Below are 72089 nucleotides of genomic sequence, written 5' to 3'. Positions count from 1 at the left end.
GACTTAGGAAAAATCTGTTTGGGGATTCATCACGTACGCCTATATGTAAGTAAAATATGAATAGAACCTATGCTCGGAAATCCAAAATGGCGACCGGAAGTGGGGTTATCTTGGAAACGGTAAGACTTAGGAAAAATCTGTTTGCGAATTCAGCACGTACGCCTATATGTGAGTAAAATGTAAATAGAACCTATGCTCGGAAATCCAAAATGGCGACCGGAAGTGGGGTTATCTTGGAAACGGTAAGACTTAGGAAAAATCTGTTTGCGAATTCAGCACGTACGCCTATATGTGAGTAAAACGTAAATAGAACATATGCTCGGAAATCCAAAATGGCGACCGGAAGTGGGGTTATCTTGGAAACGGTAAGGCTTGGGAAAAATTTGTTTGGTGATTCATCATGTACACCTATATGTGAGAAAAAGTATGAATAGAACCTATGCTCGGAAATCGAAAATGCCGACCGGAAGTGGGGTTATCTTGGAAACGGTAAGACTCTGTTTGGGGGTCACCGAGCTATATTTCGGGCAATAAAGTACAACAACTCACCCTAAGACAAGTGCCTAAAACAACAGCATAGCCTTTCACAAGAGAAGAGGGGAAGAGAACATTACAACAACTCACTCCTAAGGCAAGTGCCTAAAACAAGAGCGTAGCTTTTTACGATGTATATTTTTGAGGGGAAATCTGTTCGAACGATCGCACCAACATCAAGGTCGTCTGCGAGTTCCACGACGCGCTGCCCGAGGATACCGTGTGCAGCGTCATCCTGATAGCAGAGAAGTCCTTCGCGTACGACGTGAAGAACGAGAGGGTGACGGAACAGTTTTAAAATATTCGTGAAAAAAATTGCCACATACTAAAAAAAAAAAAATCAACATCCAACACATTTTAGGTTATATAAAATTTGTGAAAACCTTAAAATACTGAAATATTAAAACAAACAGAGTCCCTTGTAGGTTAGTTCGGTGCGTCAATAAAAAAAAATGATAGGTTAAGTTATATCACTTAGGATCGTAAAAAAATTAAAAAATCGTAAGAAAAACAGATAGGTTAAGTTATATCACGTAAGATCGTTATATACCTACCAAGTACGAGTGGGAAAAAAAGTGGTGCAGTGAAAATTTGTACTAAAACATCGCTGAACGCTAAAACATCGACAAAAAATTGTCAAAATATGTCAAAAACTGATATTCAATTGATAAAAAAAAGAGATACCTACAAAGTACTACTTAGAAACGATCCAATTGCACTACTAATACTTTTCGTAACATTTTCTTGCTCGTTTCGCTCGCAATTCCTGCTTTTCTTAGTCTTATCAAATTCAAAACAGTAGCTAGGGGGCGGCTGGATTCGGCCCTGGGCGCCGAACGATCTAAATGATTATAAGTTGTAAGATTGAACGTCCATTAAGAAGGAAGTCCAGATCCAGAACGTACATTAAGAAGGAAGTCCAGATCCAGAACATCCATTAAGAAGGAAGTCCAGATCCAGAACATCCATTAAGAAGGAAGGCCAGATCCAGAACGTCCATTAAGAAGGAAGTCCAGATCCAGAACATCCATTAAGAAGGAAGGCCAGATCCACAACGTCCATTAAGAAGGAAATCCAGATCCAGAACATCCATTAAGAAGGAAGGCCAGATCCAGAACATCCATTAAGAAGGAAGTCCAGATCCAGAACGTCCATTAAGAAGGAAGTCCAGATCCAGAACGTCCATTAAGAAGGAAGTCCAGATCCAGAACTTCCATTAAGGAGGAAGTCCAGATCCAGAACATCCATTAAGAAGGAAGTCCAGATCCAGAACATCCATTAAGAAGGAAGGCCAGATCCAGAACGTCCATTAAGAAGGAAGTCCAGATCCAGAACATCCATTAAGAAGGAAGGCCAGATCCAGAACGTCAATTAAGAAGGAAATCCAGATCCAGAACATCCATTAAGAAGGAAGGCCAGATCCAGAACGTCCATTAAGAAGGAAGTCCAGATCCAGAACGTCCATTAAGAAGGAAGTCCAGATCCAGAACGTCCATTAAGAAGGAAGTCCAGATCCAGAACATCCATTAAGAAGGAAGTCCAGATCCAGAACATCCATTAATAGAAGAATATACAAATTGAAGAAAATAAATAATAAAAAACATATTGAGATGAAAATTACCTGTAAATAAGAATTATAGAAGAACGTAGCTTATCATGCAAATATTCTATTTCCATGTATCCTTGTTTCTATAATATATTCGTTTAAACGTCTCCATTGGAAGGCATCCTGTCTGGTTTTGTTGTCTACAAAGAACCCTACCCTGTAGATATTCTATCTGAGGTTTAAGATTAAGATTTACGTACCTTTGCACCAAATGGAGGAAGCACGCTACAACATCAGGGAGGTACAAAAGTTGTAAAAGAGAGAATGTATTGGCGTCCCGTGAAATTATTTGCGTCCTATTAAATCAATATTGAGCCTGCAAAAAAATTGGGATTCAAATATTTTCTTGCTCGCTTCGCTCGCTATCTCTCATTGTTCTCTGTAATACATTGTAAATTTCCAGACAGAGAAATAAGACTTGTCTTAATTGATTTTGTTTTAAATGCATGAGCAATTGTTTTGAGGAAAGGGAACGTGCACATTTCAGAGACAATTTATGTAATTTTTGCTGTTGGTTTATTGTGAGATGGGTGAATTGGATGTGTAATGCATTTAAATAATATATGTTGTATATAATATGTATTAAAAAAACTTTGAATACGTACACAATTTAATATCCACGTCTCTCCATGTTGCATATATGTGAAACATATATCGTGCATGAAAGTAATAGAAAAATAATTATCAAGCATTTTCTGTCTTTCAAAAATAGTTTGTGTGCTTGTTTTCCATTATTAATTGGAAATTCAATGTGTTGAAAAAAATAATTCAAATCATTTGTTCGAACACAAATGCTTTAGCACTAACATCTACACCCTTTCTGCATAATTTACGAGGGTAATAACGTCCTTGTTACTCCTCCTACTACTACTACTAATAATAATGTAATAATGTTGGTCCTAGGTTCAAATTCTGGCTTGGGCATGGATGTTTGTGAGTGTCCATTCATCAATTTCATCATATCATCACTCATCCCCATCTTCGCAAATTAGCCAAAAGTGGCACAAGAAGCGAAGTAAAATAAAGCAAATCAATAATAATAATGCTAATAATAATAATGCTATAATAATAACATTATTATTATTATTAGCATTATGATTATTATTGGTATGTATATCCTGATATTTGCCCCCCAGACAAAAATTCGTGGTTGCGCCCCTAGTGTGGAAAGAGTTCTGAAGTGTCGTCCATTTTTAATAAATAAATGTATATTTTTTATGATAATTTTTACATATTAATCAATTAACTTGGATCTGGCCAAAATAACCATACTAACACCTATGCCGTTAATATAGAATATACAGTATATGCACATAATAGTTTCAGACACAAATTCCAGATTTGGGCCCCCCAAACTGAATACTCTAGCTACGTCGCTGCTGATATAGAAGAAAAGTAACAAATGAATTAGTTCATATATAGTTAACAATATTTATATTTTTAAACATTTAGTAATTTACTTGTATCAATTTGTGTACCCTTGGGAGAGAGACGAAGTTGGTCAAATGCAGTCACGTAGAATAACGGTAAGGGTAAGTGTTACTTTCTTTTTGCAACTTACCCTATTCCGGTTCGCGGTCATTTCGTGCATTTTTTAGGTGAACACCTGCTTCCCTTCAACAACCAAGTTCATTTCTGTGTCGTCGCAGAAGTCCTCTGCTTCGTTTCTATTTCCGAAAGATGACATCAGGTCAGGCAGGTTTAATTAAGTGGAGCCGAGAGCGGTAAATACTCCTGGCGACAAGTTGGTTTCTTATCCCAGCGATCCTGCAACGCGGTGGCCTGTTTCGCATCAATCTGTTGCATGCTATGACACCGCAGTGTTGCCACGTGTATGATGATGTTAACAATCTCAAGACCTAATGTCTACCATTTTGGAGCCTTCTGGAGTTGTGTTAGTTACTGGAAAAGTATGAAACAATCCAGTTTTGAATTTGTCAAGGTAACGCAAAGTAACGGTATATTTACTCGTGTAAATGTTGATAATATACATGTATGTTAACGCGTAACGTAAGTTTCCAACTCCGGAGTTTTCTGAGATAATTACATGAAACCGCCTTAAATTCTCACTTAACCAAGGGCGCCCACAGGATTTTTTATCAAGGGGGGCAGAGTCACATAAACCTTTTCTATTATTATTATTATTATTAGAGGAAAGGAGGTGGTTATGGAATACCATTTTGTACATGGTAATAATTTCATGAGTATTTATGCAAAAGACATAATTCTTATATGACAACACAGGTAATATAATGCTGTTTATTATATAGTATCAAGAAGTTCTAATTACGCATACAAAAAATGTAATCACAAAAAAACGAATAATGAAAAAAGCCGGGGGTTATGGAATAGGAGGGGTATATGGAATACTATTTACTGCAATTGTCATTATAGGCTCATTTGCAGAAATCGCAAATGTAAAGGTCTGTTTCACAGCCTGAACAAACTTCATGAGCCCACATGTGGCACATAACATATTTTACCCAAGTTTCCCCTCTAACGTCCTCGGAAAATTTGTGGTCGCAGAAGATACATGTTGCGTCCTCATTGCCAGGTTGGAGGTGCACAGGAACGGCTTATGGAATATCTGTTAATTTAATTATTCCATAACCCCCTCCCACGGTTATTTTGAATCTTTAGCGTCTACCACGAAATGACTTGATACAACAGCGAAAATTACTTTTATTCTCTAAATTTAACATTCCATATTTCATAATATCCAATTAGAAAAACATATCTGTAAAACTTCCTCGAACATGTAAAACACATTTCGATCCAGTACAGCAACACACAAACAATTATCAGCACAACGCCATACACTGACGTCATAAGCCTTCTTCAAAGATGTAGTATAGACGGCCAGCACAAGAGTGCAGCACACAGCAGAACAGTTATAGGGGTATTCCATATACCCCTACCTATTCCATAACCTCCTCCTTTCCTCTATTAATAATATTATTGTTGCTATTACTACTGCTATTATTGTTTTTATTTTTGTTATTATTATTACATTACTATTACTACCACTACTACTACTTATGTTTTTTTTAATTACATACATTTGTTATTTCCATATTCTGTATATCTATATACAATTTGCATGACTCTATTCTTAACATTAATTCATGTAAGTCATAAAGCTGGTTTTTATAGTTAGATAATCAGTGTAAAATAGAATGTAAGCTTAACATTCCATATTTCATACTACTTCAAATAATAAAAGTAATAACAATAGTTGCTGTAACTTACGGCCTGCGTAAATCACAGAAAATAATACTTTTTGTTAAGAAATATCTCTACAATTTCACCATTCGAATTACATTAACGCATTCCAGAAATCTCAGGGGGGGTAAGTACCTCCTGCGGGTGCCCATCCACTTGGCCCTTAACCCAATACATAAAACTCTCTTGTTCATGCGCAGTTTTATTTGGCATGCGTTTCTCTTACTACGATATAAAAATAAACATTACGTTGTGAAAATCAGGTAAAAAAAAAAAGTAAAGTATTCCCCTGTGCATAGCACCACGCCATGAAGGCGTATAGGGGGTGTGGGGGTAACGCCCCACACTTTCTTGATCCGGTCGTGAATGGGGGTGATGTGATCAGCATCACGCCCCTGACCGCCTTTACCCCCCAGGGTTTCCCCCAGGTACCCATGTTATTCGACGCTGGGTAGGCGCCGGGGCCGCTTCCACCGTTAGAAAAGTTCCCGGATTTGAACCGGCCGGGGATCGAACCCGGGACCTTGAGCATGGTAGTCAGACGCGTTACCGACTGAGCCACCGCGGCCACTTGTGAAAATCAGGACATTTCTTTTTACATAATTTTCAATTTCTTGTTCATGCCTACTCCCATTTTGATGCGTTTTCTATTGCTGCATCTAGTGGGACTCTTCCCCCTTTGGATCAAGAGCAGACGAAATCTTTTCACATGGGCTCTACTTTGCTGAGCAGCCACCGGCAATATGAAAGGGACACCTACCATGAAATACTGGCTTCGCTGCAATGTGTTGTGCGTGCAGGCGCGAATCAACGGGGAGGGCGAAAGTGCGATCGCCCCTCCCACCTACCAAGTTTTGGATATACAGTAAAACCTCGTTAATGTACTAATGGGGGGGATAAGTTGACCGGTTTAACGAAAGTCCGGATTAACTGCAATAACCTAAAGGAACAGTAGAAAGTGCATTAAAACTCCGTTTATAGCAACAAAACATGTTTATTATGGTGTATTTAAAGAGCATAGGCCTAAATACACTATACAGTACAGTACAAAGTCTGCGGGAAACAGAATTTCATCAGTGGTTGACTGCCTTTTGTTTGGGAAGTTCTCTTGTCGACTTCTAGCCACATTTAAAACCTTGCACTCTGCTTTCTTTTTTTCCTTTTGGCTGTCCGGATTAAGCGAAGTCCGGCTTATCGGGGTCCAGATTGACGAGGTTTTACTGTATTATTATGCCTAATAAATATCCAAATCTCATTCGTTCTGCACTTTTATCACCACGTTTAACAGGCTCGGGAAGTCAACTTTATGCTCATGCTAATCGGAACTGGACCTACAGTTTAAATTTGGATCAGAACGAGCCTACAAGATGCGTTAAAAACGAATCGGACCTGAGACCACTGCAGAGAACGCGTTTTTATTTCTTTGCTTATTCTATTTTCTCCTCCTTATCTGACCTTCAGTTTACTGTGACAATGGGAGGAATTATGATAAGAACAGGGGTGTAGCAAAGGGTGGGCGAAGGGGCCTTGCGTCCCATGAGCTAATTATTTTTTTAAAAAATGTAATAATTAGAGGAGAGAAAAATGGTTGGAAAGGGATTTTTGTGGGCGATAAAACAACAACATTACGTTTTTAATCGGTTATAAATTCTAGTGAAACGTTATAATTTGAATGAATACCTCAACTATTTAGTAATTATTTTAAATAAACCAGGTGGTAGCCGTCTGATTGTAGAATATTCAGGAAGCCAAACAACAACAATGAAACGTTCTCTTACAAAGGTTGATATAAGCACAATTTTTGACTTCTGATAACTTAGCGATTCGAGAACATCGAGAAACATTATACACAGCAGAAGCGACAGAAAATTAAGGAAACTTCACAGATTTGGTGAAATTTCTTTCAAAATATGGCACACAAGAACATTTCAGACGTACACAATAAAATGAGATTCACAATAATTATCCACGTTCTGAAATTCAAAATGAACTGATACAGGTAAAGAGCAACGATGCCAAAATGGCTAAAAAAAAATTTAAAAAATAATAAAAAAATTGCCAAGCCCAGAGATTTACTATCTTCACGTTGTTTCAATATTTACTTTCTTTAAGTTCGAAACCTCTTCTTTTACATTCTAAATTATATTTTGTAATTGAACGTGGACTAACAAAACACAGCACAACAATGTTTAACATGCAACAGTTATTGATCATTGTTGAAGCTCGTTACGGTAGCTATGAAACTACATCCATAAACTGACGACCAGACACGCATAAGAATTATATTGTACCAAAGCTTCAACAACGGAATTCCATTCAAAAGTGGAGAGATGATGTCAGTTGCAGGATTGTACGTAAGTTTCTTAATTTTATTATTTTCAGTCGCTTTTCTGTAATTTCTGGCTAATAGCGATGATGCGAATTTAGTGATGATGTGACACTTCCAAGGTCACCCATGCCCAGATCGAGATTAGAACACGAACTCCTGTGGCAAGAACGAAAGTCGACCACTTACCACACTCGGTCACCGAACCGAAGTATTTATGTTATTAATGCTACATTGATTTGGCTTATTTTATTTCGTTTTTCTGCCACTTTTGGCTACTCGCGAAGATGAAGATGATGGAACAGTCACAAAGAACACCCATTCCCAGGCCGGCATTCGAACCAGGGACCCTTATTAATGCTATACTATATATGTTCAAAGGTGTTTGTCTGTAAAATAGATAAACCCTGTGGCCAACAGGTTTGAGTGTCAAAGCCAGCCAAACAGATTTCAATTAAATGGCGCCTAGTGAACTCATAGAGTCCCATCACCGCTGCTGTATACAGCTTGAGAGATTAGACTGCAGAATGAATACTAGTTATTCTCTTTATCTGCTATTTTATCTACTAGTAATATCCTGTGTGTTATATTATGTGTTAACAAAATATAACACACAGGATTTTCCTGAAGTAACTTGGGTTCTTTCTGTGACACGATTATGCCTTGTTTCCATATTAAACACACAATAGTTGCTAACCAAGGAAGTTTTTTTTTTAAAAAAAATAATAAAAGCACTTTACACGTTACGTTTCTACCATGTATCTCATGGATTCTTGTTATTCGGATGGCAAGAAAAACTGTAGGACCTCTCCCGATAAGGTTTTTCCCTACCGTTTGGTAGGAGACCTCGTGGAAGTTCCACCTAGGACAATGGGCCTGCCTCTGCGTTGGTGGCCCTATACTATGGTGTGATAGTACATGAGGTTTTCCGAGCTAGTGCGAGTTCGTCTGCTCTGGAATATTGCTGGGTCGGGAAGGTCCTACGTTTGCTCAGCATCTACTGTTGTTATGCTGGGGTGAACTTGGCCAGCTTGCCACAGTACAATTACAGTAATATCGATAATCCATGAGATTTTCCCATGTCACTTCAGGAAATGTAGATTTGTAATGAAGTACGAGGGTGGTTTGAAAAGTTCTCGGAATCACCACCAGATGTCAGCGCTAGGACAACGAGGTTCCCGCATAGTAATAGGCCATCCTTTATTAATAAACACGTGGCGCGTCAGTGTTCTGGGTAGAGATCTGTGGTGCGAACGTCACTTTGTAGTTGTTCCCGTGCAGTGCTTTGTGAAGATGGAAAAAAATCGAGATTCGAGCGGTGATTAAGTACTTCGTATAGAAAGGTATGAAAGCAAAGGAAATTCATGCCGATTTTCTGAACACACTGGGGGACTCTGCTCCTTCATATTCAACTGTCACAAAGTGGACAAACGAGTTTAAATTTGGTCGGGACAGCTTAGAAGATGATCCACGTAGTGGTCGCCCAAAATGTGCTACTACCCCAGAAATTATTAAAAAAGTGCATAAATTGGTCATGGAGGATCGCCGACTGAAAGTGCGTGAAATTGCTGAAGCTATAGGAATGTCATCATAACGGGCGTATCACATTTTAACAGTTGAATTGGATATGAGAAAATTATCTGCAAGATGGGTGCCGCGACTTTTAACACAGGACCATAAACGCATCAGAGTGGACATTTCCGAACAATGTTTGACTCGTTTTAAGAGAAACCAAACAGATTATTTGCGCCGGTTTGTGACGACAGATGAAACGTGGGTCCACTACTATACCCCAGAGACAAAACAACTGTCAAAGCAGTGGAAACATGTTGATTCACCACCACCAAAGAAAGCAAAGGCAATACGGTCGGCCGGAAAGGTAATGGCGTCAGTGTTTTGGGATGCGAAAGGGATTCTGTTGATCGATTATCTTCCCACTGGTCAAACAATTACGGGACAATACTACGCTAATCTCCTCGACCAACTAAAGCATAAGATACGGGAAAAGAGGCCAGGTTTGGCAAGAAAGAAAATCATCTTGCATCAGGACAGTGCGCGCCCTCACACAAGTGTCGTTGCCATGGCAAAAATTCATGAACTTGGTTACGAATTGTTGCCACATCCACCTTATTCGCCTGATTTGGCTCCCTCAGACTTCCATCTTTTGCCCAAACTCAAAAGTTCCCTCGGTGGACGGAGATTCTCTTCAAAGGAAGAACTAATAGCCGAAGTTGACACGTATTTCACAGGCCTGGAGGAATCTAATTTTCGAGATAGGATCAAGGCATTGGAACATCGCTGGACCAAGTGCATTAGTGTACAGGGAGACTACATTGAAAAATAAAAAAAAATCACTGTTGTAAGTCGTTTCTTTCTATTCCATTCAGAGAACTTTTCAAACCACCCTCGTAAGTCTTGGTAGTCAGTGTGTATTCTTAGGTGTGCATATAGTAGGTATGTAATGTAAGACCTCTAACGCTTCTTCCTTTTGGGTCTACGAAGTAATTTCTTAAGCTTGTAGGTTAGGTTGAGTGATAGGTTTCAAGTGTTTTGTGCAATTTTTATTACCTTAGATTTAAACATGTCAGTATTTGCAAATTCAAAAGGAAGAATGGTGTATTATAAGAGATCGCTGTGGACATGAAAGCGAGATCTTGTTATACACAGATGGAATCGACATTTATATCGAGTGTTATTTGCAATCAATATATCAAGTCGATTGCAGTTGGTTCTCCGGCGCAAGGCTGTAAGGTACAAATGACCTTGCGTCCCTCTTCCAACTGAAAAAAAGAGGCCCTCACAGATGGTAGAGACTTTGACGCAGTTGTGAGGCTTTGAACTGACATCTACCTGTACCGACGCTAGTTGGTCCCATCTTTTCAGTATCTTGAGAGACATAGATTGCCCACGAACCATATCAGATGGAAAGCACATCAGATGTCTAACTTCACAGCCTCAAAATCAACAACGCAAGGATCCATTCTAGGTCCGGAATTGTGGAACATAAACTTGAAGCCATCTCTCAAAAAATAAGGAAATATTTCGGAGATCATAAGCACAATAGACTTTGCAGATCGCGTAATAATTGTTATGGAAGGTTATTCAAGAAAAGAGTCGGAATATTGCGATAAACTCTGTCGAGGACTTGGGTGATACGGCGAAATTGACGATTGCCATCCAGAAGACCCACTTTATAATCCTACAGCGTAAGCTGAATGCTAATAAACACCCACAGATGAAACTCAGAGAAAAATCTTAGAAGAGTAAAGGAAGCTAAATATCTAGGTGTGAAATTACGAGAAATGCAACGATGACATGGATTACGTAACCTCTTTCAAAATGGCAACGGGGGTATTTTAAGGAGGCTTTTCATTTGCCACTCTGGTTTTTCCCCGAGTACTTCACTGCTTTTATTTAAAAATGTTGATTTTCTCAAAATTTCGGAGGGGGCTGTAGCCCCTTCAGCCCCTCCCTCTGCGTACGCCAGTGCTCAGGAGCCAGCTTCTTTTTTCATTTGCAAATATGGTCTAAGAAAAACCATGAATTCAACTAAGATAAAGCCACACATTTTGAAATATGAAACATTTAATTTATTAATTGGATTGGATTAAAGGTAAATATTTCTTGCGCGAGAGTGGCATTCCTAAGAAGGCTCAACTTGTAACAACATGAAAACCTATGTAATCATTTTAATACATGGCCGACTCTACCATATCGCAACAGATTTTAAAATTTGGCTAGGAACAGTGAAAAAAATATAATGGCATGCTTATTATGATGTAATGTTACACGTGATACTGAAAAAACACAAACATTAAAGAACACACACTGTTCTCGTTATTTTGTTTTAAAAAAAGTAATGGAAATTTCCATAAGCGAACTAGAAATATTAAAAAAGGAACATTTTTTAGCACTAAATTTGAAAATTCAGGCAGCAGTTGAAATTTTTCAGGCGTCCTGGATTTTTCTACCTCTGTTTATGCATATACTCTGATCAATACGCCATCGAATCCAAGGTCCACTAAATTTTCAAGACCAAAGACCTGAGAAAAAGGTTCGCCTGGAATTCGAAGAAATACGGTATATAAATTTCATAATGCCTTTGCTCACGTATACCTGAAGATTTTGTATCTATGCATTTTGAGATGTAAATTTTAAAGAACGGATCTGCATTCTGATCTCGCCCAGCCAATGGATAACAACGTACAATAATAACCATCCATTCCGCCCTGGGCCCCCTCAAAGAGCTAATCCGTAGAGCATAGTCGTCTCCTGCTGAAAGAACCATATAGCTATTGTGCAATTTTAGGTTCGGTGAGGTAGCCGACTCAGAAATCCACCCCTCCCAACAGTAATTTCTGGATCCGCCACTGTATGTGGCTGTAGCAGAATTTGCTATTGAAAAGTTGGTATTGAAGTTCGCTCATTGCCGTGGAGTTAGACAACATTCATAACGCATTGCAGGCAAGCCATAGTATTTCAGGATCTAGATGTCACATATTTATTAACTGTGACTGTACATTGCTGCTAAGATTTTTCTTTGTTTGTCTTTGTTTCTCTTTGTTTTTTTCTCATATCTCTACTATTTTTCTCTTTCTATCCTTATGTTCCTGTGTGTGTAATTCTTGCTCTAATGCAACTCTACCTCGAAAAGAAAACGAAAGGAAGTGACAATATTGAGCTGTACCTATAATGGTTTATACCTTTTGAAGTCAGTGCCATAGTTTACCATCTTTACACTACGTGACCTTGTTACCTGCCCCTGCGTTGCCATAATGTACAGACTTCTTCAACACAAGCGAAAGTAGTGACGTAATATTGTTGAATTTTATGACAATGAAGTAAAGGAGGGAAGTTATAAATATAAAATAAAACCAGGTACAGTGTCTCTCAAAAGTTTTAGGACAACGACATTTTAAACTAGGCAACCCAATTTACACAAGCCGTTGGTGGGTTGCGTGCAGATTTAGGCTCAATTTCAGGGTTGCCACATGCACAATAGATATTTATAAAACACGCGAAAGAAATATAAACAAGTATTATTGTATAAAATTATTAAAAATATCACTATTATATCGCAAATGACAAAATTCTTTCTGAAAGAAAAAAATAGGTTTTCTAGTATTTCATCGCTGATGAGTCTACAGTAAGGAAAAGAGGTGAAAGGAAACGAAAGGCCACAAAGGAGAGGAGAAAGAGAAAGCGAAAGGAGAAGAGGAAAAGTAGAGGAGAGAAGAAAGATAGGATAGACGAGGAGAGGAGATGTAGTGAGGAGAATGGAAAAAGATTCGAGGAGAGATGAGGAAAAAAGAACAAAGAAGAGAAAAGAGGAGGAAAACGAGAGGAGAGGATAGGAGGAGACGAGAAGAGGGAAGTGGAGAGTAGAGTAAAGGAAAGAAAAAGAGAAGAACGAAAAAAGAGAGAATAGTGCAGTGGAGTCGGAAACCTAAGACAGGAAAGGAGATAAGAGGAGTGGAGAAGAGTGGGATGGAGTTAAGATGCGAGAAAAGTAGGGAAGGCGATATGAGATAAAAGCAGAACGGAAAGAGGGGAGAGAAGAAGGAGAAGGAACTGGAGAGAAGAGGTAGTTGCAGAAAATATCGTCTGAGCGTCAAGAATGGACGCATTGGTCAAATTATCGACATGAAACATTCAATAACATTTTTAAATGTATTGCAGAATATATTAGATCGGTGCGAAATGCCTTTTGGCTGAGTTCAGAGCAAATTAAAATCTTCCATGCAAGATCTTTGATTTTACCAGCGATTACACCACTAAAAAAATGAACGTAATTTTTAATATTTATAAGAATTATTCAATTTTTCTCCACTTCTCGGTTCGTTGAAATGGAGATTTTGTAATTCAATATTTCCCCTCCCCCCCATGGTTAATTCCAAACTGAATCATTCCGTTTCACACGGCGTGGACAATGAACACAATGGCATATGTCTAAAACTTACGAAAATTTTCTGCCAGTGGAAGGGTTTGAACCTACGATAATCAGATTGACAATCGTGAACGGTAACCACTACCCTACAACCTTTAGCTCCTTACACCAGGTAGAAGAACCACTACACTACGCCTTTACCTTCGAATGAAACAATACTTTTTTTTAAGTATTCTGTCCCTCCAATATTGTAAATGTCGTTTGGTATACGTGTAGTTGAACTTTTACTTTAATTTTGATTTGCGTTCTTGTAGTATAACCGATATCTTCGAGAAATAATTTTCGAAGTAATTAAAAACGAGAATATTGGTAGTTGTGAAAATGCGAGTTATTTCTTCTAACTTATTATTGTGATTAGACATTACTAATGGAAAATATCTAGAGGCTTGAATATTACAGGACGATGTTCTTTTCCTGTGATACTGTAACAGACAAAATGCTTGTTTACTGATGCAAGTCTTGTGTCCAGAACAGTCTTATGAAATGTATTTGCTGTTGCGTAAGATAACACGAAATAATTACACCGTTTGCGAACTACCAAATCTGTGCAACGTTATAAGTAAACAGGCGGAAATTTATATTCATAAAATCACTTCACATTTGACAGTGTTAGTCAAGAGAGACTGGTGGGACACTGTGTTAAGGTGCTGGACTAAATCCTTCTAATTTTTCTTCCTCGAAGAACAACAATTTCTAAGGAAGAGCAACAGTGATGATCTTTCTTATTTCTTTTAAATGCTTACACTTTCCTTTAATTGGGTTAAAAATAAATCAGAATATTGCTTGCATTTCTGTCATTGACGTAGACCAGAGAGAGAGACAGACAGACAGACAGATATTACAAAATAGTTCAAATAGTGCGAACGCCATTAAAAAGTCATGATAATTCTATGTTGCGTACTTAGAATTATTCATACAATAAAGAACATGTCTAATTGTGAGTTAACAAAAAAAAAAACAATAATAAAAAGACATTTTCGCATCACGATTGCAGTTCGAAAAAGTCGGGACAGGGATTGAAAGTAACGCACTGTCCTGACTAAATCGGTGAATCGCACGTCTGGTAGCCTTGCATCAATGATTATAAAACTAAAACCACCCAATATTGCAGCTTGAAGACTTTTGCGCAAGAAACAGATTCATTTATACAAGAGCAAAAGTAGTATAGTGTCCGGGTTCACAATCCTCTTTTGGGGCTCGAATCATCATTTGGGGCTCGTCGTAGCCTTAATGGATTTCTCTCGTAAGGCATGATCTCCACTTGAGGGCAGAGTTGGCAACACTGTGGGGGCACTGTAGCCTTTTATGAGGGGGGGGTTTATTGCCCTCTGTTTACATCTGGTAACACTGCCGTAGTTTGACAGTGTTGTTAACCTACTGGGTTTTTTTCACTGAGGCTCGAATCATCATTTGAGGCTCGTCGTAGCCTTTTATGATGTATATTTTGAGGGGCCTAGTGTTGGCGACACTGTGGGTTTACTGTAGCTTTTTATGAGGGGGGGGGGTTTATTGCCCTCTGTTTACATCTGGCAACACTACCGTAGTTTGACAGTGTTGTTAACCTACTGGGTTTTTTTCACTGAGGCTCGAATCATCATTTGAGGCTCGTCGTAGCCTTTTATGATGTATATTTTGAGGGGCCTAGTGTTGGCAACACTGTGGGGGCACTGTAGCCTTTTATGAGGGGGGTTTATTGTCTTCTGTTTACATCTGGCAACACTACCGTAGTTTGACAGTGTTGTTAACCTTCTGGTTTTTTTTTCACTGTAAATTTTCATCAAAGGGCCTGAGGGGTCCATGTATTTTTTATGTCTGGCAATACTGTTGGGGGGCCTAGTGTTGGCGACACTGCGGGTTTACTGTAGCCTTTTATGAGGGGGTCTATTGCCCTCTGTTTACATCTGGCAACACTATTGGATGTTTTGTTTGAGGCTTGGGTTTTGCCAACCCATCCGAAGAAAATTCCACTATATGATCTTTCACTGGCTAAGCTAACCTACAAATAGGAATTGGCAACACTGACGAGTCTTGAATTATTATTTGAGGCTCGTCGGTGTTGCCTACCCACTCTACAAAAATTCTACTATATGATATTTTGAAACTTTTGAATGCAACTTATCGTAATTTTCCAACTGTGGGACCAAATGTTTATATATTGTGACTTTTGTAAACCTCTTTCGGGAACAATGTGTCGCACACACACACACGCGCGCGCGCGTGCCTGTATTGTGACGCAAGCAAACAAAAAAAACTTTGCCTGTCATTACAAAAAAAAACTTTGACCGTATTCTTAAATAACTAACAAGGACAATGAATCTTTTTGGCTTCCGCAAACAGATCAACATGGAGACTGCACCACCAAATTCCAATAACCTCTTACCTTCCGTATTATCTAAACTCAATGGTTTACTGATTGTTCATCTCAACAGCATTTGGACGAAACTGAATGACGATGTGGGCAAGATGTTTTATGTTTTTAATAACAATTTACATTTCTACGAAATTCCGATCGACGGGAAACTTCAAATCACCGTGAATCCGGAAAACGCAGGCGAAATCAAAATTTCTACCGGCAAGAATATTTTTCGAATCAAGCACGACAAGATGCTTTCTAACATTACGTACGATGTTTCTGCAGGAGATTATCTTTACATGGAACTTCTCGGAGATTACGACAAACTTATTCCTCTTTTTGTAGAATTACGAATCGTCTATCCTATTATAAATAACCGTTAACCAAAAATGCCTAACGACATTTTCGGCAACACCAAGCGTGTAGACCACGCAGAAGAGATTCTCATGTTGGACATTCGAGTTAAGAAGTTGAGGACCGATTTGATTGCTTTGCAGGAGACCTTAAACAAAAGTTTAGAGTCGGAAATCGCTACGCTCCAAACGCAATGTCTCGACCCCATTCTGAAAATCGATTCCGAACTGAAGACGCTGATAAAAAATTATGTCGACGTACCTTCTTACGACAGCGTTCAAAATATACAGTTGAGCGTGGATTCGCTTCAAAATGATTTGGCCAAATTACAGCAATTTCAATCGAAAAATGAAGATTTGGAAAAACTGAAACTCGAAATCGAAGAACGAACTTCCGCAATAGAAAAGAATTTCTCTGAACTTCAAACCGTCGTGAACGATATAGATGCAGAACGCTTACATGTCGTCGTTTCCAAATTACAAGAAGAATTCACCAGCACGTTGGAAGAAATTAAATCCAAGTTGCAGACTTTGGAAGATACAATGACGAACCTACCATCGTCGGACGAACTGCAGGTCATCGGTAAAAGCGTCGCGAACATAAAAATTCAATTGGAGGCCTATCAAGATTTCGAACACATTCAAACCACCATCGCTACGCTTCAGGCGTCCTTGGAATTGATCAACGAAGAAATTAAAAATATTCACGCTGAAGCGAGAGCGTTGACGAGCATTCAAGACACGTTAAGCACGGTTCAGCAGAAGATCGAATATTTAGAAAATTTGAACGTCGAAACGAATCTCGCTCATTTTCATCACGTACTCGACAACATACAGGGTGACTTGGAATCGTTACGGACGAGCGTGCCTTCGAGCGAAGATTTGGAAAAATTGAAAACGGCGGTGACGGCACTATCCGATTCGAACGACATCAAAAGTTCATTGAGCGATCTCGAGAGTAAAGTGGTCAATCTCCCCACCTCCAAAGAATTGCACGCTTTGAAAAGGAACATATCTCGAATGCTGAAACGACTAGAAACGGAAACGGCGAACGTGGAACAGATTCGAGACGAAATTAGTTCGCTGGTGTCGACGCTGCCCACTTCGCAGAGCGTCGCCGACCTTCACACGCAGTTTACAGAGATGCGAAGGATCGTGAACGATCTTACCGAGAAGAGCTCGAAATTGAATCAAGTCGAGAACCTTCAGAACATTGTCGTCAACATCAGAGATCAAGTTGGAGTGCTGGAATCCACGCAGGAATCGACGCTGGCCTCTTTCGGTGCCAAGTTGCAAGAACTCAACGAAAACTACAAGCAGTTGAACGTGGAAGTGAAAATCAAACCGTCGTTTTCTGCCGTAACGGATACCATAATCGAGCATTTGCTGCCCATCGAAAATAAACTCGGACAAGTTCACAGTAATCTGCTCGGCGTCGACACTAAATTCGCTAAACTGCATTCTCTGCAAGCCATCGAAATCAACAGCGTACCCAATCAACAGAGAATCTCCACGTTCGTCGAAGGTAACAAACTGTACATGTTGCATCCTTATCATCCGTACTACAAGTTTCTCCTCGATGGCACGATTCAGATAAACGAATTTTCGTACTGGTCTCACGGTAGAAAAGCTAGCGTTCCCACCATGACTTTGATATCGAATCGTGGTGTCCAGAAAGCAGGAAACATTCCTCTGGCGCGTTGGAACGAAACGCGCAACATATATGAAATACACGAAGACGAAGATCTTACCGTTTTCGACGTGAGTGCCGGCGATAAGCTGATCATTCAAAACACGAGCGAAGTGCCACCCTCTTTGAATCCCATCACGCTTGTGCTTCTCTTGAAACGTAATCTCTAAAAAAATGTCTAGGCAAGCCATCGTCGAAGAATTGCATAAACCTGCACGCCGTAACTACGAACGTTTGGCTGTGGTAACCAAGGGCATCGACGACCTCTGGCAAAGCGACCTCGTGGAGATGAGTAGCGGCAATTTGAAAAACGTACATAAATTGAACAAGGGCAACAAGTACCTCCTCACCGTCATAGACACATTTTCGAAATTCGCATGGGCTCTACCTTTGAAGGCGAAAACGGGAACGTGCGTCACGGAAGCATTCAAGACAATTTTTCGCGAAAGCGGTGGCAGACGACCACGGTTTCTGCAAACGGACAACGGTAAAGAATTTTACAACGCCGTATTCCAAAAATTTATTCAAAAACACAAGATTCGACATTATTCGAGCTTCAGTCACATCAAAGCCAGCATCGTGGAAAGATTCAATCGAACCTTGAAAACACACATGTGGAAACGATTCACGCTTCGGGGAAATTACAAATGGGTCGACATCCTGCCGGAACTCGTCGACACCTATAATGATACGGTACACAGAACGATAGGCATGAAGCCAGCCGACGTTACCAAGTCCGACGAGCAGCGTTTAATTTCTACAGTTTACTGTCCAAAGTACACACCCACGACAAAAAAAGCTAAATACAAAATTGGAGACCAGGTGAGGATCAGCAAATTCAAACGCACCTTCGAGAAGGGATTCACAAAAAATTGGAGCACGGAACTTTTTACGGTGGTTCGAGTTTTACCTGGAAACCGACACACGTATATAATAAAAGATAGTAGCGGCGAGATTTTGAAAGGAAGATTTTACGAAGAGGAACTCTCTAAAACGAAACACCCCGACACGTACCTCATCGAGAAAGTATTGCGTAGGAAAGGTGACAAACTGTTTGTCAAATGGCTGGGACTTCCGGAAAAGAGTTGGATCGACGCGAACGAAGTGATCTTGTGAGTACGTGGAACGTGGTGAAGCGTCTACCGGATCCGGAAAGTCAAACGAGAAAAAAAAAAGAACGGCGTGTTGCTTCCCGACAGCATCCGCTGTCTGATCGTAGGTCCTTCGGGGTGTGGGAAAACGACACTGCTCGTGGACAATTTTCTCCTCGCACCGAATTGGTTAAATTGGAAGAACAGGCACCTGTACGTGTTCTCGAAAAGTTTGGAGCAATCCAAATACCAGCAACTGATGAAACTGTACGATGGTCTGGACATTGCAACGTTCGCCTCGGAAATAAAACCACTCGACGATTGTCGTGAAAATTCAGTCGTTGTGTTCGACGACGCCATCCTGGAAAATCAAAATGAAATTCGCAACTTTTTCACGCAAGGTCGTCACAAAGGAATGGATTGTTTTTACCTAGCTCAAACGTTTTCCAAAATTCCAAAACAGTTAGTGCGCGACAACGCTAATTTCATATGTTTGTTTCGTCAAGATCACACCAACCTCAAGCATGCGTACGATGACTACGTAGGCGGAGACATGAACTACAATCAATTTTCGGAAGGCTGCTGCTCTACTTGCTGGAACGGTGACGATTTCGGATTCGCGACGATCGACATGACGAGGAAACCCAACGACGGAAAATACAGAAACAAAATCAACGACTTTCTAAACGTTGCAACGTTGTGAGAAACGACGTGTATAAATAACGTCATGACGAAACGAAAAATCGAAGACGAAAATCTCAAGCTTCGCGATTACCTCGCGAAACGCTTCAAAGGTTGGAAATCCGAGAATCGCGGATTCTACGAAGAGAAGAAACGTCAGGATCAACCCGTGATCGATGCCATCAGCAGTCTAGGTAAAGAAATTAAAAGTGTCACGGAACAAAATAAAAATTTGATCAACGAACTCGTACCGCTCGCAGCTAAAAGTTACGCCGTACCCACGCCCATTTCGAGCATTCCTTCGACGCCGTTCGAACTGAAGGATGCACCGGCACGACGTCGAGCCATAGGCAGCACGTCTTCGGATAAAATCGAGTTGGGACCTTTGGCACGAGACTACCTGAGCACGGGGAAATTCGACAAGGATGAAGTGTTCGGATTGTATCCCAGCATGGAAACCAGCGAAGGCGGCGGTGTGGTGTGGAAGATTGGGAAATCGAAGGTGACCTTCGAAGGCAACGACATTAAAGTTAATTTAGGCGACAAGGATAGTTGGAACAGGTATCCGGGTACGGTGGGACTGTGGGAACTCGTCGCCAAAAAGCAGCCGAAAGATTACACCGACGAAGATTACCAAAGTTACAAGGAAATTCTGATCATGACGGATGCCTTGTACCAGAACAACGACGCCTCGCAGAATAGGGTGAAATCGAGCAGCGGCGAGAAGTACAGGAATCTCATCAAACCGATTTGGAACCAGGTCAAAACAGGCAGCGGCGTCAAACGCTACAACACGTTACCCAAAGAATTCGTTTGGGTGGACGACGTTAGGAAACTCGTGGACCGATTGTTGGTGATAGCCGGCGAAGAGAATGCAGGCAACCGTAATTTCTACAACGAGAAGGTTGGCATCGTGGACATGATCAGCACGAAACTTTCCAACTTCATCGTGAACGACGACAAGGGCATAGGTTACCTGATCAAAATCATCAACACGCTGCCTCCAAAATTTTGGAACGTGGCCGAAGGAAAGGGACTCGTGAACGACATCATCAACAAGTTACCTTTCGAGATGCATCTACCTGGCTACCAGTACTGCGGACCGGGTACCAAACTCGAGAAAAGATTGGAGAGAGGAGACAAGGGTGTGAATCCGTTGGACGCGGCATGCAAAGATCACGACATCGCCTACAACACCACGCAGACGGATCTGGACGCACGTCACGAAGCAGACAAAAAATTGGAACACGCAGCTTTCGAAAGGTTCGTGAGCAGAGACGCATCGCTGGGTGAACGGGTCGCCGCACTGGGTACCACCATCGCCATGAACACAAAACAAAAATTGGGGTGGGGTATATAAATAACATACCGTAAAAAAAACTACACAAGAAAAAAATCTCAGAATATATATATAAATAACATACCGTGAAAATAACACATAGAGCATCAACATGAAGCCCAAGGGTGTCGTGTACCAGATACCATACTCCAATCTGAAAAATCTAGGTGCCCTCGATGGGTTACTCACCAAGAAACAACGCGAGAAGAAACGTTCTTGCTTGTCGAAAGGACATGGAATGAAATTGCTGCTCAGCACACCTCAATTGAAAAGATTGCAGCGTTCGCGGAAACAGCAAACGATCGGAGGTTTCATATTCAGCATCCCGGCCATCCTGGCAGCATTGGGGGCCGTTGGAAGTTTGGCCGGCGGAAGTGCCGCCATCGCGAAAACCGTCATCGACTCGAAGAAGAACAAGGCGGAATTGGAAGAACAGAAACGTCACAACCTGGCCATGGAGAAGAAAGGAGGAAAGGGCGTGATGAAGAAGTTTAAAAAAAAGAAACAGAAGCACTCACCAACCGAGACATTGAATCTCTGATCGGACCGTTACAAATCAAACACTTCAGAGGAGTTTTCATATCCGACTCGTTACCTTCAAGCGTTAAAAGAAGAGAATGCGGAGTAGTCAACTTGGACGGTCAAGAAAATCCAGGCACGCATTGGATATGTTACCACAAAAACGACAATGATAAAGCATTCGTTTTCGATTCTTTCGGAGGTGTTCCACCTACAAATTTAATTCATTATCTGAAAACGAACAAAACCTCTATATACTACAACGACGAACGCATTCAAGATTTCGGAGACGTGAACTGCGGTCATCTCTGCCTCTCCGTGCTCGCGTTTCTCTCTAAAATAAATAACCCTACGGTCGAAGATTTCCAGAAAGTACTGTGGAACCTCAAACAGCATCACTAGGATGGGCGTGTTCCATCTCACGAGCGAATCATCGATCTTGAAACTCACGCTGCACGACGACATCGTCTATCCTAAATCCGTGGCTCTGCGTGCATTCTACAGCATGTACCTCATACCTAATGTTACGCATCACAACAACAAAATTAGCGTCGGAAGCGAACACATCGTCGTCACGCCAGGACAATACAATCTTTCCACTTTGCAAGCTCAATTACCCAAAGGCACATACCTTTCTCAAAATTCGGTCACGCACAGAGTGGAAATCCTATCCGCGACGGAGACCGTGGACCTGGGCACCATGGGAGAACTTTTAGGTTTCGAGAACGACACCAAACTCGAAGCTGGCATCAAGCACGTAGCAACCAACATTCCTAAATTCTTGGCCATAGAGACTCTGAACGTACACTGCAAAGTGGCGGAAGGCATGATCACGAAATCTTCGGACGGATTATTAGGAAGTCACAAGCAGACGGGAATCATAGCCACTTTCAAACCAAGTTCCGAGTTCATGGAACCGATCATCTACACGCCCTCTTCGCCGATCTATTTTCCAGTATGTCGCAACCGCATAGACGACATAGAGTTGGTGGTGACGAACGAGAAAGGAGAGGTGGTGGATTTCGCAGGTGCCACTACGACGGCCATCGTGGAGATCAACGTATAATAAATAACCATGCATGTAAAATGGAGCAAATCGAAAGTTACGAATTGCAATCTTTCCCTCCCAACCGTCGCACGTTCGCCAATCTCAACGAAGCGAACAGGGAAATCGAATACGACGTGGACGTAGGGGATGGGTTCGTTCATCCTCACAGAGCGGACCTCTACCTTCAATTCGACGTGGTGAAGAAGGAAAGCGGAGACGCGTTTCCCGCAGCAGCAAACTTGATACTCGTGGACAACTTCGTGCCTCACCTGTTCTCGCAGGTGGAGGTGAGGAAACACAACACCGTCATCGACAGAATAGATTATCCAGGCATCACGTCGACGGCGGTGGGAACGTTGAAATTATCCAAAACGGACGCAGCGTACTACCAGGCCGGGGGATTCGAAGCCGGGACCAAAATATCGACGAAAAGTCACACGGTGCTCTTTCCCATGCGTCTGCTGCCGGGTTTCTTCTCGGACTACAAGGAGATCATGTGGAAGGGAGGACTGAGGGTCACGTTTCGAAGAGCGGCCAACGACAACGACGCACTGATGCGATACGCTACTTTGGGTCCGGACGGCACCACGCCGATAGCCAACACTCTACCCGAAGCAGCCAAGTGCGTCATCCGGAGCATGGAATTGAGAATGCCGATCGTGGAATACGAAACGAACTACGCCCTCAAGTACAAAGCGGAGATCTTGAAAAGTCCGCAGGTGCCCATTCACTTTCACGGTTACCAGTGCGTGCAGAAGATGGCGTCGGGAAGTCACATGGAATTCGACGTGACGACTCAGTTCAACAACATACAGTTCGACATGCCAGATTTCGTCGTAGTGCTCTTTCAGACCGGGAGGGACAACAATCAGGAAAAGGATTCCAGCAAATTCGACGACTGCAAGATCAAGAACGTTTATCTCAAGAATGGACGCAACGAAGTGTTCCCGCGCGAGAATTACAACCTCGACGTGACCAAAGACGATTACCTCAAACTTTACGAAGCTTACACGGCTTACAAACGCGTGACCGAGGGAAGCGTGGACATGTACTACACGCCCAGCGAGTTCAAAATCCGCAGGCCGATGTTCGTCATCAACACCACGAAAAGAAAGCAAGTGGTGGTCAACGATCGTACCAACATCAAGATTGTATGCGAGTTCCACGATGCCTTGCCTGCAGATACTCTGTGCAGTGTCATTCTTATTGCAGAGAAAACATTTGTGTATGACGTCAAGAATGAAAGAGTGACTGAACAGTTTTAAATAAATAAAAAAAAAATAGCACACAATAAGAAATGTGGAATTTTATATATATAAGTACAAATTGCAATTAGCAGTTTCCAGAAGTTTAATTTTGCTGTGCCATGCATGCATGTAATCGAGGAAGTGGAAGTAAATTAAAATTGTTTTTTTTTCGCATTGCCTATTACTTTTTGTTGCACTCTGGGCAGGCCTTACTAGTTTGGAGGCGATAGTGGCCCCACGGAAGTGTATGGACCCCACATTCAAGAATACACCTCTTGTCGTCGTGTGCATCCAGAGCAACTTTCCTGACAATATTAGTTGTAAGCACATGATCGACGCTTTGGATACGATGCTCTTTTTGTAGAATGGGCGATTTTGTTCTGAGGCACTCGAGGTAATCCTCAAACTTGAGGTGCTCCCGAACCACTTGCCTGCTTACACCCTTTGCCTTTTTTGTTACAGAACCCTCAGCCCGGATCGCATAGGCTTTGGCACGAAGTCCAGCAAACTCCACAATCACATCCCCGTCTTTCTCGTCCTTGAGTTTGCCGGGTATTTTTTGTTCCGGGGCAGAATTCCATACCGGTTTAGCTGGGGATAGCCCGATGTGTCGAAGAGCTTGACAAGAGCTGGAACTTTGGCTATATCACCATACGCATCGGCCGTGCGAACATGGTACACCAAGCTGTCTGTGTCTGTGTAGAGGAGCGAGATATTGTGGTTGTAGTGTGCACGTAGTATGCCGTAATATGTCTCGAACATGCACAACTTGCTCAGATCCAAAACTGCAGCTCCCACATAGATGGGCTTGTTGAGTAGCACCTCGCCCCGGTTCATGTGAATCAGAGACATCTGTTCGTTGTAAATTGTTCGAGACCTGAACAGCGGGCTTGCAACAAGTCGACGACACTGTGTTTTCTTCGTCACCAACCTCACATCAACGCGATTTCGCACATTCTCCATGGTCTTCCCAAATACCGCATTGTTCATTAATTTGAAAAAATCGCGATCAAGTTCCGAAGTGGCAGTAGTGCGATGTTTGGTGTTCAGTTCGATGTACGGCTTCAACCATGGAGACTGCCTGAACAAGAGCACGCGGTAAACTGCTTTGACCGAGACCTCTTGCTGCATTAACCACTGGAGGTTCCGGTAGTGTAGCACATAACGCTTTTTGGGCTCCAAGTCCATGACGAGCTTCGGTTGATCCGAGCCAGGTGGACACTTCAATTCCGGAGCAGGCGAAAGGTCACAGAATGTATCCTGCAGCTTCTCGGGGAAGTCAAGGTCCACCTCGGCAAAAAACCCAAACTCATCGCACTCTTTTTCGATGTCGTGGTATAAAGGATCAACCCACTTAAACTGTCCTGTTGGGAGTGGCTGCATCATGGAGTGCCCGTAAAGATTATTCACGTCAGTGTACATGATGTAGCTTGATGGTTGGGAGGGGTCGTAACCAGTGGCCATGTGGTGATTGTTGGCGTGTGCGAAGCGTTGCGACACTTGGACCATGCCGCCCCGGATAGCTCTCTCGATGAAAAGCATGATATCATTATCGGAGATAAGTGAAAGTTTAACTTTAGTCAGCAGGAGCATGGCCGACCATGCCAGTCCAGGAAGGCTGTAAAAATATACAGGGTCCAGGTTGTAAATATTTATCGCAGTCGCCCGAAACGCCTGGAACACATCGGCAAGAAGCGTCACATCAAGCTTCAGGTATGCATCGTGGTAATCACCGAAAGTTCGGCAACCCAACTCGACCCACATAGACTGAGCATGCTTGTACTCCTCGTCGGTAATACCTGAACCTCTCAGCTGGCTGTAGAACTTATCCTGGGGAGGCAGCAACTCTTCTTCGAACTTGGAAGGGTCTGTGACGTATTCGTAGGGGTAGACCCCTTTACGTCTGATGAGTGTGACATCTAAGTTCGGGAAACTTGATGTAGTAATGGCTAGTTGGTCGTCTCTGAGCTTCCCAGCAAGAGCATCGAGGCTTGCCTGGAGGAACCTCAGAGAGTCGAGGAACCGAAGCTCGATGCTGCTGCTTGAGTCGGGGATCGGCACCCACTTGCTGATGCTAATATAACGCTCCTCGTTCTGTGCCAGGACATTGATTCTCGCATTGTCGTACCCTAGATGTGTGACCAAGTGATGGAAATCATATCCCGAGCCATTGTGAAAAAAGACCGGTATGAAGCGCGGGTCCCTGGCTCTCAAGTTACATCTGTTGCACCACGGGCCAATGTAGCTTCCGGTCCCATAATGGTCATGGTGGTGGACCTTTTTGTTATCGTCAGTGAAGACCGACTTGCAAACAGGACAATTTAGAGCCATTTCGTGCTGATGCTTGTTTTTGGGAGACAGAGGCAGCATGGGCTTGGGGGCCAACAACACCTTCCCTATCTTGATGGCTTCCTGTTGCATTCTCTCCAGGAAGTGTTTGACCGGGTCGGGACCGCGATACACATAGGGCTCGGAGGCAATATGTTGGTCTCGCCACACCACAATATAGGAGTAACTCGAGGCCTCGTGGATTTGGAAAGGAATGGTAGAGGATGTTTCGGGGTTGGGCTCGCAGTTAGACAGAGGTTGAAGAAAGGCCTCGAAGTCTGCTACAATATAGGCAGGATGCTTCACCATAGCACTGTGCATGCGAAAGCACTCTACTGCACCAGGTTCGGGCAGGATAATTCGTGCAGGCTTGTTGGTACCACAATAGAGCATGTGGCGAGCTAGCTTCTCAGCAGCAATGTTGGGTCCTCTGATGTACCGGTAATCCTGCTGTTCTCGATTATAAAATATAGCCAAGCACCTGCGACACACCTCGACGTGGGTTTTGTCTTTGCTCCGTTGGCTCGAAACAAGCCGAGAGAGGGAACGGATAAGGGTGTAATGGTGATGGGTCTCGTCCTTGATGAGCAGGAGGTTGATTTCTCGTACCTCGTTGTTGTTGCTCACGTTGCTCACCCGGATGGGGTGGACCTCATTTTCGTTCTCGGTGAGACCGTAAACATTGATGGCTAATTGTAGGCCCAACAAGTCACGAGCACGAACCTCAAACTTGCGAATATGCGAGACTTCTACAGGGTAGGCAATCCCGGCCATTGCATCCTCCAGTTCCGACTCATACTGCTTGTAGTGGTTAACACGACGTGGACTGTTTTCCCAAGGTATAGGGTGCAATGCTGCCAGCACCGACCAGAGGAAGCATTTGGTGTCTTTGTTCTGAATATTGAGAACAGCTTTCCTTGCTTCAACCTCGGGTGGCAGGGCAATATAGCTAGACCCTGCCAGTGGCAGGGACTTGCTAAGTTTCAGACGAAGTTCGTGGGGGTCGCCACACAGCGAACCGCCCGAGCCTTTAGCCTGATGCTCCTCGTGCTTTGCCACAAACTCCTCGACAAACTTGTCGTAGATGCTGTCGAGGTCAGTGACATCTGCCTGATGCAGTGTTTTTGCTTTTGTGGCATGGAAGAAATTATATATTTCATCAGACGGTTTCTTATACTTGCAGCATAGCACAGCATAGAATTTAGTGGAGTATGTAGCCAATGCATCGTTAAGGATGGATATTATCTTAGCTCGCTCGCTCTCCAGAAAACTACGCACATCGCAGAAGCTGTCTGATGTTATGTTAAAGTCTTCCAATAAATGCTCAAACGCAAATCGGTCTGCTTTCTTCGCCAGCTTGACGCGTTTGGCAGGTGGCGATGCATCGAGGGAGGTTACTTCTACCTTTCGCTTGGAAGGTTGCGGTAGAGATGTTCCAGTGCTCTTGCAAATAAGCTGGTGTCGCTTGAAGTTGGCAATAGAAATATTTTTTCCACACTTAGAGCACAGTTTGGTCGCACATATTCGCTTTCCCGGCACACAAGTACGACAGTGCCTTTGAAAATGTTTACTTGACACAGCAATTTGGCACGTAGGGCAATTTTTTTCAGAACGCATAATGCAGAGATTTTTTGGGGGTATGTTATTTAATACCTAATGCTGTGCAATGCAAAATATAATTGTTCACTTTTTTTTTTTAACTATTCTCTATGACCTTACTTGGTTTTTTTTTTTTTCGCCAAATTATATGCTTCTAGTCTCCTATACAATACAATATACGAACAATATTGTCAACAGTATCATATTTGAGCAGGTCGCTTGTCACCTAAACACTACAGCTCACAGGTTGGTAAAATCTGACATGAAAGCAGATAATACGCTTATGCCTTATTTATATGTAATTTTCACGGGCGTACAATATTGTCAACAGTATCATATTTGAGCAGGTCGCTTGTCACCTAAACACTACAGCTCACAGGTTGGGAAAATCTGACATGAAAGCAGATAATACGCTTATGCCTTATTTATATATAATTTTCACGGGCGTACAATATTGTCAACAGTATCATATTTGAGCAGGTCGCTTGTCACCTAAACACTACAGCTCACAGGTTGGGAAAATCTGACATGAAAGCAGATAATACGCTTATGCCTTATTTATATGTAATTTTCACGGGCGTACAATATTGTCAACAGTATCATATTTGAGCAGGTCGCTTGTCACCTAAACACTACAGCTCACAGGTTGGTAAAATCTGACATGAAAGCAGATAATACGCTTATGCCTTATTTATATATAATTTTCACGGGGCGTACAATATTGTCAACAGTATCATATTTGAGCAGGTCGCTTGTCACCTAAACACTACAGCTCACAGGTTGGGAAAATCTGACATGAAAGCAGATAATACGCTTATGCCTTATTTATATATAATTTTCACGGGCGTACAATATTGTCAACAGTATCATATTTGAGCAGGTTGCTTGTCACCTAAACACTACAGCTCACAGGTTGGGAAAATCTGACATGAAAGCAGATAATACGCTTATGCCTTATTTATATATAATTTTCACGGGCGTACAATATTGTCAACAGTATCATATTTGAGCAGGTCGCTTGTCACCTAAACACTACAGCTCACAGGTTGGGAAAATCTGACATGAAAGCAGATAATACGCTTATGCCTTATTTATATATAATTTTCACGGGCGTACAATATTGTCAACAGTATCATATTTGAGCAGGTCGCTTGTCACCTAAACACTACAGCTCACAGGTTGGTAAAATCTGACATGAAAGCAGATAATACGCTTATGCCTTATTTATATATAATTTTCACGGGCGTACAATATTGTCAACAGTATCATATTTGAGCAGGTCGCTTGTCACCTAAACACTACAGCTCACAGGTTGGGAAAATCTAACATGAAAGCAGATAATACGCTTATGCCTTATTTATATATAATTTTCACGGGCGTACAATATTGTCAACAGTATCATATTTGAGCAGGTCGCTTGTCACCTAAACACTACAGCTCACAGGTTGGGAAAATCTAACATGAAAGCAGATAATACGCTTATGCCTTATTTATATATAATTTTCACGGGCGTACAATATTGTTAAGAGCGTCAGTTTCCGTAGAGCTCTCTTTTTCCATCTTCCCTCTATACAGTGAAGCTGTAGAAGACACAATTAGCTAACCTGGCATACAACATACTTTCCTAATTAATATGGATATTGTCACACATTCCTCTTATTTTATACTGTTGTAAATGGAAAAGATTATGTACGGTAAATGTTTTGTACATTATAGGGAAAAAATGCAAAATATCCCCCAACTTTAATTCGATCCACCTCTGAATCGAATTTTTACATATTTCCACGCCGCTACACATTGTTCTATTTTGCTTCTTTTACTTGCCTTGCTTAATTAACTCTCGCTAATTAGCATTTTTTTGGAAGAAGTCAAATAGAACAACATATGGCGGTATGAGAAATATGCAAATCAAGAAACATTTTAGCAATATATGGGCCCTAGCAATTAGCTTTCTCGACTAGGAGTACTCTTTCAAACATCTTCTGCTAATCGTATTACTAAACGAGGACGTTTAAAATGTTTGGGTGTTGAAAAAGTTTGACCCTACTTTTTTATTTCTATTGTTTGCTAATAGATGGCGCTAATAGTACCCCCTCCCCTCCCCTCTCCCCTCTTCTCCTCTGCTGTATGACAAATAGCACAAACATAAAAATCAAGATTTTCGAGAGCAAAACATAAAATTTGCATGCATCTGATGTCGAACCGGGAACTTTTATCTTTCGGGGAGTCAACATTATTTTTTTACTCAGTCGTCATATAACATAAACACACGCAAACATTCACATGTGCTTTTTATTATTTTGTGTTCGGTAAGTACAAGTATATTCTTACATAAATTATTGTTTAATTTAATAAATTATTGTTTAATTTAATAAATTGTAAACTCAAAACCTGCTAAACTAACACTCCTTCTGTCTATTGAAAGCGAATGTTGCGTGCATGCGGAAATAACACAGAAAAAAAAGCGGATGGAAGCAATTTAAAATCAGTGGAGCAAGGTCGGTATTACGAGAGCGTAAAAACACGTGTTTTCATTCAACTTCGAAAAATAAGAATAAATATGTGCATACAGAACACATATGCTTTCTTTTCACAGTTGTAAAATCATATAAATTTTACATGAAGTAAGTTACGGGAAGGCTCTCTCTTTTATGTCTGTGTATATGTTGTACAATTAGGTACAAGTATTGTACAATTAGGTACAAATTGTTGTACAATTATTTTCCCCAGTTGTCCAGTTGGAGTTAGGGGCACAACACTGGTACTATTTGTAATCACAGTGCTTACTCATGTATTTTGTTTAATATTTTATTTCAAATTCACTGTCAGAAACTAGTGTTGCCAGTTCCTGGATGTAGGTTTACCTACTCTGTTGGTTGTCACTGTCAAGCTTCCAGTATTCGTACAGCATAAAAAGCTATAACCCCCCTCTCAAAATATATACATTGTATACGCCAAGATGCTCAATAGTCTAGCAACACATCATGAAAAAACATGTCAAGAGAACCCAGTGGGTTTATAAGTCAGTGCTGCCAACTCCTATTTGTAGGTTAGCTTAGCTAGTGAAAGATCATATAGTAGAATTTTTGTAGAGTGGGTACGCAACACCGACGAGCATCAAATAATAATTCAAGCCTCAAATAATAATTTCGAGCCTCAAAAAAGGAACATCCAATAGTGTTGCCAGATGTAAACAGAGGGCAATAGACCCCCTCATAAAAGGCTACAGTAAACCCGCAGTGTCGCCAACACTAGGCCCCCCAACAGTATTGCCAGACATAAAAAATACATGGACCCCTCAGGCCCTTTAATAAAAATTTACAGTGAAAAAAAACCCAGTAGGTTAACAACACTGTCAAACTACGGTAGTGTTGCCAGATGTAAACAGAAGACAATAAACCCCCCTCATAAAAGGCTACAGTGCCCCCACAGTGTTGCCAACACTAGGCCCCTCAAAATATACATCATAAAAGGCTACGACGAGCCTCAAATGATGATTCGAGCCTCAGTGAAAAAAACCCAGTAGGTTAACAACACTGTCAAACTACGGTAGTGTTGCCAGATGTAAACAGAGGGCAATAAACCCCCCCCCCTCATAAAAAGCTACAGTAAACCCACAGTGTCGCCAACACTAGGCCCCTCAAAATATACATCATAAAAGGCTACGACGAGCCTCAAATGATGATTCGAGCCTCAGTGAAACAAACCCAGTAGGTTAACAACACTGTCAAACTACGGCAGTGTTACCAGATGTAAACAGAGGGCAATAACCCCCCCCCCCTCATAAAAGGCTACAGTGCCCCCACAGTGTTGCCAACTCTGCCCTCAAGTGGAGATCATGCCTTACGAGAGAAATCCATTAAGGCTACGACGAGCCCCAAATGATGATTCGAGCCCCAAAAGAGGATTGTGAACCCGGACACTATACTACTAGCAAAATTGAAATTTTTACACATTTCAAAAATCGACGATGTTATTTTCGTATTTATTTATTTATAGGTTCACAGTTAAATATTTTAGGGTTCGAGGGGGAAGCATGGCCCACATGGCCCCTCCCCTGGGTACTGACCTTACGTAGACAGTGGAAGAGAAATTTTGGAGAACCTTTCTATTAAATTTAGTATTTACATTCACCTTATGCTCAGATAGGTTAAACCGTTTATTGACAATCGTGAACTTTTCGTTTAATAGATAATATTTGGCTTTAAACGACGGGAGAACATTAGTCGAATTTCCTTTCTTGCTCTTTTGAGAGAATATATACTTCTACAATAGCAATCGCGTTCGGAAGCCGTGAAAAAAAAATGACTTGGTTTTCAAAGGCAGACAAGCTTGGTAGTCTAGCTTGCTCGCGATCAAAGTGACTCACTCACGCTATTCAAGGCCGCTTCTTATCGCAGAACACTCTGCTTCGTGCACAGTGTCTGCACCCAGCACGTTACAAGTGACCAGAGTCGAATTTTAAAGAGAATCTGAAGAATGGTAGATTTCATCAGAGGCGGCTAGGTAGGCACCAGCTCAACATTCAATAGTTTAAGTGATAATTCCTGACAAACAAAAAACCGTATTGAATAATTATTGGGATAGTAATACGTGTATCCGCTCCATTTTAACAATGTAAGCTCGAAGACAATCTATATTCCATTTATTAATATAGATTGTCTTCGAGCTTATATTGTTAAAATGGAGCGGATACACGTATTACTATCCCAATAATTATTCAATACGGTTTTTTGTTTGTCAGGAATTATCACTTAAACTATTGAATGTTGAGCTGGTGCCTACCTAGCCGCCTCTGATGAAATCTACCATTCTTCAGATTCTCTTTAAAATTCGACTCTGGTCACTTGTAACGTGCTGGGTGCAGACACTGTGCACGAAGCAGAGTGTTCTGCGATAAGAAGCGGCCTTGAATAGCGTGAGTGAGTCACTTTGATCGCGAGCAAGCTAGACTACCAAGCTTGTCTGCCTTTGAAAACCAAGTCATTTTTTTTCACGGTTTCCGAACGCGATTGCTATTGTAGAAGTATATATTCTCTCAAAAGAGCAAGAAAGGAAATTCGACTAATGTTCTCCCGTCGTTTAAAGCCAAATATTATCTATTAAACGAAAAGTTCACGATTGTCAATAAACGGTTTAACCTATCTGAGCATAAGGTGAATGTAAATACTAAATTTAATAGAAAGGTTCTCCAAAATTTCACTTCCACTGTCTACGCAAGGTCAGTACCCAGGGGAGGGGCCATGTGGGCCATGCTTCCCCCTCGAACCCTAAAATATTTAACTGTGAACCTATAAATAAATAAATACGAAAATAACATCGTCGATTTTTGAAATGTGTAAAAATTTCAATTTTGCTCTTGTATAAATGAATCTGTTTCTTGCGCAAAAGTCTTCAAGCTGCAATATTGGGTGGTTTTAGTTTTATAATCATTGATGCAAGGCTACCAGACGTGCGATTCACCGATTTAGTCAGGACAGTGCGTTACTTTCAATCCCTGTCCCGACTTCTTCGAACTGCAATCGTGATGCGAAAATGTCTTTTTATTATTGTTTTTTTTTTTGTTAACTCACAATTAGACATGTTCTTTATTGTATGAATAATTCTAAGTACGCAACATAGAATTATCATGACTTTTTAATGGCGTTCGCACTATTTGAACTATTTTGTAATATCTGTCTGTCTGTCTGTCTCTCTCTCTGGTCTACGTCAATGACAGAAATGCAAGCAATATTCTGATTTATTTTTAACCCAATTAAAGGAAAGTGTAAGCATTTAAAAGAAATAAGAAAGATCATCACTGTTGCTCTTCCTTAGAAATTGTTGTTCTTCGAGGAAGAAAAATTAGAAGGATTTAGTCCAGCACCTTAACACAGTGTCCCACCAGTCTCTCTTGACTAACACTGTCAAATGTGAAGTGATTTTATGAATATAAATTTCCGCCTGTTTACTTATAACGTTGCACAGATTTGGTAGTTCGCAAACGGTGTAATTATTTCGTGTTATCTTACGCAACAGCAAATACATTTCATAAGACTGTTCTGGACACAAGACTTGCATCAGTAAACAAGCATTTTGTCTGTTACAGTATCACAGGAAAAGAACATCGTCCTGTAATATTCAAGCCTCTAGATATTTTCCATTAGTAATGTCTAATCACAATAATAAGTTAGAAGAAATAACTCGCATTTTCACAACTACCAATATTCTCGTTTTTAATTACTTCGAAAATTATTTCTCGAAGATATCGGTTATACTACAAGAACGCAAATCAAAATTAAAGTAAAAGTTCAACTACACGTATACCAAACGACATTTACAATATTGGAGGGACAGAATACTTAAAAAAAAGTATTGTTTCATTCGAAGGTAAAGGCGTAGTGTAGTGGTTCTTCTACCTGGTGTAAGGAGCTAAAGGTTGTAGGGTAGTGGTTACCGTTCACGATTGTCAATCTGATTATCGTAGGTTCAAACCCTTCCACTGGCAGAAAATTTTCGTAAGTTTTAGACATATGCCATTGTGTTCATTGTCCACGCCGTGTGAAACGGAATGATTCAGTTTGGAATTAACCATGGGGGGGAGGGGAAATATTGAATTACAAAATCTCCATTTCAACGAACCGAGAAGTGGAGAAAAATTGAATAATTCTTATAAATATTAAAAATTACGTTCATTTTTTTAGTGGTGTAATCGCTGGTAAAATCAAAGATCTTGCATGGAAGATTTTAATTTGCTCTGAACTCAGCCAAAAGGCATTTCGCACCGATCTAATATATTCTGCAATACATTTAAAAATGTTATTGAATGTTTCATGTCGATAATTTGACCAATGCGTCCATTCTTGACGCTCAGACGATATTTTCTGCAACTACCTCTTCTCTCCAGTTCCTTCTCCTTCTTCTCTCCCCTCTTTCCGTTCTGCTTTTATCTCATATCGCCTTCCCTACTTTTCTCGCATCTTAACTCCATCCCACTCTTCTCCACTCCTCTTATCTCCTTTCCTGTCTTAGGTTTCCGACTCCACTGCACTATTCTCTCTTTTTTCGTTCTTCTCTTTTTCTTTCCTTTACTCTACTCTCCACTTCCCTCTTCTCGTCTCCTCCTATCCTCTCCTCTCGTTTTCCTCCTCTTTTCTCTTCTTTGTTCTTTTTTCCTCATCTCTCCTCGAATCTTTTTCCATTCTCCTCACTACATCTCCTCTCCTCGTCTATCCTATCTTTCTTCTCTCCTCTACTTTTCCTCTTCTCCTTTCGCTTTCTCTTTCTCCTCTCCTTTGTGGCCTTTCGTTTCCTTTCACCTCTTTTCCTTACTGTAGACTCATCAGCGATGAAATACTAGAAAACCTATTTTTTTCTTTCAGAAAGAATTTTGTCATTTGCGATATAATAGTGATATTTTTAATAATTTTATACAATAATACTTGTTTATATTTCTTTCGCGTGTTTTATAAATATCTATTGTGCATGTGGCAACCCTGAAATTGAGCCTAAATCTGCACGCAACCCACCAACGGCTTGTGTAAATTGGGTTGCCTAGTTTAAAATGTCGTTGTCCTAAAACTTTTGAGAGACACTGTACAAAGCGTGCAAAATATCAAGATCAGAAACGAGACGAAGAGGGGTGACAAGCATTTTGACACCTGATAAACACAGGTCTTTGATAGAAGAACTGTTGCTAATTTCTATGCGACTGAACCTGAGGCGTTAGCAATGAAAACATCGTTCAGATGACAGTGCGAGCGAGTCAGGTTCAGGCTGCTCACCTCTTTAAATATACGGATAAATAAAGCACATGTTCTTACCACTTTCATACAAAACTCTCGATACATCCATGTGTAGTGAATGTGGCAGTCAGTACAGGGCACACAGGTTCACTTTTGGCTCTCATCGTCTATCTTTTGCAGTTTTTAGCCAACTTTACTCATATTCTTTGATCCTAGTTCTTCGTATGTTCTTGTCTCCAAGCCCGTTGTTTCTTCACTGTGAGAGTTGTAACCTGTGGGTATACTGTCCTCTGTGCCTTTGTTTGTTGCTTGCATGGAAAGGTTGCGTTTCTGAGCGAATCTGTACAATATCCACATGATGGATGTTCAGGAATTTATATATTGTATATATGATATGATATTTATTGATATTTTAGATACAAGCCTTTGGGCTGTACGTATTCTACAATATTGTTATATAAACACCCCGCCTTAAACATACACCCCATTGATCATACATTTAGAAACATTTGGAAAAATATATATATGTACAATGCATAAATGGTAATATGTCCCTCTTATTTGGGATTGTTCATTATCACTACCTTCACAACACTCACTGCACTACACGCTCGGCCTATGCCTGAACCACTGTTCCGTACCCTTCACTTTCGCTGACCCCTTGCAGCATTTTTTTGCGCTCCCTCCAAACTGCATGTAAATAGAAGCCAAGACCTTTGAAGTTCTCATCTGTTATATCACTCCTCTCCTCCATAGATACAGCCTGGATTGTCTGCTCAATTCTGACACTTGCACTATCCCCCCCCCCCCCCATTTGCGTTGTCTGAGGGGCGCCGACCAAGCACACATGTAGGATGTGAGCCCTCGTCTCTTCTTCGCCGCATAACGTGCAGATGGCACGACAGTCCGACCCCTTGAGTTTATGTTGCCTCAACTCCCCTGCAGGAACCAGGCGAGTCCACTTCTTTGCTGGTACGTACAGGTATCAATGTATCGTTTCCCGTGCCAAATGCTGATTCACGAGTACATAACCCGTGCCCAGTCGCAAAGTGAGTACTTATCTCTACAGCCCAACGCACTTTCATTGACTGATACCAAGGTTGTTTGGTGCCGATTTGCGCGTACCACTTGTAGGTGTTTGTTTTATGGGCTTCGTGTGCACACCAGTTGTCCCATTGTTGCTCTATTTTAAAATTTTACCTGAATGCAAGGTAGTCGTAATAAATAATAACCCATGGCTCGACAGCCCTCGAAAGGGCCTGGGCCTATTTCCCGGCTGCCAGTTTTCCTCCCACAATCCTACCTAGAGGTGTGGAGATCTTCAACCGGTAATGGGGTGACGTGGGGTTAGCACGCCGAACCCCCAGCCGTTGTAGGAGATTTACGAGACCAGGTTACGCTACTCACTCGTAGCTCCCCAATTTCCTCACGATGGTGGGTTGCCACAGGCCGAGAACCCAGAGACTGAACCCAGGAGGACTGGAACCTATGCCGTCCTGCAGTCGGAGCCCAAAGCAAAGCACCTTAGACCACACGGCCACGGAGAAGGACAAGGTAGTCGTAATGGGGTTATGTAATCGCGTGTTCTGGCTTGTTTTGCATAAATAACTAGAAGTCTTGGGATTTGTTTTCATTGTTGTGTGCCTTAATGTATGTGAAGGTCACTTCCTGCCCCCTCCTCTTTTTTTTTATAGTCGCAATGATACACTGCTAGTATGATACGGAAATATCGTGAGTCTAAGCTGCTACGCCTGTTCGTGATAACGTTTGAAATACGCTCAAGGCGTCGGCGAAGTGGGGGATTCCCGAGGCTAGGGCGTAAAGTAAGGCTCTATAGCGCAGCATTTCGTTGAAAATAAGGATGTGCCGGAAGGTAGTTTATATTGGCGAATTATTTCGTGGGACAGGATATAAAGAGCGCAACCTACTTCTTTTGAACCATTCGTATGTAGGGGAAAGGAGGGCAAGAACAGGCACTTCATTTTTATTTGCTAATGCCACAGTTAAAATATGCAATACACTGTAAAAATATGTTTGTTATAATGTCCATTAAATGAATATAACTAAAAACTTTTAATAAAATAACATGATGCGTCACAAAATGTTAAAAAAAATATATGTAGAAAGGACACTTGCATACTCTTGGACTCCATGGCAAGCAAGAGTACTACTGAGGCAGTTTAAGAGTACGCACCTAACAATTATCACAAGTAAAGGGGCTAGTTCTTACATAACCGGAACAGGCTTCATGCCAACACTCAGCACAACCTCCGTCCTGGACCCAGTCTTCAGCTAATGATTCTTCACGTCCTGAACAGCACGTACTCAGAAGTTGGGATCTCAAGACTGGTCACTCTAGCTGTAGCTGTGGAAGAATAGTCCAAAATTCGAACTAATTCTAATGAATGATGTTTCCACAGTTCCAGACATTATTTCGGACTTTGAGCTCACCTGTTTCTCGTCACTTCTTTTTCTCTCCTTGACATCGCAGGTTGATGTTGATCAACGAGACAGGTTTGTTTTTTTCCCCTCGTTGACTGTTGTTGGTGCATAAGTCACTGTTCTCGTACTTGTCCACGTCATCCGCGGTAGAACAGTGAACTTCGTTGTTCTTGGGTGCAGCACCATCGGATTCATCTATACGCTGACGTTCCTCTCCCCTTGAAGCGACCTCAGATGGGAAATGTCTGGGTTGAAAGGATAAATTGAGGCGTTGTCGATACGAAGGGCGAACTCAACAAACGTACATTGTGAGGGAAATGCGTTTCAAGTTGTCAGGCACAGTGCGAACTTCACAAAAACTTGGTAACAGTAGATCGGAATGTTTCATGTGTGATTTCCAAAGTTCCTTGTGGAGTTCGCACTGTTCTTGACAACTTGAAACGCATTTCCTTCACAATGCAAGTTTGTCGAGTTCGGCTTTCGTATCAGCAACGCCTCAATTCCCGTCCAGGGAAACTCTTTTTCTGCCTTTTTCAGGGTGGCACTGCGGCAACTCGTGAATAGGCTGCCCTGAATAGCTTGGCATTTGCTTTCCCTACACAGCCGAAAATCAGATTCCTTTGTTAAATACATACTTAACAGCTTTCAGTCGTTTTCTGAGAGTGGCTTAATTTATCTTGAAGTCTGCTGCTAGAGATCGTTTGCTTTCCCTATTTCTTATCCTTTCATTCACATGATGTGCTTTTGGATATAATTGGTAGTTTTCGGTACGTTTTTGTTCGCATTTAGATCTGGAATAGAAAACAGACAAACACTGGCAAGGATCATGTGGCTTCAATGGCTAATTAGTACTGAATAAGTGTTCACTCAGAAAGATAAATAATGCGGGAAAGTATACAGGGATTCCATAAAAGTTAAGAAAAAGATAGAGGCAAGTAAATAAGAGTGCTAGAGGAAAAGGTGAACAGGAGGACGCGTAGTTTCAATGTTTATCACTGTAGGGCTCGGATTTTTATGACATATCATATTTTCCCAAGGGCTGGTTTTCTGTTTAAGTTAGTTTAAGCACGTTTCTTGGTGCTTTGAAATCAATAACATCGTTTTTATTGGTCATATAAATGCATATTCTACTATATTTTCGGTTTAGGGCATATTATGGCCCAAAAGTGTAGAATAGGGAATATTATGGCCCAGAAGTGTGGAATAGAAGCATATTTTCATGTTCAACACACAGTACTTCCAGTGTTTAAAAATACATTCCTGGCTTGTTATCGCAAACTTATCTAAACGGTGGATTTTTTGTTTTATACCTTGGTTGGAAAACAACCAACGGTGTATTTTTCCTGGACGTGCTTAAAAAAATAAACAGTAAAATTGTTTTCCAATCGTTCTTTTCGTTGTCCGCAATCGGCTTAAAGATTGTTAGGCTATTGTTCATTCCATGTCGTTAGCTGTTCTGTCCCTCCCCTCCCCTTCTATACACGGCATTGGCAGACAGCATTGGAAGTGTACGTTATTTTCAGTGAGGGAGCGTATCAGTGCCAAGGAAGGCGAGAAAGGAATCCTGTCGTTTAGAGTTTGAAGCTTCCAGTTTGCAGTGCATCCAGAGACCATCTTTGCTCCAGAAAGTAGGGGAACGAATTTTGCAGGTAATGCGTACGTTGTTATAATTTCAAGATGCCGAAAGTGAAGTGCCCAGAGAGTGTGAAATTATCGCGAGCACAGAGTTAAGCAGCTGACAAAGTAAATGCAAAATTGAAAAGTGTGCTTCAACGAAACCCTGGATATTCAACCCTTTGCAAAATTTCTGACGTTCTTTGCGAAAAAGATGTGCAAGTGGGCGAAGATTTAGAACTTTCCCAAAATGATCCAACATTTTTCAGATATGCTCCTGTTACGTCATGTGACGTGGAAAGAAGTTTCTCCAGGTATAAGACTGTGCTTGCGGACAACAGAAGATCATTCAAATTTGATAATTTGAAAATGCATGTAATTCAGTGCAACCGTAGTCATGGACATGTTGTGATGTAACTTTTTTTATGCATTTTCTGCACTGTACTACTTTTCAAACCTTTTTATGAGAGCCAGAAGATGTCGTTGTAAGTTTCATTTTCTTGTAATTATTTATTTTAGAAAAGCAATAATTCTCAATAATTACCCCAAATATTATTCGTGCGTGTATGAATGAAAATGTATGTAATATAGTTTATTTTTGAAAATTGTGTTTCATATATTTTTTAAATGTCAGACATTTTAAATTTTACATATATCCTATTCGTCATATTTTCAGTTTTTAAGGTCATATTTTGCTAATTTTAAGGGCATAAATGCATGCATATTACAGAAGTTTTTAGGTCATAACAATTCGAACCCTATTTATCAGTATTAGATGAGCATATCATCAATATTATTTGATAAAGACTAAAATGCACCTCATTGCTTATCAGATTGACATCTCTTGTGATAGCCTGATATTATTAGCTTAAGTAAACAAGCCCGGATAGCTCAGTCGGTAGAGCGTTAGGCTTTTAACCTAACGGTCCAGGGTTCGAGTCCCTGTTCGGGCGATCTTCTTTTTCCCATCGAAATTTCTGACATAAATTCCATCAGAATTTACCAAAAGGGGATCGATCCTAAATACTCAAATAACAAGAACGTATTGACAGCTACTTTAAAGAATCTGAACCCCTCCCTCCCCCCAAGAAAAAAATAGTCTTTTTATTTTCTGCTGAGCAAGGTTCAATCTAGGGCTCTACCACCTAACATTATGACCTTAAATATCTAAAGAAAATTATAACACTTCCATAAAGATGATAGGGATTGTATTTTGTTAGGTTCCAGCATATCTGCCCAGAAAATAGGCTATTGAAGGTTTCGGGTTCAACTTCCTGCCTGAGCATTTGGTGTTTATTCATGAGTGTCCTTTCATCATCGTATCAATTACTCAAAAATGGGAGAAGGACGACGCAAAAAAAACGTTAAATATTAGGACCGCAAAGAGACAGTGCAATTCGGCTGTGTACTCTCAAGTTTAATATTTAAGAGAAGAAATCATTTTCAGTGGTCGGAAAAAAAACAAGCTAGATATATAAATGTATGTTATATGCTTCGACGTGCTGACCCCATTACCGGTTGCAGATTTCCACACCTCTAGGTAGGATTGGGGGGAGGGGAGACTGGCAGTCGGAAGATCGGCCTAGGCCCTTCAAAGGGCTGTCGAGCCACGGGCTATTTATTATTAACGACCACTTTAATCCTCGTTTTTTAAAAGTTGTTCAAAGATTGTAATGATAATTTCAAGGTGAGTTTACATTTACCACTTTTTTCTTCAAGTTCTTTCCTGCTTTCATGTGACAGTTATGATTTTCTCAAAATTTTGGGAGGGCCTGTAGACCCATGAGCTCCACAGCTCCACCCCAGCGTACGCCAGTTTCTACATGTTGTCTACACGCTACTTGTAAGCTACGCATGGACTATATTGTATACGTAGAAAATAAAAAAACTTAATGCATGATATTTTTTTCAACTAAGAAGGTTCCAAATGAGCTAGAACTATCCTATTTAGAACCAAAAAAGATTGTGCATTTTATTTCAAGCACCAACGCCCTCTGATATGTTGGCTACATAGATTACATGGTCTACAAATGTAGCATAACCTACCTGGATTGTCTACGCGTAGAAAGTAGAGTAGGTTATACTTCTAATAACCTTGAAGTTATCGTTGTCTATTGTCTTGTCTCAGGAAATGGAATAGGTAATTGTAACTTCAGTATATATAGTGCATAAATACTTGCTTAGAGATACAGTGTAATAAATAAGATGGTAAATATATTCTAAGATATTGTTGCATAAATGAAGGGCTGGCGTAGGCCAGTAATTTTATTTATAATCACTTGTTTCTGCTTGTTTCTGTGTTTCTTGCAACATTTGCTGCAATTTTATCTGAGAATAAATGTCCACGTTTTACTCAAAATAGCATGCATGACAAAAGTGAAATTGGTATCAGTTCGTTATATCGGAGACACTTTAAAATCGGATATTTTGTGTTTCGTATGGTTCGTACTTACCAATTGTGTATTGCGGAACATATTTGAAGGTGCCATTAAGGTTTTCACACGATTAGAGACATTTTTTACACTAAAATAAGACATTTCTCGAAGTGTTACGGAACGCACGTCATGGTGGGAGCCCCACGAACCATTCACGCATAGCCCCCAAAACCATTTAGGATCGTATAACCATCCACGAATAGCTCCAAATACCATTCCCGGATAGCCCCACGGACCATTCACAGAAGGTTAGGTTAGGTTTAGTTAAGTTAGGCAAACATCGTTAAAAAAACGGCGTGGTTACGATTTCGCTTAAATTGAAGCAACGGGAATTGATTTCCGGCTGAAATAGATTGAAAGATGAAACAAAATACCTCGAAGAACTTCGACAATGCTACAGAAACTGATTTCCGTAAGTAGTTTCTCCTGTAAATTTGAAGAAAAGTGTCTCCGATATAACGAACTGTTACCGTGCAATTTTCTTAATTTTATCGAGAAAAATTGTTAAAGAGCCGAAATTAAGAAATTAGCCTTGAAGACAATAGAGTTGAAGTTCTTACGTTTATCAACGTATCAGATTTTCATCTTTCCGATAATCTTATATTATTAGCTTAAATAAACAAGCCCGGATAGCTCAGTCGGGGGCGGCCCCTGTGGCGGAGTGGTTAGCACATCGCGCTACGACGCCAGGGGTCCCGGGTTCGATTCCCGGCTCGGCCATGGATGTTTGTGATTGTCTGTCCTGAAAAGTCTTGAAATTGAAATATGAATGAAATGATATGAGTGAATGAAGTGTGATGGGGGAAGCTTCCGCATAGGGGCTTTCCTTTAAAAAAAAAAAAAAAAAAAAAAAAAAAGTCGGTAGAGCGTTAGGCTTTTAACCTAACGGTCCAGGGTTCGAGTCCCTGTTCGGGCGGAAACTTTTTCCTTCTGCTTTATTAAAGAAATGCTATTGCAATGGATTATTCATTTTTGCTTACTTTTTCAATTATTTGAAACACTCTGTATGTTCATGGTACTACCATAAAGTAACATATGAAACTGTATTATTTCCAAGTTTATTGTGAGTAATTTCCACCATAGCTTGAGATGAATGGAAGGTCTCTTGTGAAGGAGGTAAGTAGCATTTGCTGTATATTGTTTTCTTTCAAAGAAATCATTAGGTGGATTAGAACCAAGGCTTGTTTTAATGATTGGGAAACTAGTCTTCAATGTGAGGGAAAGTGTATGGGCATCTCCAATTCTTTTCCTTGGATCAACTTTTTTCTTTGGTGCCTACCGTCACAATCAGTCTTTTTACTGTTTGTTTTTTTAAAAAAATCGGTAGATTGTTTTCCAGCAGTCATACATAATGAATGACGATTGATTCACACCAGTGTAAGAATTTCTGGAAGTGCAAACATATTCACATCACGTTGTGTAGCTGAAACGCTTTGCCAACATTCTTTGCCGTTTACTTGTAGCTACGTACAGTCACGGACACTTCTGGGTTGTAACAACACCATTGACTTTTATTAAATCATTACAACCCAGAAGTGTCCGTGACTGTACGTATGTGTACATTAATGATTCGAACTTGGATTGCGACATACCATTAGCGCCTAGCCATTTGTAATCAAGTGGTCCCTGGTTCCATTCCCCGGCCGTGAGGCACGTTGTGGTTCAATTTCTACCTAAATTCCGATTAGCGTATCTGTGCACAAAGTGGTCTTAAAATAAACTTTTGCTGAAGACTTTCCTTTCAATCAGTCCTCCCGTGAGACAAAACTTGGTAAGAGAAATACTGTAGCTTTTGCCACAACATACAATTCTATGTGGTGTATACCGAGTGGTTAGAACATCGCGCTGCGACGGCAAGGATCCCGGGTTCGAATCCCGCTCGGACTTGGTTGTTTTTGAATGTCCATTCATCAATTTAATCATTTCATCACTCATCCCCCATCTTCGCAAATTAGCCAAGAGGCACAAAACTCGAAGTAAAATAAACTAAATCAATCAATCATATATAGTGTATAATATGGACTTCCCTCCCCTACTGCAGCCGACCTCCATGGCGGAGTGATTAGCACAGCGCGCTTGTGGTAAAAGTAACTTGTATTAAAGTTGGAAATCCTGCAGTTTGATACAATACTTATGGTATTGCCATGAACGTACAGTGTAACGAACCCATCTCGTTACAAATTGTACGGGATCCACCTCTATATGAATGAGCTTTCTTAGAATGTAAGGTATTGAAAATTTATTTTTTGCATATATTGTTAATATTCAGGCTTCAATACACTTTTGGTAGTTCTTATTTCCTCCACTCGCTTACGCTAGCGTCGCCGACCCTTTATAAAGGCGAGAGCTTGGCTATAGCAGCTCAGTTCAGTTGCATTAAGTAAGTGATCGGTTAGTTCATGGAACTCTCCAGCCTAATTATTGCCTATTTTTGTGGGAGCAGGAAAAGGTTTATTATCCATTTTGCCTTGACTCATCTCACTCAACAGGTTGTTGCTAGGTGTCGTGGCTTGCCGCGAGTTGATAGCTTCCTGGAGATGAGGCCTTGCTCGAAAAGGTTTATTATCTTATAGCAGCTCAGTTGCACTCCGCCTGAGGGCCAGAGAAGTTGGACTCTGCCCACGGCTTCGGGTGAGAGAGAATATACTCCACTTTAGGGTAAGAGGACCCACTCCGCCTAATCGGCGAGATAAATTTAGATAAGCTCTTTTTAAAACTCAGTCTCTTGGACGCTGGGAGATTAAAGTGATACCCCGTCGTATCGATGCTGGGTAATGTCACTTCACATAGTTCTTATCCAGCGTGGTATGCAACTAGGCATCTCAGTGGTTGAGGAAGACGAGCGTTGGCCAGCCCGACGAGATGTACCGTTGTGACCACCGCTTCTCTCCCGGGACGACCGTTGCAACAGCGTGTTTTAAATTAATGGGGAAAAAGTAAAAAGAACATTCCGTCGCAATAGTATTTCTTTAATAAAGCAGTGGGGAAAAAATTCGCCCGAACAGGGACTCGAACCCTGGACCGTTAGGTTAAAAGCCTAACGCTCTACAGACTTTTTTTTTAAAAAAAATTTATTTCACTATTCTTTTTACATCAATGGATTTTTTTCCTACATGTATACATACAATTACATTACATCCAGATATTTACCAAAATATTGTGACAATCTGACATTTTGTTTTTTTTTATTGTTTCCATCTAGATCTTTTAAGATACATTGTATATAGGGTGATATTTGGTTCAAACTTTTTGCTATATATATAGTATATTGTATGTGCTATTAGCCACACAATAGCATTTTGTTTCTTCACAGGGAAATGTTTGAAGTCTGGTAATATACATATTTTTGCTTGAAAGCATTTTGGCGATATACGACATATTTTGGCAAGGCACATAATGAGAAAGGCCCAAATTTCTGGAATTCCTTTACATGTAGTGAGGCGATGTTCATTTGTATCCACCTCTCCACATTGTCTACACTCATTTGTTGGTAATCTTTTTATTTCATTTAGTCGAACATTTGTTGGAACTAGATCATGCACCAGGGTATACCACAAACTTCGTATGTCCGTGTCAAGGAAAGGCTTGTGGAGATTTTGCCATACATTTGACCAAATAACATTAGGAAATTTTTTCTCTATTCGACTCTGCTGCAAGATAAGTTGTCGTTGAAAATGTTCATACAAATATTTGGACAAAGTATTCTCCTTCAAATCCATGGGAAACTCCACATAACTCCATTCTTGTACAAAAATTCGTACATACAGAGGGTTCTTTGTTAGTCGAGACAAGTTGGGTGGATTTTGCGGTGGAAACGTATCGGTAAATATACGCAACCACATTGATGTAATCGACTGTTCGATTAAGTACAATTTATAATTTCTAGCTAAAAATAGCGACTTACATTTATTTTCAATATTCCATAGTTCTAGACCACCTGTCATTTGTGTTTGGCACATGATCGGGAAAGGTACCCGAAAAAAATGTCCGTACCACATGAACCATCCCACAGCAGACTTTATTTGTCGGAGATATTGCTGTGTGATTGGCAACACTTGAGCGACATAATTTAATTTAGTAAAAATAAAAGTGTGTAGGAACCAAACACGCTGAATTAAATTGAGTTGTCTTCCTCTCATTTGATAGCACTGTAACCTGATTTCGCTTACAATTTTCGTCCAGTTTAGATCCAGCATTCTGGATTCGGTAGTATGAAAAGTAATGCCCAGTATTTTGAGTTCGTTTACATATTGTATCCCTATGTCCGGATTATCTTGCTTCCAGTTGCCAACAGGTAAAGCTTTTGATTTTGTCATGTTTACTTCCGCTCCGCTGGCAGAACAATACAAACACATTGCATTTAGTATATTTTGAAGCTGGTTCGTTGTTGTTACACAAGCTGATAAATCGTCTGCGAATGTAAACACTTGCGTTTCACCGCTGCGGGTGGGGCTCGGCACTGAATATATCGGAGTAGTGGGTCCAAGGTCAAAGCAAAGAGAAGCATACTCAAGGGGCACCCCTGGCGAATGGATCTCGTCACGTGTATTGCAGGAGTCACGAATCCATTGATAAGAAGACGGGAGGTTGCCTTTCTATAGAAACTTTGCAAAACAGATATAAAAGCTTCACTGAAGCGATAGGCTCGAAGTACTTCAAACAAATATTGGTGAATTACAAGGTCAAAAGTTTTTGTAAAATCAAAGGATAGTACACAAGCTGATGTTTGTTGCATTTCATAATAAGATATGACATCACGTATACCCGCCACCGTTGAAAATATATTTTGAGTTTTACTGACACATGTTTGCTGTGAACTGAGTAAGGAAGATAATATAGGTTTCAGTCTATTAGCCAAGACTTTGGCCATAATCTTATAGTCACAGTTTAGTAAAGTAATGGGCCTAAAGTCAGTAACTGCACTCGGACGCATTTTTTGGCAATCAGTACAATTATACCTTCATTTTGAAGCACGCTTTTGTTTCGAAAAGCATCTTGTATTATCTTGACCAATTCATGTTTCATAATATCAAAAAAACGTATATAAAATTGGTAGCCTATGCCATCGTTCCCAGGAGTGCGCTTAACGTTACAAGTACGCAGTGCTTCATACACCTCATCGACGGTGACGTCACTATCTAACAAAGTTCTGTCTTCGTCCGTCAAAAAATTATTTACCGAGGTGAGCAATTGTTGTACAGCCAATTGATCTACTTCTTTACCAGTATACAAATTATTATAATACGTGTAAAACGCCTGTGATATACCTTGTTGAGTTTTATGTGTATCTCCGCCAGAATCGACAATATTGTTTATCAAAAGAGCTCTCTTTTGTTTTTGTGTTTGTACATAGTGAAATAAAGAGGTTCGTTCATCTTGCAAAGATGACGCATGAGTAGCTCTTATCTTTATACCCTCCAAGTGATGCCGTTGCAACGTAAGGATTTGTGCTTTGTATTTTTGTATCTGTGGATAATGTTCGGTGACGTCAGATCGCATACATAACTCATGTAAACATTTGTAATAGAAGTTCAACATTAAGTTCCGGTCACGTGCACTTTCTTTCCCTAGCCATTGAAAATAGGATTTAATTCGAGGTTTTACGTATTTTACCCACCACGTATTGTAATCAGTATAGTGTTTTTGTTGCCGGCACCAATACTTCCATTTTTCTTCAAACATATCATTAACATTAGGCTGTTGGAGTAGGGCAGAGTTCATTTTCCAATAGGACGGACCCCAAACTAATTTAGATTCTTGTAGATTAATACTCATTCTGATTGCTATATGATCTGAAAAAGGTACCGGCAAAGCATCTATTGTCGTCACATATTTTATAGTATGACCAAGTGTATAGAATCTGTCCAATCTAGAACCTGCTTTGTTATTGAAATAGGTAAACACTATGTCCTTTCGTTTTTCGGTCCAGATATCCTTCAGCTGTAAATCGCTGATTAAGGTCGTTAATGCTAAACTATTTTGAAACTTGCCTACACAATCACATGATCGCAGCACTTGATTAAAATCACCACCTAGGATTATACACGAATCATTATTTGGAAGTAAGTATACTATCTCAGTCTGGTAAAATTGTTCCCTTTTCCATCTGTTTTACTGTCCGGAGGGGGCGTAGATATTAACAAAAGTATAGTGTTGACTTTGAAAACTAATTCCCCTCCCATCGACTAATTTCTTTACATTTTGTATTTCTATACCACTTTTGATTAAAATTGCCATCCCTCTCCCTCGTGTCCCCAAGTTTACAATAGCCTCGTACCCATACAAGAAGTTAAAATCTACAATACAAACTTCCTGCAAGTATAAAATGTCAATCGAGTGGATTCGGACAAAGTCCGCAAGCAATTTGCATTTCACTGGAGTCAAGATCCCATTGATATTAAGGGTACATAGACGAGTGCTGTAATTCATGCACAATATGAAGTTATAATAAACTGAATATAAGAATACCACGTAAATGTGCATTTTTGGTGCTCAATTACACTAAAGTAAGTATTATTCCTAAGTGGTTTCAGAATGATAATAATCGTTCATGTGCATGACACAATTTACACTATTTTTTCTACCTGTTATTATATCGATCAGGGAGTCGTAACGTACCCAATTTGCGTTACACGGTACGTTCCATTTTGTAGGAGGAAGAGTATGGTTCAACTGCTGGTACCCATGTAACGTAACGAAATGCAATATCTTATAGAGTGACGTTACAAGGAACGTAACAAAATGTATTATGGTAGATATTAACGTTATAAAGGAACGGAACGAAATGAGCACATTGGAACATAACGTAATATGCAATATGGTATATACTACCGTTACAAGGACCGTAGTAACGAAATGCAATATGGTATATACTAGCGTTACAAGGACCGTAGTAACGAAATGCAACATGGTAGTAAATAACGGTACATAGGAACGTAATGAATGCAATCCTCCGTAACGGAATGAAGTGAAAGGCAATATGGTCAATTAACGTTACATAGGAATGTAACAGAATGTAAACCACTGTAGCGGAACGGAACAAAATGCAGTTGGGTACATACCATCTGCATAAGGAACGTAAATAAATTCAGTATGTTAGATGTTAACGTTACAAGCAAAGAACAATTCACAAATGTTAGGTAGTAACGTTATAGGCGCGTGACGAATATAATCTATTTAACATCAAGGAAGAAAAAGGAATAGCCCAAGTCTCTTACCTTTCAGTATATCGTATGGGATTAATGTGTAATAGCCGTTAAAAATATGGTTGTTTGTAAAAAAATGAATTTCAACCAGGGTTGATAAAGGGTCAGGAATTTTAAATCAATTCAATTCCGGTTCAGCAGGGAATATTAGCAAGCATAAATGGATCTGGACCGTAAAGAGCCTTTTTATGTTTAAAATATTTCAATTCGTTCCAGGAACCTTTTCTCCGGATCAATTGAAATACGGCACAGGGACCTTCTTTCCGGATCAATTTAAAGACTGTCTAAGTTCCATATTGAAATGAAAGAATACGCAACTTGGACCGAATTAAAACTGTGCGATAAAGAAGGTTCCGGTGTTGTTGCGGAACCCAATAGAACCCATTAGAATTTATGGGTTCGTGGACGTTTAACAATCCTGATTTGAAAATTACATTTTTGGCTCGAAATTGAATACAGCTTCCAACTAGTGTAGAAATGAGTAGTCATAGACGTGCGCACGGGGTGCAAAGGGGGGGGCACATGCCCCACCCCCTAATCATTGACGTCTGCCGATATTTTCGACGCAGGGACAAGCAAGGTATTTTTCCATGGGGCATATTAACCAGATAATAGTGTTGCCCCCTCAAGAAACACCACTTGAATTCGAAATTATCGCATTCCTGCATTCCCATTATAATAATTAATGTACATTACTATGACTGGGATCAAATTATACGCGTGAAATATATACTTTTAGCTGACATTCGTTTTCTAAAGGGGAGATGTGGCCATCCTCGCCCCCTTTCAGATTTCCATGCTCCTATATTATTATACTTTAATCCAGAAATTTAGGGTTGAGGAATCTTATCACCGGTTATTAAACGATATTATGCTCTTGAAGAAAATTAAGTATTTTCAAGCAGATGAAAGTTCACAAAGCAACAACGGCGGAAGAAGGTGCAGTGGCGCAACCACAGGGTGCAGGGGAGATTAGCTCTCAAACTTGTACGGAAATCAATTCTAGGGGGTTAGGGGGCAAACATTGAACTATAGAAAGAAAGGTTACAGAATCTAAGAGTAGCAAGACAAAAGGGTACTGAAGATGGATTTAGTTTTCACGTCTGTCGTGCACTATTTCTTCCAGACGCTCAAGAGCACCTGCAAGGAGGCACAGAGGAGCAATTGCCCCCTCTTGATTTCTATCTTTATACAAATATAAATAAAGTTATATAAACTTGGACAGTTGCTGCTGCTTACGGTGTACGTTTTGCCCGTGTAAGGTAATATATAGATGTATTATTAATTTTTGAAACCCCACCGTTCATTTATAAACACACTGTATATGAGTCATTGTGAATTCGAGTCAATTAAAACATTTTGCGTTGTTGGGAGATTATCTATTAGGATAAAATTTGGATATAATGAATCTAAGTAGAGAAAAATCCAACTTGTATATCAAAATTGCCATGTCCAACTGATCTCCGAAAGTAGTGTTTAGCACGTCACATTTCAAGTATATTGTAATAATCTTCAATTAGGCCAAACGTTAACGAACAAAACAACATTTATTTAACTTATAACTTCATGTTATATAAACTACATGAAATACATTTAACAAAGACAAAAGACAAAATACAATCTCTCTCCAATTCGACTTGTTCACAGTATCTCTTCTAAAATTTTTATCTTTTTCTTAACTTCCATCATATATGATTGATTGATTTGAGTCCACTTTATGCACAGTTAGGCTAATCAGGACTGGACCTACAGTTTAAAGTGAAATCCCAATCACTTGTGCCTCCACCGGGTATCTAACCCGGGACCCCTTCATTACAAGGCGATGACGCTACCACTGCGCCATCGGGGAGGCCATTTCAAGTATAGTCCATGATTGTATCTAGTAGTATATGAACGAGATGTGTCCCTCCATTCAAACAATACGTGGCTTGTCCCTATAAGTGTGTCACTTATAAATTAAGTTTCCGAAAGCAGGTATTATGCATGAACAGAACAAAATATACTCGTGAGAAATTACAAAAATTATAAGTAAGTTCGTGGCGGGAGTTATTGACGGTTTTCCCCACAACCTATCCGCTTTAGGTTCCGGGTCTGTAAATATCTTTTTTAGGTGTCTCTTCATTAATTTAATCTAATTATCATCCATCTTCATAGTTTCGATTAATTATAAAAGTCACATAAAAGCGAAGCAAAATAAGAACAAATAAAAATAATTGCAAAATGATTACAATGTCAGAAGTACATTTGAAAAATAAAATGCGGACAGGAGATTCATTTTCAAACAGGTATTTGGGTAGAATTGTGTAGACAGACAGCATGCTCCCGAAAGTTGCCAATCCACGTGTAGCATGACCTTCGATACTGGGGTTGTGCTTTTTCAGGAAAGTTTGCTCGACGCTCCTCAAGCGTCTTATCAAGAATGCCTCGGTGTTTGCAGCATTACTAACTTATTTTCCGTCGGGAAAATCTTTTTTCTCCTATTTAATCTGCGGTTGACTCTACAATACAGCATATTAATCAAGATACAACAACTGAATTACGGCGAAGTAGGTTAGAAACCCTGCGTGCTCAAGAGCAGCTTCGATAAGGCACCTGAATTGTTTCGAGCTGAAGCAGGAAATGGGCGATGTTTATTCCCCAAGGCCATTCTGTAAAACTAATGCCACAAGAAGTTTTCTGTGTGGATTTGTGAGCATGAAATTGTAGGTTAATGATAGTACTACAAGACGTCAAGTGGATTTATTTTTCTGTTTCGTTATTTTATATAGCTTTCCTACCTATATAGTTTGAATAACTAATTAATCATTTCATAAGCAGACAAACACGAAGAAGCCGATCCCGTGGCAAATTGGTTAGCGTAATAAACTGCGAAGTCTAATGTCGGATTAGATTGATTGATTTAGTTTATTTTACTTCGCGTTTTGTGCCTCTAGGCTAATTTGCGAAGATGGGGATGAGTGATGAAATGATGAAATTGATGAATGGACATTCACAAACAACCAAGCCCGACCGGGATTCGAACCCGGGAGATGTCGGATTAGAGCCTGGACTAGAAAATATGGATGGGTTGGGTCATTGTCTTTATACCACTTCCATCACCTATCACATCCTTTATCATCGCGATTAACCGAAAGTGGTAGACGCGAAATAAAAATAGAACCTTTGCATGGAAGTCCGAAAGAGAGGCAAGGGGGGGGGGGGGTGCACGACCCACCTGGAAAATGAAAGTCAACCAAAAATTATATATATATCTCACACAATTCCATTTCAGCTGCAATAATATATGTTAATTATTGCATGAACATAACTAGCTAACTAACTAACTCTGTAGCCTTCTTAAACCCGAAGGTTCATGGCTGCAGAACACAGGCCTTCCATCTGTCCCTATCCTGAGCAAGATCTATATACTCTTTTCCATCCCTACCGATTTCCTTTAGGTCTATCTCAACGTTGTCCCTCCATCTTCGTCTTAACCTTCCTAAAGGTCTCTTACCATCAGGTTTCCCAACAAGAATCCTATAAACTCCTCTTTCCTCTCCCATCCGTGCCACATGGCCTGCCCACCTAAGTCTTCTTGATTTATTTATTCTAATTATCTCCTCATCCCTTTTAGGTCCAAATATTTTCCTAAGGATCTTATTTTCAAATAAGATGAATATGATAACTTCAAATTAAAGCAATGTTTTTTGAGGAGACAACACTGTTATGCACCTTGTTTGCCTCCCTCCCCCCGGAAAAACTACCTTGCTTGCCCCTCTTTGGAAAAAATCCTGCAGACGTCCATGAACCTTTAGTATCGACTTCGGACTATAAAGCATTGATTCTTCAATGTATAGAGCGGCAATATACCGCGACAGCCTCTTACAGAGTATTTGCCAGGAAATATCAACACGAGAACAGGGATAGGAATTCCTCTTATTTTAGATTTTCTCAAACTAATTTCAAGTATCTGGTGAAAATTCTTTCTATTTAGTATGCAAATAAAGGTTTTAAATTTGAATGGGCGTATTAATTTTCTGGGTTTTTCCAGAGACGATATGAAGCACTGCGGATACGAAGGGCGAACTCAACAAAGTGCATTGTGAGGGAAATGCGTTTCAAGTTGTCAGGCACAATTCGAGCTCCACAAAAACTTGGTAACTGTAGATCGGAATGTTTCATGCGTGATTTTCAAAGATTTTATGGAGTTTGCACTGTGCCTGGCAACTTGAAACGCATTTCCATCACAATGCACTTTGTTGAGTTCGCCCTTCGTATCCGCAATGCCTCATATTTTCAATTACTTTGAAGCATTTTGGACCATTTTTTATTTTTATAAGCAACTGCATTAATTGATAGAATGATCTTAAACATGAAACTAATTGTTTTTTCCAATGATTGACTGTTTTCTTTGCCTTTCATTACGCTAGGTCACTCAGCCGCTATCTTTGTTGTGAGCCTAGATTAAGTGTGATTGGAGCTTATCCTATATGCTTTCTTCATACAACATGGCTGTCGGCTACATGTTTGACATCTTAACACAACTTCTTTGAAACATCGCTCATGAAATGTATTTCACCTATCGTCCTACGGGAATCAGAGGAACGTAACTACAAAAATTCTGTTTTCAGTTTCGTTAAAAAAAAATCCTCTGAAGAGTATTTGGAGAAAATCGACATTTTCCACTTCTAATTCTTATCTGTAAGGCGGAGTCACGTTTAAGAGTCATATTCCTAAGAATACATTATTTCCTCTCCTATTAATTTGATAAATTAGAGTTAAGTCGCTCTGGTTCTCACACACGCTATCAGCCCCTATTTTCCAAAATTTGGCACGTTAGGTATTACGCCAGATGTGTCATTTGGGTATGATGCATTTTTGTTATATGCCTGTGGAGATTCGAACAGTGTTCTCGGCTTGCGAGCCAGGTTATATCGGCGTCAGCGTCCAACGTTTGGAGCGCATACATTGCTCTAAGCAGGATGCTCTCTACCTTATGATGGGACACTTTTTTACCCATGAAAGTTATTGTCCGTGGCCTGCAAGCAAAGTTCTTGCAACAAACTGCCTCGAGAGAATTATGCGTAGGCTATGTGTGACTTTTCTGTTTCTCAGACCACGTGTGACTACCTACAAATTATGTGAAACAATAACATAAACAACTTCCCATGTGAGTATGAGAAAACACTTGCATTCTAGCCGGGTTCGATTCCTGTGATTCGAATTCCACTTTGAACTGTAGGCCCACTCCCAATTAGCCTATCTGTGCATACAAGTGAACTTAAAACAAGACAAACTTTCATTCTAACCTCAGTCACTTATGGGAGCTGCTTAGAAGTAGTAGTGTTGACTGCCATGACTAAAATTTCTGGATCCAAGTTCACTTCCTCTCAACGATTTTATTTGTTGTTTTAAGTCCCCTTTATGCACAGTAAGGCTAATCGGGACTGGACCTACAATTTAAAGTGGGATCCGAACCACTTGTGCCTCCACCGGGTATCGAACCCGGGACCCCTCTCTCGACGATTTGACTGAGTCTGCACTCCTGCGCTACACTCCGCTGTCTATGCAATGTAGTTTTAAAAGTTGTTAACTGAGGTATCCTAGTCACTAATTCCACCGCTGCCACCAGTTAGTCAAGGTATGACTCATCATCAGCCAGGCTCGGGCGAAATGCAACTCATTAAACCGTCGCGGACGAACTGTGGCATTTTTCTAGGAATTTCGCTTTCGGACCAAACGCTACTGAACGTACAGCAGTCCCAGTGCCTGCTCCAAGTTGCACTGCTGCTTTCGGAGCCCTTGGTTTGGGAAGGGGATGGGGGTGAGGAAAGGGTCTTTATTTTTCATACTGAAGCTCGTTCATTTCGTTCTCCTATTTCTCTTGGTTGAATTTTCTGAGATACGGAATCTACCTCATTTTCCTTTTCATTTTGTTTTATTGCGTCACCCACGGTACTCTTACATGTACTTAACATTTTTAATTTCCCTGTACCTGCACCCTTTGGTTAGGTAAAAATAAATAGCTGCAGTTCGTCAAATGTTGTATTTTTGTTTTTGTTACCCATTTTTCTCGTACTTCAGTCAAGGGCAATGGAGCTACTGGTAACAGACGTAGTTAGGAAATAGCATGAATTGTTTCTTCCCCGCACTGTAGTTGACCGATAAAAGAACTATGTAAAGTCTCGTTTCTATTACCACAAATTTTACCGCGCAACATGACACGCGGCATGCGACGCTGCATGTGCCAAGCATTTGTTGAAATGGAAACTGTCTGCAACATGCCGCGGCGCAAGTGCCGGGGACAAAATTGCCCCAAACGATTAAGACGCACAACGTGCGCGGCGGACAATGGAAACAGCCTGCAGCAAGTTCCTGGGGCATACGAACTAGAGTAGAAACAGACGACGCGACTACAATCTGTGGTCCAACAAGATTTAATAACAATGCAAAATCACTTGCAGTCATTCTTACAAAGTTTTCGTATCCACTTTGAAGACGTAAGTCTCTCATCAACGAGTTAATTTTTTGCTAGAAAACTTCTAATCCACCATCTAGGTTGTTTTCGCCTCTTTTTTTAGAAATTCATGATACGCGCCTGCCATAACCAACAAACCCGCCATAGCTTTATTGTTCATCTTTACCCAAGTTAAATCACCACCAAATTATTACAATACAAGAGAAGGAACACTGACTACTCTAAAGCACTGCACAACGCTACACTGCGATCCTGCACTCCAGTGTTGTTGCGGACGTATTTTGAAGAAGTAGTTTTGAATTGGAAGCAGTACGAGTACACTAAATGACGCGCAACATGCGCCGGCACATGTTGCACGTCATGAGTCTGGAACTTGTCTGAATGGAAACGTAGCTTAACAGAAACAGAAGGCTTTCACGATTTGTCTGAATATTAAAGTGATCTCTTCTTTCACACCAAAACATAAATAACTATTCTCAGATTTGAAACCGTAACAGGGGTGTAAGGGGTGACCTTCCACGTAGTACACCCAATCGTCAACTTCATTCCACGTAGTACACCCTGGACTGCTCTTTGCAGACTAACGAGGCTCTGGCGACTGACCCTATGGCCAGTATAATTCTGTGTGTTCTGTTTTTTGTCATGTGTGCTGAGTGCCCCTTTAGAGCCTCAGCTTTTAACCTAAGTCAGAATATTTTAATATTTCAGTTATTCGATATTACAGTTACGTTATTTGTTATGGTAAGGGGCTGGACCCCGTATAACGTGGCGGTTGCAAAATAGCCTAAGTGCTGACGCACCCAAAATTAAAAAAGAAAAAAATGTAACAGGGAATATAGCTTTAATAAATGCCTATAAATATTTCACTATCGTTTATATTTATGTACATGTTGTTAATTTCGAAATATTGGGAAGAAATGCAGCAAAATGCTACATATTCGATTACTAATTTGAGCCACTATACATGTTATGTTTTTATTTCATGAACAATGCGACACCACAGGTCCCGAGTTCAGATCCCAGCCTGTGTATTGTTTTCATTATTTTCTTCGTGATGTCCTTTCATCAATTTTGTCATTGCATCACCCATCCTCGTCTTCGCGATTAGCCAAAAGTGGCAGAAAACCAAAGTTAAATATAACAAATCAAATCAAACATTACTTGCAAGACAAGAATGGATAGGTTATTTTGAAGCTTCTGTTATTAAAAGCAAATTGTGTGTAGCTTTCCTAGACAGAAGTTTCAAACACAGAAAGTGATTGATTGGATAAGGGCTGTGGATTCCTACTCGAGCAGAAAATATATATGTTTCAATTTATTACTTACAACAATAGCAAACTGATTTCCCGCTAAATCAAAGAAAACTTGCATTCACAGTTACAAATTGACGTGTTGAATGACCTTAACTACAGATTTCTCTCACTCCAATTCTGATTAATCGAACAGCACACCACAACGTGGGTCATTAAATATTTCCAACTTACTCTCGAGTTCCTCAACTAAAAATAAATTGACTGCGAGACAAAAACTCCTCTCCGATAACACATTATATGCAGAGTATACGTAAGTTGAAATTCCATCATAATAATTTGAATTCTTCAAGTAGTAGCTACAAATATAATTTTTCATGCATATTTTCTTAGCAGAATATGAAGTTTCTCACTTCAGAAGGATAACATATACACAGTATTTCACAAGCGTTTTTAGTTCGAGCTAGTCGTAGGCCTAATATGAATATAAACGTGACTTCATTACTTACTTTAAAAAAGTGCCAGGCAATCAAAATTCGAGGGTATGCCTGAAATTATTTGTAGTATCTCATGTGTCAAGGGGGCTTTATAAGTAGTAGTAGTAGAAACGTAATTATACTGCATGTTGCAACTGAAACCGTAGCCTCGAAGACCGAAGTCGTTGAGTGGTCCACTCATACACTCGGTACCAAACATTTCAAGTTCGAGTAGACACCTGGGCATGGCTGGGTTTTTTTTTGTAAGCATCCCTTCATAGATTTAATATGATCATCATTCATCTTCATCGTTGCGATTATCTACAAGTGGCAGAAAAGAGATATAAAACAAGAATAATGTATAACAAACAAAAGAGGATAAAAGGATGAACTGAGTTAATGATAGGAAGTTTTATAACATTACTGTTTCTTGAAGAATCCTGTCCTTTGTTACGATTTTATTTCTCAGTCACACGTTGCTCAATGTTCACGTCGACTGTCGTCCTTACGTACTTGAAAATTACTTTCATGTCTGCCTATGCTCTTCTTTCAAACGTGGTAGGTGGGCGCTCTGTCTGTTTCTACACCAAAAAGTTTAATGAACCTCCTGTCCAAGAAGACAAGAATTACTGAAAGTAATTTTCAAAATTGTAAGCGGATGAGGGCCCTTGTAAATGATAAAATATACTGTCCTTTTATTCGCTTAGTTTTGAGAATCACTTCCCATACAATTCTTGCCTTCTTGAGAGTCCAATGGCCCTGTCTAGCCACAAACCAGTTGCACAAACGCGGTTTCGTTTGTTTCGTACAACAATTCCATCTAACGTTTCGTTTCTACGTAGTTTCTACTTGCTAAAAGTGCCTTTCATATCGCCCCAGGGCGTTGTCTACTCGGCTGCTTCGTGACCGAAGGTCACGTGTACAAAGTTTGAGGATTCACATTTTCCGATTTTGCGTGGTGCTGCTGCTGCTACGAGCGAACACAAGGGAAAAAACCTTGGACGAAAAGTCCCCGCACAGCTCTTCTACTCTTCAGCTCGGCCCATAAGGAAGAACGGTCAACTCTCCCCCTCCCCTCCACGTGGTAGTAGTACAGTGCACAGGAGTTGCGGGTCTGCACAGGTTTCTTTCCTTGTGGTTCAGTTCGCCTTATCAAGGTCGTGCAGCAAATAATTATTTTTCGTCTTCCGATAGGAAAAAGCTTGCCTCTCGCTTACGTGGATGAACGCGTAGCACAGATGATTCCTTGGTTGGTCCTTTATGTTTCGTCCTTCAGCAATTTAATCTAAGCATGAATCATTCTCATCGCCAAACATACTGTATTTTTTAATTGATGTAACACATGTAAACTGAAAAAGAGAGAGAGAGAGAGAGAGAGAGAGAGAGAGAGAGAGAGAGAGAGAGAGAAAGATATACATAAACGTTTTCTTACAACAAACGTTTGTTTTCTATCGTATAAAGTGAACGCACATGTTAAAATTCATCTTGCATACATAATCAAATTAGAACAAATCCACGTAAAGTGATTTAGTATGCAGAAAATAAATATATTTGTGATAAATACATAGTTAATCAGTAAATTCCAATAACCAGAACTTCTGTCACGCTGAATCTTGTTTACGGATGTTTTCAAACGTTTTGTTTTACAATTTCATTTTTTCACTGACATCCAAAACGAAAATACGTATTATAATTTAATGACTTTCAAAATGTCAAATGCTGTAATGTTAGTATGCTGCCGATCATAATTGTGAGGCTTCTTCGAAAACGCCTTCGATAACGGTATTTACTATTCGTAACGGATATGTGTATCACTTTTTTGAAACAGACTTTTGTGAAGGGAAAGAACTGTAACGTTACAAAAGTAACGAGCACAATTATACGAGAGGCCTATGTTATTCTCTCCGGAACACGGCATCGGACACGTTATTGCACATCGGAACGTCTGTATGATACCAGCTATAAATAACGTTGTTGCTTTGAAGCAAAGAGTGTAACGTTTTTACAATCGTGACCTCAATTAAGTTACTGGTTAATTGTAACGTTACTATCACTTTCCACACACACTAAAGTTACTAGTCAATCGTGACGAACTTGTTTCTTACCCTGTAACGTTACTGGTTGCCGGCAATGGATGTAACGTTAAAGCGTCACCTAACGACCTACTGATTTACAGATCAGTTATGGTTCGGTACCGTTATGCACACCTGTAACGTAATGTTCATATACCTGAGGTAACGTTTCTGTTCACGAAAAAAGTTATTCAGTTTCTGGTTGTAACGTAACGGAAACCGTAATTGAAAATAAGTAGTGGTATTTGTGGTGGGATAAACCCGAGAAAGTACGAGCCCCCCTCAAGCAGATTTGCTACACTTAAAACTTGCTCAACATGCCCATATGAGCTTTTTGCTCAAGTGTGGAATCTTGTCTAATTCAAGATTTTTGTAAAAAATGCCCTCGGGAATTTTTCAGAAAGTACGAACCCCCCTCCAGCAGATTTGCTATACTTAAAACTTGCTCAACATGTCCATATAAGTTTTTTGTTCAAGTGTAGTACCTGCCTAACCCAAGAATTTTATAATTCGGAAAATATCAAACCCCCCCTCAAGCAGATTTACAAAAATTGCATCAGTTTGTCTATAAACTTGTATCTATACCCACCTATACATATTTACTTCAGGTTTAAGTTTAATTGGATACTATTCAATTTGCTTATCCAATATTAAAACAATGCAATATGCAGAGCCTACCTCTAGAATTGCTTCGTGTTTGCATGTTTCTCCTCTGTGTCAGTGTGTGGAATTCCCGAGACGGTAGTATTGATTTTTGCCTTGCCCTCAGCGCCAGTATTTACAGAAATTCCCGAGTATTGCATCATTTAGTATTGTGAGACTGACTGAGGAGAACAGATGTGTTGATACAGTGCTTCTCATACTTACTGGTTTAAATTCATATTGAACAATATAAAATCTGATATTTGTTGTAATCCACTCATATTTAGAGTCAAGCTTATATTTGTCCCAGCCTGTTATACATAACAAGGTTATTGCCATTCAAGATATGCATGTTCGTGCAGGCATTTGCGCTGGGTCAGTGTGAATGATTTTCCACTTGTGGGCTATTGGCTTTACAACCTGTCATAAGATTAATATTATTAATATTAATCCATAGAGATTAGATTTGAATCCCAGGAAATTTTATATAAATACCAAAACCAAAAATATTAAGTGTATACACACCTACACACATACACACACATACAAAGCACACAGCTGAACCCAACTGATATTTTTATCCAGCATAAAGTTTTGAATTGAATCCCAAGAAATTGTATATAATAAACAACAACAAAAATGCCGAATCAAAAATATTGCAATCAGTGCAATAAAAATATATCCAGCTCCAATTGGGCCAAGCATCAAAAGATTTGTAACCCAGATAAATACAGAACTCCCACAATAACTTGCCACAAATGCCATAGAGAATATAACATGGAATATTTCATATATAAACATAAAGATACTTGCTCTGCTCAATCATCAACATCTGGTCTGAAAAGAAGGCACGAAGCACCTCTTAATGCCAGAGCAGCAAAGCAGCCACGCTATGAACCTATCCATAGCAGTTTTAAAGGCCAATTAAGGGATCACCGGTTTGTATCAGAGCCAAGATGTGGAATTAATAATTTTTTGAACAGTGTAAATCCTGATATACAGGCAATTCTAAATGCACAAAATGGCTCTTATAAGCTGTCCCTCAAATTGTATACTCAATATAAGAAACCAAATGGCACAAAATTTATACAGCCCCACATAACAGAAACTGTACCTGTATATTCAAATACAAATTCGGACAAAATAATAAGCAGGTTGATAGATCAATTGAACATGAGACACTCTGAATTTGCGGCAAAAGAGTCCGGATGGAGCCTATGCGGTTCATCACACAAGTTATATGTTAATATTTCTGAATTCAACCCATTACAAGGTTCTACATATCTGCCATTACCTGCCAATATCAAAAACAAAAGAGCCGTGGTCAATATTGAAAATACCGACCAGAAATGCTTTTTGTGGTGTATTTTAGCTGCTCTGTATCCAGTTTCAAGGCATCCTGAGAGAATAACTTATTACAAACAGCATGAGCACGATTTTGACGATGCAATGGAGGGTTTAGAATATCCAATGTCAGTTCAGAATATTGATAAATTTGAAAAAAAGGCCAGGCACATCAATGGCAAACAATTATCTATTAATGTATTTATTTGTTCCACTGGCAATTGCCCGATAGCACCTCTCAGAATCAGTACACTTGATGATGATTCTGCTGTTCCGATTGATCTGCTCTTAATTGAAGGGGATAGCACATATCATTATACTCTGATACATAATCTTGAAGCTTTAGTGAGAACACAACTAGACAAATATAAAAAAATATTTAAGTTGTGCAGAAGATGCTTAACTGAATTTGATGGCAGGAAAATGGTTAAGGGGGTTCGGGAAGAGAGTGCAGAAATTGCAAAAAACAAGTTAATTGAGCATCTGAAATACTGTGGGAACCATAAACCTGTTCATATGGTGATGCCAATGCCAAGTGAAAATGCAAATTCAAAAAGTATGAAGCCTCGTTGGAACACCCAGTATATATTGTCTGGGATTCTGAATCAAACCTCAAATCTCTTGCATTCTGCAATCCAGATCCCGAAGAATCTTCAATTACACCATACCAGCAACATGAACCTTCCAGCTTTTGTTTTATGGTTATACGGGATGGTGTTGTTATTAAAGAATATTCATACAAGGGACCAAATGCCATCAAAATATTTGCACATAGAATAGAAAATGTGTGCCGTGACATAGCATCTAACATCTTATTAATATCAAAGCCTATGTTGCCTTTAACAGAGAAACAGATTGAGGATTTCAACAATACAGAAAAATGCCCGGTATGTGATTGTGAATTTTCAGATACAAATATCAAGGTACATCACCATTCTCATACAGATGGTAAATTCTTAATGGCCCTGTGTAATAGCTGTAATATTCAGATCAAGAGACCAAGATTTGTCCCCATATTTTGCCATGGAGCATCCAATTATGATTTCCATCATCTGATCAGGTACGAGGGGTTTGACAAGCAGAATTTAAATATTTTAGCTGAAAATGATGAGAAATATATATCTATTAGCAAGATAATTAAAGTTGATGGTGTTCCTATTCACATAAGATTTCTTGATTCTTACAGATTTTTATCTGCTAGCCTGGCTACACTGGCCACTCAATTATCTAATGATCAATTCAAAATCACATGTGCTTCGTTTCCAAATCAGGACCTGAAATTAATTAGGCGGAAGGGTGTATATCCATATGACTATGTTACAGATTTTTCTAAATTTGATGAGTGTTCCCTGCCACCACAAGAAGAGTTTTACAGCAAAATCAGAGGATCTGGAATCACTGATGATGATTATTACCATGCTCAGTTGATGTGGAATAATTTAAAATGCAAGACATTTGGTGATTATCACATGGCATATTTAAAACTTGATGTCACTCTCTTAGCTGATATATTGCAGGCATTCAGAAAATCTTCCATGCAAAATTATAAACTGGACCCAGTGTATTTTTTCAGTGCCCCGGGCCTAGCATGGGCCGCAATGTTTTTCAACACTAAAATGCAATTGGATCTGATCCAAGATCAAGATATGTATCTGTTTATGGAGAAAGGTATAAGAGGAGGGATGGTGCAATGTTCCCAGAGATATGCCAGAGCAAATAACAAGCATATGCCTGATTATGATCCAGCACGGCCATCAAATTTTATACTGTATGTAGATGCAAACAGCCTCTATGGTCATGCCATGATGCAAAAACTACCATATGCAGGGCTTGAATGGGTTGAAAATTACAATATTGAAGATCTTCAGGATTTTGATGACAGTGACTATGGCCTCTTCTTAGAGGTTGATCTGGCCATTCCTGATGATTTGCACAACATATTTTCTGATCTGCCCCCAATTCCCGAGGTTCAGTGCTCACCTGGCTCTAAACAGAAGAAGCTCATGATGACTCTAGAGCCAAAAGAAGGTTATGTTACATATTACAAAAACCTCCAGTTCCTGATGAAACATGGTGTCCAAGTGACCAAAGTTGGCAAAGTCTTAAGGTTCAGGCACTCAGAATGGTTGAAACCATACATTGATACAAACACAGAGCTTCGAACATCTGCAAAGAGCCAATTTGATAAGGCCTTGTTTAAATTGATGGTGAATTCTGTCTATGGCAAAACAATTGAAAATGTGAGGAAACATACCGATGTTAAAATAATTACTGACCCCAGCCGGAGCAAAAAATTGGTTGCAAAGCCTAATTTCAATTACAGAAGAATTTATGATGAGCACATGGCACTTTTCAACATGAAGAAAACAAAGATCAAATTTGATAAACCTATTTATGTAGGGGCTGTGATATTGGAATTGTCCAAATTACATATGTTAACATTGTATTATGATGTGTTGAAACCTTTTTATGGTGATCGTGTAAAATTATTGTACATGGACACGGATAGTTTTATTCTTGATATTCAAACAGAAGATGTTTATCAAGATATGTCACAGCCTGAATTGTTTCAATACTTTGATACCAGTGAACATACAAAGATTCAACCCCACAACAAAAAGGTGCCTGGCAAGTTAAAAGATGAGACATGTGGTGATGTTATTGTGAAATTTGCTGGGTTAAGTGCCAAGATGTACACTTTTGAAACATGTAGTGGCACTGTTGCCAAAAAGGCCAAGGGTATTGGCAAAGTAACTGTTGAAAAAGATCTTCAATTTGAAGATTATGAAAATTGCATCAAATCACAGAGTTCAATCAGAACATCAGAATCCAGAATTCAGAGTGTGGATCACTTATTGACTTCAAATATTGTAAGAAAAGTGGCCCTGGACCCACATGATGATAAGAGATGCATTTTATCATGTGGCATACATACTTTACCATGGGGTCATTGTGACTTGAGAAGTGGCAAACAATGCCCAATGACAGAGCATGATTTGAAATAAATAAACATGCCCATGAACTTATTTGGGTTCAAAATTATGGACCTGCCAACACCACAACCCTCTTCTGATATGCTGTCTAAACTGAGTGGCTTGTTAATTATTCATCTGAACAGCATACTTACAGATGTTGATGAAGAAACAGGTAAAACATTGTACATATTTAACAATAATTTAAATCATTACCAATTACCTGTAGGTGGGCAATTGCAATTTATTACAACCCCTGAGGGTGATGTCAAGATTTCAGTAGGGAGAAATATTTATAGAATTAAGCACTCAAACATGATTTCTGGCACTGTATATACTGTTTCTGCTGGTGACTGCTTATATATTGAGGTCCCTGGATCATATGACAAGCTTATACCCTTTTTTATAGAATTAAGAATCAGATACTCTATAATAAATAACCACTAAAAGAAAATGCCTAATGATATATTTGGCCATACAAGACATGAAGATCACAGTGATGAGATTCTTATGCTTGATGTCAGAGTCAAGAAATTAAGAAGTGATTTACAAGCTTTACAAACCACACTCAATGCCAGTCTTCAATTAGAAATTACAAATTTACAATCACAATGCATGGACCCTCTTCTTAAAATTGATTCTGAACTCAAATTGTTGCTTCAGAAATATACTGATCTTGCAACATTAGATAATTTTCAAAGTTTAGAAGAAGCTGTAGCAGCTCTTCAAGCCAAATTTAAGACCCAGGCCACCAACTCCGAGCAATTGAAACAACAATTGGAAGAGCAGATAAATAATGTCCAGACACAGCTCCAAACAATTGTCAAAAGCATAAAATCACAAGAAGATTTTGATCTAGTCATTTCCACTCTAAAAGAACAGATTCAATCACTCCAGATACCTAATCTGGATCCTCTGAACAATGCCATAGCCGAGGTTAAAGAAAAAATTGAGACGCTTGAAAATTTTATGAACAATTTGCCATCTTCTGATGCTTTGAATGCAATAACTCGGAGTGTTGCCAATATTAAGCTGCAACTTGAAACATATGAAGATTTTGGAAAAATTCAAAGTACCATAACCCATCTTGAAGGTACAATAGCAGCAGTGCAAAGTGATTTGGCAAATGTACAAGAAACTCGCCTGCCTGGGATTGTAGACACACTTGTCAGTGTCCAGCAACAGATCACAAAGCTTGAAAACCTCAACACTGAATCTGAGCTATCTCATTTTCATCACTTGATCGATGATATCCAAACAAAACTTGAAATTTTACAACAATCAACACCCACTCAGGCAGATATAGCCCTGCTCCAAAATGCTATGCAAAATGTGGCTGATGCATCTGAATTAAATAATGTGAAATTGGCACTTGAATCTTTGCAAAATACAGTATCAAATCTTCCTACATCACAGGAACTTAAAAATATTAAGAGAGCTGTGAATAGGATATTGAAATCAGAAGATATCAAGAATATCCAGACAGAGATCAAACATCTCACTCAGACAGTGGCCACTCTTCCAACCAATCAACATATTAATGAATTGCATGCCCTGTTTGAGGATATCAGAAGACAGGTCCATGATCTTACTGCTCAAAATTCAAAATTGGCAGTTGTTGAAAATTTGCAACAAATTGTAGCTAATATCAAGCAACAGCTAGGGACCATGGAATCCAATCAAGCAAATGCTCTGTCTGTTTTTGCCACCCAGCTTCAAGAGATTGTGCAACAATACAAGAAACTTGTTGTGGACATAAAGATCAAGCCAGGCCACGATGATGTTGTTAGGACCATCAATGAGCACCTTGAATCTGTAACAAGCAGATTGCTTACAGCAGAAAAAGAAATAACAGGCATAATCGAGAATCCAAAACATACAGTAATTCCTGAATTGTACAGCATCCCCAACAAAGAATATGATTCTCCATTTACACCAGGTGGCAAAATATATATGCTGTCCCCTGCACAATTTTATTACCAGTTTTTTGTTGGGGGCACATTGAGACCAATCAAGATCAAATATTGGCATCAGCCACAGGCACACCACTACCCTACCTTATCAATAACAAATGCTGAGAACAAAGTGAAAATCACCAGTGTAGAATTAGAGGATTTTACAGATCCCAATACATTAGAAACAGCCTATACTGAAGATGATGGCACTCTGGAATTTAATATACAAATAGGAGACAAATTATATTTAGAAAATCCTGCAGTCTCAGCTGCTGAACACCCTATAGTTGCAATATTCCTGTTTACATATTATGTCTAGTTGTTGATGAACTACACAGACAAGCCAGGCATAATTTTAAGAGACTCCCAGTAGTCACAAAGGGCATAGATGATTTATGGCAGAGCGACTTGATTGAAATGTCAAGTGGGCAGTTGAAAAACTTAGACAAAATCAACAAGGGCTACAAGTATCTACTCACTGTAATAGACACATTTTCAAAATTTGCCTGGGCTGTGCCACTCAAATCCAAGACTGGAAAATGTGTTACAGAAGCCATCAGAACAATCATCAATCATTCAGGAAGATCACCACGCTATTTGCAAACAGATAATGGCTTAGAATTTTATAATTAAGTGTTTCAACAATTTATTAAAAGCCAGGCAATAAAACATTACTCGAGTTACAGTGACCTCAAAGCCTCAATTGTAGAGAGATTCAACAGAACCTTAAAAAATCTTATGTATAAACAATTTACCCTCCAAGGTAATTATAAATGGATTAATATTCTTCCAGAACTTCTACATAAATATAACAACTCTGTTCATTCCACAATCAACATGAAACCCTCTGAAGTAACTTCATCTGATGAGCAAAAATTGATCAAGACTGTTTATTATCCTAGATACCAGCCAACAACAAGAAGGGCCAAATACAGGGTGGGTGATCAAGTAAGAATCAGCAAATATAAGCACTTATTCAAAAGAGGCTTTACAAGAAACTGGAGTACTGAATTATTTACAGTAGTTCAAATTAAACATATATAATAAAAGATCATCGAGGGGAAATTCTCAAAGGCAGGTTCTATGAACAAGAGCTCAGCAAAACTAAGCAGCCTGACACATATCTCATAGAAAAAATCATCCACAGAAAAGGCAACAAGTTACTTGTCAAATGGCTGGGTCATCCGGAAAACAGCTGGATCGATGCAAACAAAGTGATAATATGAGCACCTGGGATGTTATAAAAAGGCTGCCAGAACCTGAACAACAGAATAAGAGAAATGGCAACTTGCTGCCTGAAAATATTAGATGTCTTATTGTTGGCCCATCGGCTTGTGGTAAAACTACACTAATGATTGATAATTTTTTATTGGCACCCAACTGGTTAGACTGGAAAAACAGGCACTTGTATGTCTTCTCTAAGAGCTTGGAACAATTAAAATATCAGCAGCTGATGAAGCTATATGATGGATTGGATATAGCCACTTTTGAATCAGATGTTAAGCCACTTCAAGAATGTCTCGATAATTCTGTTGTTGTGTTTGATGACGTTATACTGGATAATCAAAACAAGGTTAGAAATTTCTTTACACAGGGGCGGCACAAAAACATTGATTGCTTCTACCTGGCACAGACTTTTTCTAAAATACCGAAGCAGCTGATCCGAGACAACAGCAATTTTATATGTGTGTTTCATCAAGATCATACCAACCTCAAACACATACATGATGAATATGTAGGTGGGGACTTGAGCTACAATGATTTTTCTAAATTTTGCAGCAAGTGCTGGAACCAGGACAGTTATGGGTTTGTCACAATTGATATGACAAGAACACCCAATAGTGGCAAATACAGAAATAAAATCAACGATTTTCTAGACGTAGAGACGTATATAAATAACCATGAAAAGGCCAATCATTGATGATCTTAAGTTAAGAGATTATCTTGTAAAAAGATTCAAGGGATGGAAATCAGAGAACCGGGGAATTTATGAAAAACACAAACAAACAGAACAGCCTGTAATTGATGCTATTAATAATTTAGGTAAGAATATCAAAACTGTTACAGAGCAAAATCAAGATTTGATGACAGAGCTTGTACCTGTAGCTGCAAGGAACATATTAGATTATCCAATCACCCCACTTTCCAGTATTCATACACCTAGTCCTGTTGCTCCTCGAAGAATTGAAGCTACTCAGGATCCTATTGAATTGGGTCTTCTTGCTCAAAAATATTTAAGCACACCTAAAGACAACAAAGATGACGTTTTTGGCCTATATGCTGACACAGAGCGTGATGGTAGCATCATACATAGAATTGGCAATTTCAGAGTAACATTTATGGGAGATGATATAATTGTATATTCAGAATCTCGTCTCGGAGAAAAAGGTGGTTTTGTTAAGTACCCCGGAACACCTGGATTGTGGGAACTGATGACTAGGAAAAGGCCTGGCAGCTATACAGATCAAGATTATGAACATTACAAAGAAATATTAATAAAATCAGATGCTCTATACCAGAACAATGATCCCACACAAAAAAGAGTGAAGTCTAGCAGTGGGGCAAAATACAATAATTTAATCAAGCCCATATGGTCACAGATCAAGACTGGCAGTGGAATCAAACAATACAACACCCTGCCCAAAGAATTTGTGTGGGTTGATGATGTCAGGAAACTTGTGGATAGGTTATTGGTGATAGCTGGGGAGGAAAATGCTGGGAACCACAATTTTTACAATGAAAAGGTTGGAATTATGGACATGATAAGCACAAAATTGTCTAATTTTATAGTGAATGACCCTAAGGGGATTGGATATCTCATAAAAATTATTAATACTCTACCCCCTAAATTTTGGAATGTCTCTGAGGGTCGGGGGTTGGTTAATGACATTATAAACAAGTTGCCATTTGAACTACACAGTCCAGGCTATCAGTATTGTGGTCCCGGTACAAAATTGGATCATAGATTAAACAGAGGGGATCCTGGTGTAAATCCCCTAGATGCTGCTTGTAGAGACCATGACATAGCATACAACACACATACTGATCTTGACAAGAGACATGTTGCAGACAAGAAATTAGAAGAGGCTGCATTTGGTAGATTTGTAAGCAAAGATGCTTCTTTAAGTGAGAGAATATCAGCATTGGGGACCACCATAGCTATGAGCACCAAACAAAAACTGGGGTGGGGGCTGTGAATATATATATAATAAACCTACAATGAAGGCCAAGGGTGTTATGTATCAAATACCTTATGCAGGTCTCAAATCTCTTAAAACTATTGACAGTCTCTTGACCAAAAAGCAGCGGAAGAAAAAAAGCTCTTGTCTTGCAAAGGGACATGGTATGAAATTGTTGCTTAGTACCCCCCAATTAAAAAAATTACAGCAATCAAGAAAAAAATCACATGTGGGGGGATTCATATTTACTATCCCTGCCATCTTAGCAGCACTTGGGGCTGTTGGGAGCTTGGCTGGGGGATCAGCTGCCATAGCAAAAACAGTAATAGATGCCAAGAAAAATAGGGCAGAATTAGATGAGCAGAAGCGCCATAACCTGGCCATGGAGAAAAAAGGCAAAGGTGTTAAGAGAGCCATGAGTAAGTTTAAAAAAAACAAGAGCCGCTTACAAACAAAGATATTGAAGCTTTGATCAAGCCACTGGGCATCAAACATTTTAGAGGTGTGTACATGTCTGATTCTTTACCGGAACAACCACTCAACAAAGAGTGTGGCATTGTTAATTTGGATGAGTACAAAAATCAGGGCACTCACTGGATCTGTTATCTTAAATATTTAAACAATGAGGCATTTGTGTTTGATTCATTTGGAGGTGTTCCACCTGAAAATTTAATAAAATATCTAAAATCACCTAATCTTTATTACAATAATGCCCGTGTTCAAAACTTCAAAGATGTTAATTGTGGACATTTGTGTTTATCTGTTCTCAGATATATGTCTCAAATAAATAAACCATCAATCAAAAAGCCTTGTGGTATCTGAAACATCATGGGGGTATTCCATCTCACCAGCCAAAATTCAATATTGAAACTCAAATTGCATGATGATATAGTGTATCCCAAAACAATAGCTCTCAGAGCATTTTATGGCATGTACTTGATCCCTAATATTACACACCACAACAACACAATTGCAGTTGGGGATCAAAAAATTGTCATCACTCCAGGGCAATATAATCTGTCCACTCTAAATGCTCAATTACCCAGAGGTGTAGTGTTAAGTCAAAATTCTGTCACTCACAGAGTAGAGATTGTATCTGCTACAGAAACAGTGGATCTGGGTACTATAGGAGAGCTGCTAGGATTTGAGAACAACACAAAACTCGAAGCGGCCATCAAACACACTGCTATGAATATACCCAAATTCTTAGCCATAGAGACTCTGAATATTCACTGTAATGTGGCGGAGGGTATGATCACCAAATCAAATGGCATAGGCACTCACAAACAAACTGGCATCATTGCAACATTCAAACCTAATTCCGAATTTATGGAGCCCATCATCTACAATCCATCCCCAACATTATATTTTCCTGTATGCCATAATAGAATAGATTATATTGAATTGATGGTCACTAATGAAAAAGAAGAATTAGTTGATTTTGCTGGAGCCACAACAACTGCTATCATAGAGATTAACATTTAAATAAAAATACATACAATGGAAAATATTGAGAGTTATGAGCTACAATCATTCCCCCCAAACAGGAGGACATTTGCAAATTTAAATCAACCCAACACAGAGATTGAGGTTGATCTTGATGTAGGGGATGGATTTATACACCCCCACAGAGCAGATCTATACATCAAATTTGATGTTGTAAAGCTCGATGGAACAGATTATCCGGCAAATTCAAATATAAGATTGGTAGATAATTTTGTGCCGCATCTGTTCTCTGAAATTGAGATCAGAAAACATGGCGTTGTTATAAACAGAGTGGATTATCCCGGCATTACCTCCACAGCTTTGGCCACACTAAAATTATCCAAGACCGAGGCTTCTTACTACAAAATAGGGGGATTTGAAGCTGGTGATAAGATATTAACCAAGAGCCACACTGTACTGTTCCCCATGCGCCTGTTGCCAGGATTCTTCTCGGATTACAAAGATATTATGTGGAAGGGCGGGTTAAGAATTACATTTAGAAGAGCTGCAAATGATAATAATGCTTTGATGAGGTACAGCACATTAAACTCTACAGGAGAAGCTCTGCCTAATACCTTACCAGATGCAGGCAAGTGCCTTATTCAGACTATGGAGCTAAGAATCCCTGTTGTTGAATATGAGGCCAGTTACGCTCTTAAACACAAAGCAGATATAGTAAAAAATCCACAGATTCCTCTGCAATTTTACACATATCAATGCGTACAGAAGCCCGCATCTGGCACATATTATGAGTTTGATGCTACAAACTCATTCTCCAGTATTCAATTTGACATGCCCGATTTTGTAGTGGTACTGTTTCAGACTGGGAGACACAATAATCAGGAAAAAAATTCAAGTAGATTTGATAACTGCAACATCAAAAATATATATCCTAAAAATGGCAGAAATGAGGTCTTTCCTAGAGAAAATTACAATTTAGACATGTCCAAGGAT

At 39.8% G+C, this 72089-nt stretch overlaps 1 non-coding gene across 1 annotated transcript; it reads left to right on the top strand.

Moving 5' to 3' along the window:
* The first annotated feature begins 40543 nt into the window (after positions 1–40543).
* Positions 40544–40616, top strand: TRNAK-UUU (transfer RNA lysine (anticodon UUU)). Its single transcript has one exon. It is a non-coding gene; the product is annotated as a tRNA-Lys (tRNA).
* The last annotated feature ends 31473 nt before the right edge of the window (positions 40617–72089 follow it).

This window comes from Lepisma saccharinum, chromosome 4, assembly GCF_977018435.1.
Source record: "Lepisma saccharinum chromosome 4, izLepSacc3.1, whole genome shotgun sequence".
Lineage (NCBI taxonomy): Eukaryota > Metazoa > Arthropoda > Insecta > Zygentoma > Lepismatidae > Lepisma > Lepisma saccharinum.
Note: the sequence above shows the minus strand (reverse complement) of the source record. Positions and strands in the feature narration are given on the sequence as shown.